The 50,892-nt window shown below is 42.0% G+C and overlaps 2 protein-coding genes across 4 annotated transcripts; both read right to left on the bottom strand.

Moving 5' to 3' along the window:
- Positions 1-295: 295 nt before the first annotated feature.
- On the bottom strand, positions 296-6,793 carry LOC120060210 (cell cycle control protein 50A-like). Of its 2 annotated transcripts, XM_039009360.1 has the most exons (7): positions 6,325-6,793; positions 6,038-6,157; positions 5,537-5,644; positions 5,310-5,394; positions 2,574-2,717; positions 2,277-2,489; positions 296-2,010 (listed from the first exon to the last, which is right to left on the bottom strand). In XM_039009360.1, exons 1-7 carry the CDS (start codon positions 6,571-6,573, stop codon positions 1,817-1,819), a joined length of 1,113 nt encoding a protein of 370 aa, XP_038865288.1. In that variant the 5' UTR covers positions 6,574-6,793; the 3' UTR covers positions 296-1,816. The 2 variants fall into 2 exon arrangements, with proteins under 2 accessions (XP_038865288.1, XP_038865289.1); XM_039009361.1 differs by lacking the exon at positions 2,574-2,717.
- Positions 6,794-12,247: 5,454 nt separating this feature from the next.
- LOC120060209 (filamin-A-interacting protein 1-like) lies at positions 12,248-49,765 on the bottom strand. 2 transcript variants are annotated; one of them, XM_039009358.1, is made up of 6 exons: positions 49,560-49,765; positions 36,824-37,124; positions 36,271-36,444; positions 35,715-35,893; positions 14,184-17,163; positions 12,248-13,516 (listed from the first exon to the last, which is right to left on the bottom strand). In XM_039009358.1, the coding sequence occupies exons 2-6, from the start codon at positions 37,115-37,117 to the stop codon at positions 13,304-13,306; spliced, it is 3,840 nt and encodes a 1,279-aa protein (XP_038865286.1). In that variant the 5' UTR covers positions 37,118-37,124; positions 49,560-49,765; the 3' UTR covers positions 12,248-13,303. The 2 variants fall into 2 exon arrangements, with proteins under 2 accessions (XP_038865286.1, XP_038865287.1); XM_039009359.1 differs by lacking the exons at positions 35,715-35,893; positions 36,271-36,444; positions 36,824-37,124; positions 49,560-49,765 and adding an exon at positions 18,157-18,330.
- Between the last annotated feature and the right edge of the window lie 1,127 nt (positions 49,766-50,892).

Raw genomic sequence — 50,892 nt, 5'->3', positions numbered from 1 at the left:
TCAGTTTCCCCGTATGGCGGAAAGTGACATCGGCAATTGGTGTGTTCTCTGCTCAAATTTAGAGAAGCCTGGCCTGACATTCAGTAGGCTATCGAGAGTCAGTAACTTCTGAAATGTGTATATTGTGATAGAATACCTGTGTGTGTGAAATAACTTGGTATGGGGCAATGCCAGGTTTATATATACACACTAGATGACTGACAGGGGGTGCTGTTTTAAAGCCCCCACACCTCCATCTTGGCACTCCCCCACATTGTAAAATAATTTGGACGCTATAGAAATACATTTACTAATGTCTACATTTGTTTTTGCCACATTTATTCTATTACAGACAGCTTAATGCATACTTTAATCATGTTCTGTAAGCTAAAAATAAACATTTATTTTTAAAGTTCTCATTTTACTGTCCCCAATACAAAAAAATATGTACTTTTGTCCTTAAAATTAAATACTCTATAATTACATTCATTCCTACATGTATGTAGGACTTATATGGCTGATCATTGGCTGCAAAGCCCCTCATTGGCCAAAACATAGCAGGCAAATTCTAGGGTTTATATACATCATTGGGAAACACCCAGGAGTGCACCTCACATTTAATTTCCATTAACAACATTGATGGGGGAAATGAAAAACAATCAACTTGCAAATACCATTTTTCACATTTGAAATATCAGCAGATTATCCAATGCAATATATTAAAGAATAAAGGGCAGAATTAGCTTTAAAAAAACAAAGAAAACGACCTAAATAAAAATTCAAGTACAGCATTACAAATGTAACACTTTTAAAGTGCATAGCATTTGGTCAACATTGAAATTAAGCTGATGCAAAATGCATTTTAATGTTTTAAAATGCATTTTGATAGTCAAGTCAACAAGTTCAATTGTAGAGACAACATCAACAATCCATAAAACCTTCAGATCAAGTTGGCTATTACTGTATCCTAAGAGGACAAAATAGGATTTCACACATACCATACTAGAGAAAACCACAGTTTGACCAATACAGTAATCGATCAAAATAAAAATGTGATTAAACATTGGTTTGTCAATCTCGATAAGATCGCTTTTGTTGAGCGGCAATAAAATCGATACGTGAACATTTATTTGATCAAATCAATGACTGCTTCAACATGTCTATGAACTTTTGTTCCCAATTCAAAACTGTTTGAAATTGCCTCAGAGGTATGTAAATTAAAAATATTAGTACATTCACAAACAGGAAATATTACAGAATAATGTGTGCGTGGAACTTACATTAAAATATAGTGCCATCAAGCCATACAACAAACATTGCTCAAATAATATACATGTCATCTTTTGAGATAAGATATGGATAAAAAGATAATACAAACACTGTACTTCAGGACCACAGAGAACATTTTCAGCAGTCATCTTGTACAAAGACACAGTATCCTAAGCTCCCAGAGCCTTTTTGTGTCTCATCCCATTAGTTTACTGGGTGAAACACACTCTGCAACACACACAGGCCTTTTTCAGGAGGGCACAATATTACAGACATATATTGTGTAGAACAGACATTCTTCTTTGTCACGAGAATCCGCAATGGTGTAAGTTCTATACAACAGATATCTAGAACATAATCACCCTTCTGAAAAAACACCTGACTGCAGCCTTCCCCTGGAGGTGGGAATGAGTGAGCTAACATTACAACACAAAACAAACATTTTAACAAACAAAGAGCAGTGCATCCAAGCTAAATCAGCAAGCAGTCCAGAGCAGGGCCAAACTAGTGGTGGCTAGACCCAGGCATGCAGAGGGAGGAGGAGGTAGTCTCCATATGAGCAAGGCCTTCAGCTGGAAATATCTGCACTGTTGTTACGTTTGCCATATCTGTAGTGGATGCTGAGGAGGACTAAGCCCAGGCAGAAGCAGACAGAGCCCACAGTGATGTAAGCAATACCCAGGAAGGGGTTTTTGCCACCCATCCAGGAGATGGTGCTCAGGATCATGCGCTTCCTCCCATCGAAGCTCCGCACGGGGTAATCTGAGGTCACATGGTTAAAGAAAATGACAGCAGCGCATCTGGACACGAGGATTCTAAAGATAAAATGATGTGTCCTATGTAGACTTTGTGAATGGTATAAAGAGAATAAAGATTCATCACAGTAAGCATTGTACTCGACATAGGTTTATAACTGAACACAAACTCATATGGCTCTGTCTCCTATGTGCAATGTTCTCTCAATACAAACATATGCCTGCCATGAATCTCTATGTTGTAATGTATTGCGGTCTTTCTCAAAAGGATACTGTAGGTGACCTCCAGGATGTATTCTCCTCGGGGCAGCGTGGGGGTCATGTTGTTGGGCTTCTTCTGGATGATGCGGTACAGCTTGCGGAAGGTGGGCAGGGCAGCGGTCCTCATCCACACAATGAAATCCTCATTGATGAAGCCATTGTTGTCAGAGTCTGATGGGTCCAGCTCAAAGACAGGCTTTCTCCAGTTCACAGGTTTGCTTGTGCCTGAAGGAGGAAAAAGGCCTAGTCAGTCATGATAATTTGATTAGTACAAGGTAGTTGTGTCATTTTGCATGGTATGCAAATCACCTTGGAAAACTACAGTGAGGTTGTTGTTTCCACTGGGGTTCCTGAATTTGACATGCTTGTCCGTCCACCATGCAATACCCTTCTTTACCAGAGGAATTGCGGTTCTGGAGCCATTGGGGTCAATGTAATAGAGATCCAGAGTGTCTGATGAGAAATACATGGCAGTCAATAGCAAGCCCGGTTTCTGAAATAATGGACCAACACTGACGCTTCATGGCAAACTAGAGTAAAGCCACTCCAAAAACTCTATTCAAGGGTTGGTCCAAATAGGCAGATGTTTATCTACAGTACATTTGTAAAATATTCAGACCCCTTCCCTTTTTCCACATTTTGTTACATTACAGCCTTATTCTAAAATTCATTAACCCCCCCCCCCCCCAATCTACACACGATACTCCACAATGACAAAGCAAGAAAAGATTTTTTGAAATTTTGGCTAATGCGTTCAAATTATAACAGAAATACCTTATTTACATAAGTATTCAGACCCTTTGCTATGAGACTCGAAACTGAGCTCAGGTGCATCCTGTTTCCATTGATCATCCTTGAGATGTTTCTACAATTTGATTGGAGTTCACCTGTGGTAAATTCAATTGATTGGACATGATTTGGAAAGGAACATACTGGTCTATATAAGGTCCCACAGTTGACAGTGCATGTCAAAGCAAAAACCAAGCCATAAGGTCGAAGGAATTGTCCATAGAGCGTCGAGACAGGATTGTGTCGAGGCACAGGTCTGGGGAAGGGTACCAAAAAATGTCTGCAGCATTGAAGGTCCCCAAGAACACAGTGGCCTCCATTATTCTTAAATGGAAGAAGTTTGGAACCACCAAGACTCTTCCTAAAGCTGGCTGCCCAGCCAAACTGAGGTCTGAATTAGAGGTCGACCGATTATGATTTTTCAACGCAGATACCGATTATTGGGAGGACCCAATTGTTTTAAACATTTTTATTTGTAATAATGACAATTACAACAATACTGAATGAACACATATTTTAACTTAATATAATACATCAATAAAATCAATTTAGCCTCAAATAAATAATGAAACATGTTCAATTTGGTTTAAATAATGCAAAAACAGTGTTGGAGAAGAAAGTAAAAGTGCCATGTAAGAAAGCTAATGTTTAAGTTCCTTGCTCAGAACATATGAAAGCTGGTGGTTCCTTTTAACATGAGTCTTCAATATTCCCAGGTAAGAAGTTTTAGGTTGTAGTTATTATAGGAATTATAGGACTATTTCTCTCTATACGATTTGTATTTCATATACCTTTGACTATTGGATGTTCTTATAGGCACTTTAGTATTGCCAGTGTAACAGTATAGCTTCCATCCCTCTCCTCGCCGCTACCTGGGCTCGAACCAGGAACACATCGACAACAGCCACCCTCGAAGCAGCGTTACCCATGCAGAGCAAGGGGAACAACTACTCCAAGTCTCAGAGCGAGTGATATTTGAAACGCTATTAGCGCGCACCCCGCTAACTAGCTAGCCATTTTACATCGGTTACACCAGCCTAATCTCGGGAGTTGATAGGCTTGAAGTCAAACAGCGCAATGCTTGAAGCATTGCGAAGAGCTGCTGGCAAAACGCACGAAAGTGCTGTTTGAATGAATGCTTATGAGCCTGCTGGTGCCTACCATCGCTCAGTCAGACTGCTCTATCAAATCATAGACTTAATTATAACATAATAACAAACAGAAATACGAGCCTTAGGTCATAAATATGGTCGAATCCGGAAACTATCATCTCGAAACAAAACGTTTATTCTTTCAGTGAAATACGGAACCGTTCCATATTTTATCTAACGGGTGGCATTCATAAGTCTAAATATTCCTGTTACATTGCACAACCTTCAATGTTATGTCATAATTACGTAAAATTCTGGCAAGTTAGTTCGCAATGAGCCAGGCGGCCCAAACTGTTGCATATACCCTGACTCTGCGTGCAATGAACGCAAGAGATGTGACACAATTTCACTTGGTTAATATTGCCTGCTAACCTGGATTTATTTTAGCTAAATATGCAGGTTTAAAAATATATACTTCTGTGTATTGATTTTAAGAAAGGCATTAATGTTTATGGTTAGGTACACGTTGGAGCAACGACAGTCCTTTTTCGCGAATGCGCAACGCATCGATTATATGCAACGCAGGACACGCTAAATAAACAAGTAATATCATCAACCATGTGTAGTTATAACTAGTGATTATGATTGATTGATTGTTTTTTATAAGATAAGTTTAATGCTAGCTAGCAACTTACCTTGGCTTCTTACTGCATTCGCGTAACAGGCAGGCTCCTCGTGAGGCAGGTGGTTAGAGCGTTGGACTAGTTAACCGTAAGGTTGCAAGATTGAATCCCTGAGCTGACAAGGTCAAAATCTGTCGTTCTGCCCCTGAACAAGGCAGTTAACCCACCGTTCCTAGGCCATCATTGAAAATAAGACTTGCCTAGTTAAATAAAGGTGTAAAAAAAAATATATATATATATTTTTTTAAATCGGCATCCAAAAATACCGATTTCCGATTGTTATGAAAACCTGAAATCGGCCATAATTAATCGGCCATTCCGATTAATCGGTCGACCTCTAGTCTGAATACTTTCCGAATGCACTGCAAATAGCTTTATATAAGTTTGTAGTTGTGCATTGGTGTGTGCCGTAATGTTACTAAGAGACTGCGGAAACGAAAATGGCAACTATTTGTTAAGTGAATTTCGCTCTCAAGTCTTACCATTGAAGAGGCTATTGGCGATAGCACCACATGGAGCAATTGGCTTGTCACTGCTGCGGTATGGCTCACATTCCTTGCTGGGGCTCTGCAATGAGTGCCAAGAAGTTTCAGTGCAGCGTAAAAATAATGGATGTTTAAAGCTAACAATTAGGCCTACATCTATTCAATGTATAATGTGATACTTGATAGATGTAGCTTAAGTGTAACTAAGTGTACCTGTACCATACCTGTAGAGAAGTCTTATCTCCGTTTAACTGGCTGTCATCTCTGGACTTCACATAGCGTCTGTGATTCTGATAAAAGTTGGACAATCCGTAGTACATGAAGACGTTGCTCTGTAGGGTAAGAATTTCAGATCAATGAGTAATAAATTAGTTTAGTCATTGGATGAGAGAATAGGCCTTCATAAGACATTGCAACAATGCTGCAACTCCAAGATGAAAGGGCAGGAGGCTGAGTCTAAATAAGGATTTCCTTCACATAATAACATCATCCTGTAAAATCTGAGTGCATAATAAATAACATTCAGGGAAATGGTGTAAAATACTAATGATCGATTCTGAACAGAGGCCGACCGTTAAGTGTTTCTAAATAGAGTAGCTAATGGACACTAAGTATGCCTCCAGTCCAGTTATTACTGATTGACTTGCCTACACATTTAATTGTGATTATACAGTACTTTGAGGACCCAAAAGGGTAAATAAGGTTGTAGGTTATGTTCAGTTTACCTCAAATGGTTGATCCAGAGAGAAGGGTACAGAACAGGTACATGACTTTGTGTTGTTCCAGCTGTAGCTTTGAGAACAGTTGTAGCACGGATTTGACATGTCAACACCAGTGTAATCAATCTGTAAATTAGGGAGAGGATCAATAACACTTGGCGTCAATTTAGCTAGCAATTACACTCAAAGCAGACAAAAACTGAAAGATGGCTAGCTAGCCACCAGCGTTAACCCATACACAATCAAAACTAATCTATGGTACCTATACTTTATGGATTGTTAGCTAACGTTACCTCGAACTCTTTGATGTTGTTTGACGTCACGAAAAGCCCAACGCCGATGGGGATGAAGATGAGACCAATTACAAAGAAAGCAGGAAGAACAGTGCCCGCTGTCAAAATAGGTTGCCAAGCGGGCAGTCTTTGCTGTTTGAACGCAGTGTTGTCCGGCTTTTTATTTGTCATAGTTCCTGCGCCTACATGGCCCGTAGCACCAGGCTGGTGTCCGTCCTCTTCCTTAGCGTTGTAGCTAGACGCTATCATGGCTGCAGTTCTCGTCGAACAAAATAATCCACACTGTCAACAACAGTGACAGCTGGCTGTCGCGAGAGAACTTTCGTTTCTCAGTGAATCAACCCGTTATCTTCTCGATAATGTTACGTAGCGTTAAATGTAATCATTAAAAAAAATACAAACATTGTGGATTTACTTTGGAGGGAATTTCGAGTTACCGTGAGAGCGAAAGTAGGCAGCTATGAGAAGAAGTCAGGAAACTTCTATTAATCCAATGGTGTTGCAGTCCGTTGCATGTGATCAGGTAGGGGGCACGCCCCTTTGATTCTCTAAAACAAATACCCTTGTGAGACCATATCATTTTTTCGGTGTGAGGCAGAGGTTTGAAACTCCCATCCGAACAGACAATTTTCAATTATAATTTTATTGTTGTATAGGATGTATTCATCATTATTAAAGCTGCAATATGTTAGACTTTATATGGCGGTTGGCAACCAACTTTAAGGTGCGTTACCACCACCAACTGGACTGGAGTGTGGACCTCAGTTCATCTTTCAATCCCCCACATGGGTATATGTTTCTAAAAACCAATGAGGAGATGGGAGAGCCGGACTTGCAGTGCGTCAAGTGTTACAAATGGAACCACGTTCTATTTTAGCGCCTGGCTACGCAGACGCGAGCGAGCAGTGTGGGTGCAATGATTGAATAACATGTATGTGTACATTTATTTTGCAAAGCTTGCGCACGCGACGTGGGCGGTGTTGTCAGTATGTAAGAATGTTGTTCCTCTCCCCCTCCCCCTACTATTCTAACTTGGTGGTGCACATGTAACCTATAGCCTGTTTTAGAGAAATGTCATCATCGAATATTGTAAATGCTTTCATTGTCTGTTTATATGCCCCCTTTATTTATCCTATGGTTCTGACTTGTTGTACAGGGAGAATACTGTAAGAATGGCCTATCTTCTGATTTCTGTGCTGCCTGTTTCAAAAGTGCTGAACAAATAGGCACATTGACTACATCCATCTTAGCTCGCTCATTTGTCTTACCGCTTACCTCTTATCCGCTCATCGTTCCCTTAAGCCATAGTTTGTACATCTCAATTGTTATATTGCTTATACAGGTCTATATCATTAGTATCTTATTAATAATTTTAGGCAATATTGGAATGATGCATTTCATTGTTTTGCTTACTTTGTGTATTATAATTAGCTCATGTGCTTTTCTCCACGAGGAGGGGATACTATATAATGTTGTTGGGCATGTAACCGTGTTTGGCAGTGACTCTCAAAAAGATCAGTAATAGACCCATGTAATTCCAATTGATATTGCGAGAGTTGTTATGTTTGCGCGGTGCGCTGTCTGTGTGTCTGTATATTCTCTTTAAAAGTGGAACCTCGTGATTGTATTTTCCTTCCTTTTTAGACCACATACTGTAGGCCTTATAAAATACTTAAAGTGGTAGGCATACCGCGTCTCTCTTGCCTGTCTCTCTCTCTCTCTCTGTGATGACTTAAAGAAGAGTAAAGTTAAGGCCTCAACATCTTGCTGATTTTATCTTAATTTCAGTCGGTGTCCATTTTGAAAGTGCCGAACGACTAGGCCTACCTCGTCGCAGGTCGTTTGCGTGCAGTTTCTTATACTTAGAGCTAAGTGTTAATGATGAAGATCAAACATTATGAATTTACTCAAAATAAATGTAATAATGTTTCTGTATGGTTTAAAACTCAATCATGTCTGCATTTGTTAATTTTGTAGAAGTATGCGGTTCTTACCGAGTTACACAAATCCACAAGGAGTTAGTAGAAACCGTATTTATTTAAGCACGTCAGGTATGGTTTTTAAAAGGCAGTAAATGAGGCTGAATGAACTGTTTCGCTGTCAGATGAGGCTTCACTGATAGCCAGGTGTAGCAGTGGTAATGATTCACTCCATGGTGCTAATGTAACGGATGTGAAATGGCTAGCTAGTTAGCGGGTACACGCTAATAGCGTTTCAATCAGTTACGTCACTTGCTCTGAAACCTAGAAGTAGTGTTGCCCCTTGCTCTGCAAGGGCCGCGGCTTTTGTGGAGCGATGGGTAACGACGCTTCGTGGGTGACTGTTGTTGATGTGTGCAGAGGGTCCCTGGTTCTCGCCCGAGGTCGGGGCGAGGGGACGTACTAAAGTTATACTGTTACACTAAAACAAAGCTCTGTCGGGACAGCTGTATGTAGACCCTAACAGTTTGTGGGCACCATTTGTCATCGTTATAGTGCAATGAATGTATTGTTTAATGTTGTGTTGTGTAGTGTCTTTGATAGCATGCATAAAAAAATAGTTTTAGTTTGCCCCATCAATGTAGCCACTGGCCACTGGCTCCAGTACACTAGGTGGCGTTAATGCACAATAACATTGGATGCCAGACGCTGATAAGCTCCACCGAAGAAGGGGCGGTTGCCACAACGATAACTAGCTAGCTGTACACAGGCAGGGAGAAGGACACTACCGGTCGGGCACTATGGGGTATGCTGGCACTTATCACCCGCCGTAGTCTTGTGCTACCGGGAGACGGGGCGACTGGTAGACAGTGTCCTTCGCCCCCGGATGTCTGGCACTGTTTTCCCACAGATCAAATCAAATGTATTTATATAGCCCTTCTTATATCAGCTGATATCTCAAAGTGCTGTACAGAAACCCAGCCTAAAACCCCAAACAGCAAGCAATGCAGGTGTAGAAGCATGGTGGCTAGGAAAAACTCCCTAGAAAGGCCAAAACCTAGGAAGAAACCCAGAGAGGAACCAGGCTATGAGGGGTGGCCAGTCCTCTTCTGGCTGTGCCAGGTGGAGATTATAACAGAACATGACCAAGATGTTCAAATGTTCATAAATGACCAGCATGGTCAAATAATAATAATCACAGTAGTTGTCGAGGGTGCAACAGGTCAGCACCTCAGGAGTAAATGTCAGTTGGCTTTTCATAGCCGATCATTGAGAGTATCTCTACCGCTCCTGCTGTCTCTAGAGTTGAAAACAGCAGGGCTGGGACAGGTAGCACGTCCGTTGAATAGGTCAGGGTTCCATAGCCGCAGGCAGAACAGTTGAAACTGGAGCAGCAGCACGGCCATGTGGACTGGGGACAGCAAGGAGTCATCAGGCCAGGTAGTCCTAGGGCTCAGGTCGAGAGAGAGAGAGGTCGCGAGAGAGAGAAGTCGTGAGAGAGAGAGGGAGAGAGAGAGAGAATATACTCAAATTCACACCAGAAAAGACAGGAGAAATACTCCAGAAATAACAGACTGACCCTAGCCCCCCGACGCATAAATACCGGAGGCTGAGACAGGAGGGGTCAGGAGACACTGTGGCCCCTTCCGATGATACCCCCGGACAGGGCCAAACAGGCTGGATATAACCCCACCCACTTTGCCAAAGCACAGCCCCCACACCACTAGAGGGATATTTTCAACCACCAACTTACCATCCTGAGACAAGGCAGAGTATAGCTCACAAAGATCTCCTCCACGGCACAACCCAAGGGGGGGCGCCAACCCAGACAGGAAGACCACGTCAGTGACTCAACCCACTCAAGTGATGCACCCCTCCTAGGGACGGCATGGAAGAGCACCAGTAAGCCAGTGACTCAGCCCCTGTAATAGTGTTAGAGGCAGAGAATCCCAGTGGAGAGAGGGGAACCGGCCAGGCAGAGACGGCAAGGGCGGTTCGTTGCTCCAGTGCCTTTCCGTTAACCTTCACATTCCTGGGCCAGACTACACTCAATCATAGGACCTACTGAAGAGATGAGTCTTCAATAAAGACTTAAAGGTTTAAACCGAGTCTGCGTCTCTCACATGGGTAGGCAGACCATTCCATAAAAATGGAGAAAGCCCTGCCTCCAGCTGTTTGCTTAGAAATTCTAGGGACAGTAAGGAGGCCTGCGTCTTGTGACCGTAGCGTACGTGTAAGTATGTACGGCAGGAGCAAATCAGAAAGATAGGTAGGAGCAAGCCCATGTAATGCTTTGTAGGTTAGCAGTAAAACCTTGAAATCAGCCCTTGCCTTAACAGGAAGCCAGTGTAGGGAGGCTAGCACTGGAGTAATATGATCACATTTTTGGGTTCTAGTCAGGATTCTAGCAGCCGTATTTAGCACTAACTGAAGTTTATTTAGTGCTTTTTCCGGGTAGCCTCATCGCCGTTACAGATATGGTAACGGCGATGAGGGCAGGTGTTTGGCGGGCGGAGCGAAGGACACTCTACTGGTATCCATCCCGCTAGTTAGCAGGGTCAAAACAATTCAGATAATACATTTATTTCCCTTTTGACCCACATTCAAAACTGTCATGCAGGAACGCTCAAGGAGGGGAATGCATGTAAGAACCGATGGGATGCTTGTGGGTGTTCATGAAGGAACCACCTACATGCAGGAACACACCGAATTGTGGGCTGCAGTTCCTCACGAGTTAAAAGAAAGTCTATGAAGTGGTAGATATGTTCTATGTGCGCTATTTCTATGCTCCCAGTTCTTAAATTTAGTTTCTTACGTCTTTTACATTTGGTTTTGTCTTCAAACAGCTGAAAATATATTTAAAAGTGGTTTAGGTGGTACAATGATTCTCTACAGTAGGTGATTTTTAATGCACTGTAACGTTGGATGCCAGACGCCAATAAGCACTACATGGGCGGGGGCATCAACTGAAATTAGGCAAACTATTCGAATTTTAGCAACAAGGAAATGGCGGAGCAATTTCTGCATATTGCACCTTTTTAACATTTTGAATTGATCACTTTGTGTTGCAGTGGATTTTAAAATGTGCACTCAGTGTTTCATTATGTTTTCATGTGACACTGGACATATCATCCTCATAGGATGAGGCTACACTACATTATATCTCAATTCAATGTAGTCCATATGATATACAGTATACCCTATTCAGACTTCACTGAAGTTCCCTCTGGGAAAATACTCTCAAATGTTTTATTATATTCTATTCTAACCCCATGTTCACTGACTTTAATTTGTGACACAAAGGGCCCAAATAATATTTATGTTTGGGATGGATGTATGTGTCAGTGATGTAATAGATTGCAAGTGGTAGATTTTTCTGGAATGACTGACTGTAGATGCTCTATACTTGAATATTGCTTTACACTACACTAGGGTTAGCTCCAAGACTGTCAGCCAATCATAGCTTTCTCTGGTGATCTCCTGCTAACATCAACCGCAAGTCTATGGGGACGCAGATCCCCTACACTGACGTGACCATCTCAAAGCCTCCAAGCCAGGGGCCTGGACCACTCCCTCGACAGCTCTCTGGCCTGCTCCCTCCCTCACGCTTTGACCTCATGGCATCAATGGTTGTGTCACATGACAATCTACCCTACTGAGGTATGACTGAATCCTTCCAAAATGTATCTATTCATCTACTCAACTGAGCTTTTACTTTAACATCCCTTCTACCTCAGCCATATACTAACCATTCTTCTTTTTGTCCCACAGGCCATTTGCTCAGAGTGAATTTGCTTATATCCATATCAGCATACAAAAAAGACCAGCATAGAAAATGTATTAAAATTACGTTTCTTTCATTTGTTTCATCATGTTCACATTAATTCAATGTATTCTATTATAATTGACAATGCTCATTGCTTGTGCATTGAGTTATGTTATATACTGTAAAGGCAAGTATATTTTATACACATTTAAAACATTTAGAAATATTTTATTTATGGCATAGACATTACAAAATATATTTTGACGCATTTTGAATTCCTATATTTCTATACATACATTTCTCGTAGGGGGTCTCAGGCTAGTTACCCTTTGACTCACAACAAACCCATCTAATGACACTGGTTTGATTGTCTCTCATTGGTCGATTGAGCAAATTAGAAACAATATTATTCTTTCATTCAGAGGGCACATGGTTGGTGATTGTAGACACAGGCAGCTTGTTAAATGAGTTGATTTTAATTGCTCTATGGCAAGTGAGCGCTCCACAATTGAAAGATGACCGTGAAAATTTGGCTCTCCAGTGTATCACAGCAGAAGCATTGATGTATATGGCCATTTGTTTTGATATATTTTCCAATTTCATAACACGCAGCAAGTCAATACAAACACTGCCTAGTCAGTAAATTAATGTGAGATGAATTAATTACTACAGTGAGTCTGGTTCAACTGATGCCTTGCCCAAAAAATGCATCCAAAATAATGTTAGAGAACATTAACATTGTGCACTCAATGTTGCATGTATTCTCATAACAATATTCTTTGTTGAATATGCTGTAGGTCATCTTCCAGAAGAAATGCATAAAAAGTGCATAAAATGCATAAAAAGGACACATTTAATTTGCTGCAAACCAAATGATATGGCCTCAGTATTAAATGCGTAATGAAAAGCTCACTAGGTGAAGCAGTTGGTAGCAGAATGACCTGACAATACACATGGCATCTCCCTTAACAAAATGCACACATGCCAGCGGTTATCAAAGAAAGCAGTTAAGTTGATTTCATCCACATTACAAACACTGAGAACAGAATATAAATAGTTTCTAAAAATATAATATATTAGATATGTGTACTGTTTTCAGTTAGACAAGAACACAATGATCAACTCAGGCTCCTGCTCAATAGAGAGGAGCCAAATGACTTTCCCTTGTCTGAAAATCCCGCCTCGCTCTCTGTCTCCAGGTCATTTAATGGTGCCTCTGTACTGAGCACCGCTGAGCCATAGAACATTACTATGGGTTGGCAGCTTGTTTGACTTCTGTTCCCTGTTAGTGTCTCTAACAGCTTTTCCCTCCATTTTGAAAGGCGGTTGTGCTGCTGATTGTGGATTTCTTCAGCTCTATCCTCATGGACTGGCTTTCTGCTCTCTGCTCCAGCCTCATTCCTCCAGACATCCCCAGGGCTCCCAGCATGGCTTTGCCCGTCTTCAGGCCCTTGGACATGGGGATACGGGTGAGCCCTGCCCGGGATGGGTGGGTATCATGCCCGGGCTGGGCGATAAAGGGATAGGATGGAGAGGGGGTGAGAGAAGAGGAGGCCACAACAGAAAAACGGGTAGAAGAAAAGGATAAATTACTGAGGGGTAATATCAATGAAAACATTTCCCTTAGAGAACATTTACTATAGGAACTGTCCTTCTTTCAAGACCAACTCAGTGGGGGAGTAATGCTGAGAGTCATGTTACGGTGTATGGCAGCCTACCGGCTCTGTGCTGCCTTTCTTCTGTCAGTAAGGGTGTTTGTGTCCTGTGTGAGAATGAACACACTGAGCAGCAGCTATAAGTGACAGGATGATTGTAACATGGTGGCAGATTGCCACATCATTAGAGCTCTGTTGTCTGGAGGGCTGTTGATAAAGCTCTCTCTGTCACGCTACCATTTGCCCCACAAAGACCTTATTATACCACCCGTTCAGTGAGATGCTACCTTGTCGCACATCAATATTTTACATAACAGAAAGGAACGTACATGTCCACAATCTTACAAAATCATTATTTTTCTAGTTAATAAACATTATTATTTTCATAGATTTCCTTTTATTAGATTCCTAATTTAATTGGGGGTGCATAGGGTTAACACAACTCAAAGTCTAAGTTTGAAACAGTTAATAACAAATTAACATAACAGCCAGGTGAATTGATGTACTGAGGAGACTCACCACAGCTTGTGTTGGTCTGGCAGGGGTGGATGTGACTGCAGTGATGGTGATGCTGCTCATCACTTTACTGGGTGTGGTTTTGACAGCAGTGGCACTATGGCGAGGGGAGCGCAACACCGTGCCTGTGGATAACATCATCTCTCTGCTACACTCTGTTGCCATGCCGACAGGCCTAACCACCACCTTGGGTCCTGTGTTGTTGTTGTGGCCCTCCGAGGGGCCCTTATTGAACTGGGAGCCATGCAGGTGGATGTGAATCTTGTTGTCCTCTGTGGTGGTGATGATACTGGCATTGGAGTTGTACTTCCTGATCGGTGTGGGGACCATCTGTTTCTCAGGGGTCACCTTGAACACGGCCCGGCCCATGGTCATCTCCTGGGGCTCTGGGGAGGTGGACATGTTGGACACCATAGAAGCGCTAACTGTCATGATGGATATGGGTGATATGGGTCTGCCTGATGAGGAGGAAGAGGAGGAGGCCTTGCTGATCTCTGGTGACTTGGCCCTGGAGATGGTGGTGACGGTGACCGGGGACTTGGACCTCTCTGCTCCCCCTGTCCCGGCGCTGGCTTTCCCTCTTGAAGCTGCGGTGGTGTGGGTGGGAATGATGGTGATCCGAGGCTTCTGGTGGCCCTGCAGGGTGGGACTGAGGCTGAGGCTGGAGCTTGAATAGAGGTCCTCAGCAGAAGGACTGCTGATCTCCAAGGTAGCCGTGCTGTTCTCGTGGTCTGGGGTCACTCTGATGCGTAAAGGCTGCCCTTGCTTCTGGGACATGGCCAGATCAGAATGCATGGATTCACTGTTGATATGGACAGACTTGTCCAGATTACCACCCTGAGGGATGATTTCCCTCTTCCTCATCCAGGGAATCCAGGACTTCTTCATGCTGAGGTCAGCGGCAACAGAGGGTGAGTAGCGTTCATGACCACCAGCTTTCTCTGTTGGTTTCTTGAGACCCTTCTGTCGAAGATTACTCATGATGTGATTCTCTTCCTGGACGGACTTCCTGATGAACACAGCTGGGGTGTCCTCTTCTGCCATCTCATTGGCCAGCGCATCAGTCTGAACTCCTGTGGACGCCATGGCAATGTCCACCATCCTCCTCCCGTTCAGACTGGGTCGTAGAGCGCGGCTGTGGCGCTTGGTCACCTCCAGCTCTTTGGTGAGGTGGAGGACCTCAATGCTCATGTTGTTCTTCTTCTCCTCTTCCTCTAGGAACCTCTGCTGGAGGAAGGAGTAGTCCACTTGAAGTTGAGAGAGCTGATCTTCCTTGTGCATCAGCTCATGGATCTTCTCCTTGAGGGCTACCATGTCATTCTGCAAGTCTCTGGTGTTGGCGTTCTCTGTCCTGCAGCGCTGTCGTAGGTCTGCCTCCTGGCTCTCCACCTCTCCATTCTCTATTGCTTTAATCCTGGCGATCTGACTCCTCATCTCCTCCACCTGCTGGGAGAGAATGTTGGCCTTGTCTTGCTCCGTCATGAACTTTTTCTCCAGCAGGTCGTACTGATCCTCTGTCTTTATCAAATCGCCCTCCACAACCTCCAGCTGCGTGAGACGGTTTTTCAACCGCTCTATTTCAAACGTTAGCTCCTTCACCCTGTTGTCCTCTTTCGAACTCCCATCCGAGAAGCTTCCCAGTTCCCTCTTTGCTATGTTATTTGTGGATATATGTTCTGCCTCCTGCAATCCATCTAACCTCTTGTTCAGTTGGCTGACTTTGGAGCTCAGATCCTTGCTCTTTTCCATTTCACATGTGAGCTTAGTGCTAAGCTCTCCTTTCTCTCTGACGAGGGTCCCAACCTTGGCCTCCATCTCTGATTTCAACTTCAGGAGCTTTTTACTCTCCTCTATCAATCTCTCAGTCCCCTCCATGACCTTGACCTGCTCCACTTTGAACATCTTACTCAGATCATCCCTCTTCTTCTCCTCTAACATCATTCTCTCCATCATATTATTTTTCTCATCAATCATTACCATAGTGAATGATTTCAGCTTCGCCAGGTCATCTTTAAGGCCCTGCTCAGTCTTTTCCAGTCTCAGCTCAGAGGATTCCATCTCTTTCATGCATATTTTAACGGCCACCAGTTCGTCGGCGAGCTCCTTTGACATGTCCTTCTCTCTCTCCAGAGTGGTGTGTAACTGGAAGCACTCCGCCTTGCTGGCATTGAAAGCCACCTCTAGTCTCTCCAGTTCCACCATTCTTCTCTGGAGCTTCTCCACTTGCAGTTTGAGTTCTTTCCCTCGGCTCTCTTCCTCCTGCAACCTCTTCCTCAGCTCCCTGCACTGGGCCTCTGCCTTTGTGATCTCCTCGTCCTGCCCTTCCATCTCAAATACCCGTTTGCGGAGGTTCTCCAGTTCAGTCATTAGGTTAGAGTTCCCACAATCCCCTTTGCTGATCTTATCTCTCAGCTCCTCCAGCTCCTCCTTTGACGTCCTCAGAGCCCTGTTGCTCTCCTCCAGCTCCTCCTTTGACCTCCTCAGAGCCCCGTTGCTCTCCTCCAGCTTGTCCTCTGACCTCCTCAGAGCCCCATTGTACTCCTCCTCTGACCTCCTCAGAGCCCTGTTGCTCTCCTCCAGCTCCTCCAGCGTGTGGGTGAGTCCAGACAGCTTGACATCCAACTGGCGGTTCTGGGACTCCTGGCTGGCCAGCTTGGCTGTAATCTCCTCCTGCTCCTGGGTAAACTTGGCCTGGCACTCACTCAGCTCGCTCTCCAAGCTCAGGGCCCTCTGTCTGTCCTCCTGGGCCTGGGCACTGGCGTTCCTCAGGTCCTGCTCCCTCTGGGACAGCTGCTGGGTCAGCTCCTGGACCCTCTGGCTCTGCTGGTCCATCTGCTCCAGGTGGAGTTGCCGCTCGTCCACCAGCATCAGGGCAAAGGACTTCAGTTTGACCAGCTCCTCCCTCACCTTCTCCAGTCGCTTGGTGTTCTCCTTCTCTTTACGCACCTGGTAGGCTTTCTCATTCTCCAGCAACCTCTTCAATCTGGCAAGAGATAAAAAATAAAAAAAAAGAATTAAGGATGTGTAAACTGTTCTGCTGGACTGTACATCCTTGAAGTAAGTGTTTTATACGGCGTATCATTCTGTAATGTAATCTTTCACAAAGAAAAATATAATTTAAACATCATTCACTTCAGCCAAGCTTGATACTTTGTAGCACAAGAATGTTTTGAATTTCTACAGAAATGTCAAACCATAGAGAATTGGTCTCACATGACAGGAGTGATTGAACACAATATACAGTAAGCTGCCATGAAACGTAAACACTAAGATACTATTTATTTACAAGACATGACTACTGATATTTGCTGCTGCTACATACTCTTTGGGATGTATTCAATCATATTTATCAAAATGGATGAATATAAGTGATTCTCTCATATTCCCAATGAATAAACCTGGTAGATGTTAGCCTGATTTCCTCTGTATCTGTTTATTTTACTGCATAAAGGATGATCAGGATCAGGAAGGATTAATGAAAAAACACATGATACTGTGTCACAGGGAACAATGATGGGTCAGATCAGACACTGAACCCTCCACTAATTCTTTCTGGCTCAGATAGCCATGGCTCGCACACTTAATTTGGCAAAGAACTGCAGCACACTGAACAATCTAGTACACTAGGAAAAACTGCCAAAAACTCCCTTGCTGTTTTCCATCCTTGCTGCTGAAATCAAGACCGAGAAAACAAAATGTGAGTGAAAGTTTGATTAAACCCCCACTGAGCGGTCTCTTTTTCTCTCTGCTTCTTTTTATGCTGTGCATGTCCATGTGAGGAATCTCAACACACTGAATGCAAAGTTGTCTTGGGAACTTCCTCTCCATCTTTTGCCTGAAGTGCACATTTGATATATACAGTAAATCTCACACTGAGCTAGGATATCAACCAATAAACATATTTCTGACTGCAGTACATTTTATACCAGCAGAAACATTTGCACTCTAAACAACTTAGACACCAACCAAAACTTACCCACTATTCTAGAAGAACTACAGGAGAGTCCATGTCTACATGTTTGCCATAGTACAGGATCCACTCCAAGTTCAGAGTTGGCATTTCTCCACAAGAACTCTACCATCACATTCCAAGCATGTCATCAGGACAATGAAAGGTGAATACATGCTGTGTGTGTAGCACCGGACTTTTAGCTGGCGACGTCAACTCACCCATAGGCAGTTAGGCAGAGATCTGTGGGGCTCTGGTTTAGACTGTGAGGAAGTAGGAGGGACCCTGGTCAGATGAGGGCGTTCTTTACACTCCTTAATTTGTTTCCCCCCTTTTCTGTGTTCACTAACAGACAATGCGTTTCAAGAGAAATGGCTCCTACACACAGGCTACTACAAAAGCCTGTGTACACAAGTGATTCAGACGCTTCTTACATTACTTAAAGCGGTCTCCATAGACACAGCGCTGTTTTGGCTAAGCCAAATTCTGTTGATGGAAAACAATGCAAAGTAGCCCTGTGATTAATCTCCTAATAGCCCTGCCTACAGACAGGAAGCTTTAAGCTCAGTAGGAGAGAGGACAGTGAGTCTGTCTGCTGTTGTGTCACCTTGAGAGAAGTGGATCTGCGTTCTGCTCCGTGTAAAGCTGACGTATAATGGGGAAAACAGATAGGGATGAGCCAGTTCCGCTCCCTGGAGGTGAGGAGCCAGACTCTATGAACACTCGGACAGACGGGAACCCCGACAATGGTTTTATGAGGTGCTGACTCTGAGCGATATAGTGACCGCGTGGATCAATACAGAGACCGTAGGCCTAGCACTCTACAACTTACAGGCAAACAAAGACACTTCTGTCTTCAACAACAAGAATGAATGGTAATGCAATGAATCTGTAATTAACTATCCCTTTTTAGAGCTCATCATACTTCAAATCAAATGTTATTTGTCACATGGTCCAAATAAAACAGGTGTAGATCTTACAGTGAAATGACCTCTATACAGAGGATGCGTTGAATTCTAGATTCTAATAGAGCATATCTTTTGTTTATGTTGAAGGATTATGAGCATCGGTATCATTCAAATCCCACTGCCAAGTCAGATCACCATGTCAGCCTACTGTACAGAGTATCATCCAGCCTCTACAGCAGGGGTGGCAAACTCATTTTGCCCCACGGGCCGCATTGGGTCTTCACCGAGGTCTGGAGGAACACACTTAAAATTGGTTATATTTCTCATCGTAAAAATGTTCTAAAAATAGTCCTCTATCCATTGCTTTGTATCGATTGCTCCCTGACTGTCTAGCTTTGGTTTCGATGACTGTTAGCGAGCTGGACAGAGACTTTTGAGCCATTATCATTTCTACACAGTTTGGTTTTAGTCATTTCAATGTCGATATGAGATATTTTTTCACTGAAAAATAAATAAATAATAATAGAAAAATTATATTTTTTAAAATTACTCAAACCACCCCCTAGCCGAAATGAATGGGCTTGCCATCCGGATCTGGTCTGTGCCGTATGTTTGACACTCCTGCTCTACAGTGTGCCACTTGATCTTCATACATACTTACCCACGTCCATAAGTCATTGACACCTAAGCAATCGGCACTCTAAAATTAACCTCACACAAAGGTCACAGGCATGATGTCACTGTCAATTGGGCCTACAGCGGCAAGGTCACACTGGGGAGAAGTCACTCACACCTGACCTTCAGACCTAAAGTAGAGCTCCCTATCTCCCTGGAGAAACAGTCATTCAGGAGGTAGTAACTGTGATCAAACGGCTACCCTGTCAAACCCATCAGAGGTGTAGTAATGTCCTCAGGAGCAGTGGCGGTTCTAGACCATTTCAACTGGGGGGGCCAAGCTGGGGCCAGTTGTACTATTAGAGGGGCCAGTTACATTAGATGTGATTGTTGTCATATCGTTTTCTTCACTGAATTGCAGGCATTAGCAGACAAAAGACCGTGTTCATAATCATCATCGTTGCCACTGTCTAATAATGGATGTAAAAAAAGAAAGATAGCAAAAATTAGTTATGTAAAAATTATGTCATACTCCACATTTAGGGGGGCCACAAGGGGGTCCAAAATTGTCGTCACGGGGGCACTGCCCCCTCCCCCCCAGAACCGCTAGTGCTCAGGAGCCCCTCATGTGATCTAAGGCCAAGTCAAAGTCTCCAACAAGCAGCAGCATTGACCTTTAAACAATCAGACTATACTGTAATGAAGTTAGTCCACCAGCATGACGAGTTATGAACCACACAGACTGCTGGCATGTTAGGATTCACGTAACATAGGTGGAACGTTATCGGCTCTGTTTGATCATAGATTCAGGATGGTCAAATGATTGTAAGTTTCATAATGACGTGGTCTATAAACATGAGATCCTGAACTCGCTTGAGCACATGTCCAGGTGCAATTGTAGGAGTACATGAGATACATATATACGTATAGGACAGCACATAGATGTATAAGCTAGCTGAACATTAAAAATAGACAACTGGACACACTAGACATATAGTCTGCTGATTCCACTAAGTGCACACATACCAGAGAAATAGGCTCCTAGGGCAACTGGACACACTAGACATATAGTCTGCTGATTCCACTAAGTGCACACATACCAGAGAAATATGCGCCTAGGGCAACTGGACACACTAATGATAGAAGAGACACATAGTCTGCCGATTCCAATAAGGACACATACCAGAGAACATGCTGAGGCACTGAGTTAAATACAGGGCTAAGTCATAGGCCTATAGGATAGATGGACATATATTATTTTTAAGACAAGCACGGGTCTGGCCACTATTATAATCTAACTGAAAGCAGATATGGGCGTTAGTAGGCGTAAACAAGCAGGAAGCCTGAACTAAAAAGATAATGATGGCAGGAAGAATTAGGGGAAGTATGCTTATTTGCATATGGGGTGGACCCATATGCTATTTGTGTATAAATGCTGGAGCCGGGGCTGGGAAGCGGTGTGTGTTCCGCGGGACATTCCGGCTGGCAATGCTCTGTATTAAAAGCCTAATTGATTTCACAAGTTCTTACGAGTGTTATATTTCTGAGACGATGTTCCACGACATATTTGGCGAGCTTAGCCAGGAGGGACAGGGACTGAGGAATGGCGTTCAGGGCTGGAGATAGTTTCTTTGGACAATCTGACAAACAAGGGTGGCCGCCCAACTATAAGAAGGTAAGCAAGTTCTTACAATAGTTGAAATGTTTGTGTAGATTGCTTCAGAGATCCTGTCTCAGCGAGAGGGGCGCCACGTAAGTCTCTCTTTCAAATTTCCTAAAATGAAACCAGTAAATACTAAAGAACTTTTGAATTCAATGAATTTGCATGTATGTGTAATTTGGGGAATTGTATTAAATATAAATGTATGCGCATGTATAGAGACTGAGTGAATAGGCGCTGTGAACTTTGCTTGTGTTAGGTGTTTAGCGGAGCGGGCATGCATGCGCTCGTTCTGATCAGACCGTTCGAATATGTAGCTTAAATGATGTGGTTGTTTGCGCATCTGGCTGAGATGGCTGGATATAATGTGGGACAGCCCATACGGTCAAAACAGATAATGTAGGTAGAAAATCCTGTGATACCTCTTCAATAAAATTAGTAGAAGGAATGCTTGGACAGGTTACTTATGAATAACGGCTCTAAAAATAATAGAGAACTGCATAAATAAGTAGTTAGGAAGCCACGATACCGCTCTTTAAAAAAAAAAAATGAACATTTTTAAAGAGGTCTGCTTGGGTGGGATATTCACGGCAGAAGAATCTGTGGGTGAATATTTAGTAAATAAATATTCATGGTTACCGCTCCGAAAGGAGGACTGTACGGGTGAAATATTTAGGACGCAGGAAAAACGTTGGCCCGATTGTGCGGCGTTCAACTGCAAAAGCAGCTTATACGGTTAAAACATAAATCAGTAGTTAAATAAATATTCATGGTTACCGCTCCGAAAGGAGGACTGAACGGGTGAAATATTTAGGACGCAGGAAAAACGTTGGCCCGATTGTGCGGCGTTCAACTGCAAAAGCAGCTTATACGGTTAAAACATAAATCAGTAGTTAAATAAATATTCATGGTTACCGCTCCGAAAGGAGGACTGTACGGGTGAAATATTTAAGACGCAGGAAAAACGTTGGCCCGATTGTGCGGCGTTCAACTGCAAAAGCAGCTTATACGGTTAAAACATAAATCAGTAGTTAAATAAATATTCATGGTTACCGCTCCGAAAGGAGGACTGAACGGGTAAAATATTTAGGACGCAGGAAAAACGTTGGCCCGATTGTGCGGCGTTCAAATGGAAAAAAAAAAATCCTGCGAATAAAAAACGCTTTGTCTAGCTAACGGGGTTTTGTAATTCAGTAGGTCACGCCACAATACTACTCTAATAATAGAAGAAAAGATTAGTATTGGGGGTGAATAGGATATGAAGACAAGCTGATCCGATTAGACAGTAGTCTCGTCATATCGTAGAAATCCTATCAGTCTAGGCTTATGTTGAAGAAATGGATTAAGTCAATAAAGACAGACTGTAAGTTGTTTTTAGGTAAAAACAAAGTGATTGAATGAACGAATGGAAAAATAAACGAATGTATGAAAATACTGTAAGAGAATGAGTGGATCTGTGTAAAGATAGAACATTAGGAATAAAGAAGGACAGGTTGTGTGTGTTTAGGCAGAGCGTCCAGAAGAGGGAGCGCGCAGCCTTCCTGTGAATAGAGTATAGAGTTGTAGAAGGGTGCAGTTAACTGCTATTAGGCAGATGGAACGAAGTTAAGAAACATCGAAGTAAAATAAGTTATAAGCAAGAATAAAAACACTGATGTGATAAAGTGGTAAGAGACCACGGTAAGAATAACAAAAAGGTGTCAAAACAAATAATAAATAAAAATACTTAAAAAGGCGTTAACCGAATAGTATAATACGGATAGGAAGTGGGTAACAAAAGAGAAAACAGAATCGCCAATAAACTGAAATTGTACTATAACGTTAAAACGAATCTAGGTTAGCTAAGATAAAGAGTGATAAATAGGTAAAATCCAGGACACATTAAGAATTCATAAACAGTGTAAACGGAGTAAGGGGAAAAAACAGGTGCTAGTCACTCTGTGGTCACAGAAACTACGGTCTAAAAATAGTCTGAAGGGCAGAGAGGGGTGTAAAAAATACTGAGGTTTGCCTCACTAGTAAATTGACCATAGGATCAAACAATAAGAATATAGAGAAAAGGTAAAAGTAAGACGTTAGACAGAGATCTTAACGGAGCGGGCAGTGGTCCCGTGTGGCTCAGTTGGTAGAGCATGGCGCTTGCAACGCCAGGGTTGAGGGTTCAATTCCCACGGGGGGACCAGGGTTCAATTCCCACAGGGGGACCAGGATGAATATGTATGAACTTTCCAATTTGTAAGTCGCTCTGGATAAGAGCGTCTGCTAAATGACTTAAATGTAATGTAAATGTAATCTTAAAAATTGATTAGAACTGTAATAACAGAACAAACCAAACGAATAAAATGAATAAATAATGATATCTGTAAAGGGAAAAACACAGTGATATTTGAAGTACTGTACTAGAATAAGACATTAAGTCATCTGTAGTATTCAGAAATAATGTCTGTACTATATAGAGTAGGCTTTGATAAGAGAAATTAAGTGATGTGACAAATGAATTATTAATTGGAAAGGAGATTAGCTCTACCTCGGAAAAATAGTAAATAAAAGGTGTATAATACATGGGAGTATTTAGGAAAAATAAATAAATAAATAGTGGCATGAAAACAAAAGGACTGTTTCTCCATAGCATAGAGAGATGAGGGATTTTTTTTTAAAGCCATGGAGTCACTGAAAGAAGCGCACATTAGTTCTACCGAATTCGGATTGAATATGAAAAAACTGGATAATGGGGGACGCCATTACCCGGTAACATTCTATCATCAGAAAATACATTACTATAAAAGACAAATGTGGTTCCACTCGTCCTCGCAGACGTGCGGGTGATTAGTAGAACTATTGACAATATCTAAGAACAAATAAGAAAATAGCTCCCTGTTTTGAATATGGGTATAGCGGGTATGGGGAAAATTAGTGTAAGGTGACACTAGGACTTAGTGCGGTAGCAGGAAATGTCGCTATATAAGAGTTTGTATCCTTGTCAAAATAACAAACAACTAATCGGTTTGAGGTTAGTGAGAATGGAATTTTTACTTGGCGGTGTATAGTCTCTGAGTGAACAATGAGTGTTTCATAGAGATTACAGTTTATATGTGGTCAAGAAGAAGTATTAGATCACGTTTGACTTGACATCTAGTAGAGTACAGATGGAATTTTAATTGTTAGACATTCTATACCGTCATTCTCTGAAAACTGTTAAGACGCTTATAGAATAAAAACTATTTGCTGATTAAAAGGTAACATTATGAATATTAACGATATGTACACTTTCTTTTCCAGAAAGAATAAGAAAAAAAAAGGGGTTTTAATCTTCTCTGGTCAAAATATCATTGGAGACTGCATTACTGTGGAAAGCAGTTAATTAAAGTCAGCTGCTTTAAAAATAAAAATATCTGGATAAGGCTAAAAAATGGAGTTCTGGATAAGTGAGTCCAGTCCCTGTGTGTTATTGGCTATGGTTCACTAGTAAGTACACCATGTACTGGGAATGAATATGCATTAGTAGATTTATTGGAAGGGTTTTTTCCAATTCAGTTTCAAATTGGGTATGCAGAATGATGGAAATGTTTTTTGAAAAATGTATTTAAGTTGTTCCTAAAGAAAGGGGAGTGGAAACATATTAATGGTGTCAAAATGCCCTGAATCCTAAGAATTTCCTGTGAAAGACTGATCACCTTTACCAGAAATTGTTGGAACAGGTGGGATTTAATTATAAATGATTAAAAGATACCAGACTCTATTCAAAATGTATAATTACTTTGAAAATCTATTATGTCCCTGGGAAAATTATGAAGAGTTGTACTCTTAAATTGAATAGGTTATTCAAATAGGTTTATTTTTTATTTTTTATTTTTTTTGATATAACATGAGTTCATAGGTAAAATTATCAGTTCCTTGGGGTTATGGTCTTTGGGTAAATACACAAATGTGCTTTGTTCATTCTGCATATAAAAAGTGATGAAAGTTACTCCAAAGAGTTTATTGGTCTCTGTGAGGGTTTTGTTGATAAATACCTCATCTATAATTCATCTAAGAGATCACCAGTAGAATAAGGGAGTTATCATGGAAGGTGACGTCAGAATGCTTTAAGGCATGGGAGAGAATATCATCACAAGTGGGTGTGGAGCTCAAACCCACCCTAACCGACTGAATAGTGAGGGACAACTGTGTCTGATAACCTATGAACTGTATCTAAAAATAGACATGCTGAAATGATATGGGCCAGGGAGAATAATGACTTAAAGGAATTGGGGTACTGACCTTTTATTACCAGGCCACTCATGAGAGAAAAACTGAGACAAAAGGGCTATTGGAAAATAGATAATACTGGTAATAAAAGTGTTTAGTATAAAGGTTAATTATTAAAGGGATGATGTCTATTGAATAGATAAGGTCAAATTTGAGTTAAAGTAAACACTAAGGACTGTTATCCTGAATATTGGGTTGGAAAATGTATTTAAAAAAGAACTGTTTAGTTATTTAGATATAGAACTGTTTAATAGGCCTAGGGAAGCTCTGGAAACTAATGCTGAGACAAGGTGGTTGACAAAACTTACAGAATATTAGATTAAAGGTTTTTTGTTTCTTTTGTTTTATAATGTCATTGAAATTGTAATGATAAAATGTAATAATATAATTGAATAAAAAGGTAGTCTGTTGTGCGATGATACCCAAGGATGAAGAAGAAAGAGACCAACAATAATATTGGCATAGAATGAAACAGATGAACGTTTTCCCCAGGTTTAATTACATTACAAATAGTGGTAATATTGCAAATGTGCAATTATTATAATTTTGTTTATTTTTTTTTTCTCGTTTGGTCAATTTATTTTTGTTTTGAGGAACATAAGGTTGTGTATATGTTCCTGAGGAGGGACTGATACTGATATAAATGATATATAAATTGATTTAAGAATGTTTTAAGTATGTATCAAACAAATGGCTGTTATCGGTTAGAAAAAACTGTGACTACATTGGGGATATGAGGCTAATAAATTAAGGTAATGGTAGTGAAGGGGTGTTATTTCTAGAAACTATGTATAATAATAGAGATAATTCACAGAAAAGGAAAGACAGCTGGCTGTGTAAAATATAGGGACAATTCTAAAGTGAATAGAACAATTCACATATGGTAAAATGGTAAAATGGTAAAAATAAAATAATGATAAAATGGTAAGAATGGTAAAAAGGTAAAAATAATAAGTGGTGGCATTTTGAACATTAGAGCAAAAGTTTAAGAAACTTATGAATTAGTTTTGTTAGGATTGGATATTAATCCAACTGGAAGACACTTGACTGATTATATGTTATTTTACAGCAGTTGCTGTAGGGGCCATCATTTGACTATCATTATGAATATTTCTGTGGCAGGGGGCCAGGTATTGAGGCAGAATGTTTACATAGGGCTGTTATTTAAAAATTAAGATTTAGTGATCTTGCTATAAGAAGAAAGTCTGTTGTCAGGAAATAACCCATGTGTTAGTGTGTATGTCCTCAGGGAAAGAAAAAAAAAACAGCCAGAAATGGAAGGGCTTGGGCTGCATTCTGGAGACTGAGTGTACATCAAGATACACCAGGCTGGGGGTATACTTCTTACAACACTGCAGTGGTAAAGATCTTCATGTCTCTCTTTGGTGGGTGCATAAGTCTCACGAGAAGTAAGGTCCAGCTGAATAATGGGTGAACTTCGAAAACACCATGACAGAGGACGTGGAATCAGAGAGAGAGAGACTAGATTTCACTATAGACATACTGGGTTGAGTTTGGGGGCTAATTGTTTCATTTTTTAATACATCATGTGAAAAAGAATTGATGATAGGATATTATACTCTAAACAAACATGTTAAAGGGATTGATATGAAAGCATATATAGTGTTGAATTAATTCAAGAAGAGAAAATGTTAATTGTAGGTTATGCACATGATTATCAGTTGAAATGGAGCAGATGGGAAACTAAGTAAAAAATGACATGATTTGGGAACACCTCTCAGAACCTGGGGCCGAAAGGGGAAGACTGGGTGGAAGCATGAGGAAGCTTTTTAGGGCTTTTATTTTTGTGGAGTCCAGCAGAAAAGTATCCTGGAGGCATAGACAGGTAAAGAGAGAGTGGGAATTGTCATGGTCTCAGATTTCAGTTTTCATGAATATATTTATGCATAACACATAACATTGTCAATGCTGTTATGTTTTGTCTGTTGTTTTCCAAGTCTTATGTTTAGGAAACCAGAAGGAGAGGGGTTCGCCAGCTTTAGCTGGAATGTCAGTTTGTTGTGTGATGAGTGATGGAAGTAAGAGGATGTATGGTGTAATCATAGAACAGAGGCCATAAGTCTCTAAGTCTGAATGCCTCACAGAAAGAAGGCAGAAACCTGAACCAGGACGAGAGGTTCCGCGTCTGATGATCCAAGGGGACCAGAAGGACCTCTCCCAGTGATACCAGGAGATCTGGTCTACGTTCGAGTGTTTCGAAGGAAGTGGGATCAGCCGAGGAGAGAAGGAACCTACGAGGTGGCAATAGCCACAAAAACAGCAGTCCAAGTGAAAGGAAGCAAGACGTGGTATCATCTAAACCACTGCACACGAGTCCCAACAGAGAGAAGGATACAACCACATAGAGATGAGGACACAGAGGATGCTGATTCACCAGGAGGGAGCCCGGAGGGAGCAGGAGCAGCGGAAACGATTGAGACGCCAGGGAGGAGCCAAGAAAACAGCAAATCAAGTGAAAGCCAAAATACGACAAGTGCACCGAGTAATGCACCCAGAAGAGGAGGAGAGGCCTCACAAGGAACAGAATGAGAACATCTCTTCCCTAAAATTGACACCCTTCCAGATAGGAAGCTAAGTCCGGCCTGAGGAGGGAGCCTCAGGTGAAGAAAGAGGAGGAAAAGTCCCGCATGCTGAAGAAGATGGGGATTTCCCCACAATTGACTTTTAAACTCTTGAATGGTCTCCTTTACAGACAATTGAAGTTAGAACAACAAAATAATAATGACATTGACATAACAGAAGTAACAGTGAATGCTAGTATAGAAACAACAGACTAATGCACAATCAAGACGTATGGTGGAAGCAGGAAGAGAAGAAAGGAATCAGTCGAACAATCCAAAAAGACTGACAAGGTTAGAATCTCTGTTCCACCTCAACTCAAAACAGAAGCAGGAGAACTGAAGTCTATCTCAATCATAAGGATCAAACCCTTACCGGAGATGGCACTCTGTGGATGGACACATCACCAAACAAAGGGACAAGTCGTTTGGGATCCGAAAGGATGTGACCTGACATTGATCAAAGAAAAAGACGAGAGGGTGCTCATCATGAACAAGAACAACAGTGACCGAAGGGAGTAGCTCCACGGTCATTAAGATTGATCCTACCCCTGCACCTGAACAGGAAGAACCTGTGACAATGACAACAACAATGGTGGCAGCTGCTGTGAAGACTACAGTAGCTACCACTAAGATGACATCGACTGTCCTTACCAAGCAGACCACCGTACCCACAAAGCAACCTGAGACGTCAGAGCCAGTAGAGTTTTTTACTGACATTTGGAACTTTCTGATAAACTCTACTGATCTACCTCAAGATAAGAACATTGTAAAAGCGACAGAACTAGATGTATCAGAATCAGAACCACTCAAGGACAGCACACGAGAAGAAGTAGTGAAGAAGGAGTGATACGAATGGGCTAAGTATATGGCAAACAAACACAGAATGGACAATTGTATTTTGTGTAGAAATCACCTTTGTCTGATCTTTTAATAGTCTCTGAACCAGCATCATATAAAAACTGTGTAAGTTGGAAAAATGACCATTGTACCAATAGAAAGTATTCTATTCCCTTGTGTGACATAGAATATAGGATTGCTCTGGGTAAGCACTAGGGGTAAAACTATGTTGAATGAGACCATGCTGGGAGACAATGATTGTGCTGCCTATAACATTAGAACTGAATCAAATGGACCTCAATTAGACAGAAGTACTGTGGTTAAAGGAAAATATGAATGTTTTTACAGCCATGACACCGAAGGAATTGATGTAGGAAACACCACTGTAGAATGTGATACTATTTGGGTGCTAGAGACTACGGGAGTACGTAGAAATAATGATAAAGGGTTGATAATGAATAGAGAAGGGTTGTGTGGTAAAATAACTCAGGTTGCACCATCTCTTACTATGTTGAAAAATCAAGACAGAGGTATTGCTGATTGTTCTTTCCACACATCCAGAAACTAACTGTTGAATGTATTGTCTGATAGATGGATTGGTCTTTGTGCCTTAGTTAGAGCAATTAAATAGGTTACTATTATTAAATCACCCCATGATGACTATGTAAAATCTAGAGTTAAAAGGGCTTATGAGAAGGGTCTTGAGGTATACCTTAATGCAATTGGACTGCTTAGAGGTGTACCTCGGAATTTCAAGGCCAGAGATGAGGTTAAATCAGGATTTGAATCTATATTCTTGTGGATAACACCAAATAAGAATTTAGAGTGGATTAATTATATATATACTACAACCAACAGAGATTCATTAACTATACTGACTCGGCTCTAACGGCGTTGGGGGAACAGGTACAGGCTACCAGTAAAATGACTTGGCAAAATAGACAGGCTCTCAATTGGCTCTTAGCGGAGAAGGGTGGAGTTTGTGTCATGTTTGGGGATGACTGTTGCACCTTTATTCCCAATATTGCTATGGCCAAACTCAAAGGATTACGAGCAGAAGTAAAGGCTAATGCTGGTTTAGACTTTCATGTATGGGATTGGTTGGACCTAGCGTTAGGAAAGTGGGGAGCCATGTTTGCTAGGATGGCCATCATGTTGGGAGGAGGGTTATTGGCTCTGGGTATTGCATTTTGTTGTGTTATACCCCTGGTAAAGTCAATTGTGGTTCAGACAACAGTTAAACAGATGTCTGTGAGGAGAGATGACCCTCCTGTGGTGATTGATCCTGTACCGGGAAGCCCAGGCAATTATACCAATAAGTATGGAAAGCCTTGCAATGCGGTTGGAGGACCTCTTGACTGCCCCTTTGGTAACCCTAACTGTCTCTATGAAGTGATTGGGGGGGGTGGTCATGCGTGTCACGATTTTCGTAAGGATGGTTTCCATGTATATGTTAAATTACCCAGTTCAGATGAATGTTTACTTATACATGTCCACAAAAAGTGTCATTTGCGTCACAATTGCAAGTGGTGTACAAAAATTCATGAGGATGGTCATAACCATCACCCGGAACCTTTTTCCTGTGCCAAGTGTCAAAGAGGAGATTGTCTTATTTGTAAGGATGAGGACTGTGCTCCTAGATAATGGGGTTTTAGCATTTTTATTTTGCCTAATGCTTTGTGTTCTTTATATGTTTCTTTGAATTTTTAGATATATATCGATGAACATATATATTTTCTTTTAATTAAAGTTAGTTTTGCCTTCTAAAAATAGGATCATTTTACAAAAACATGTTAGGTGACAGAGGGTATTCCGGTTACAAGTGTCTATGGACCATGTCCTTAATCTTCTAAAAAAAGGTTGGTATCATTGATATCACTTTATAAGAGAGGTGTCTGCGAGGGAGGATCATGTTGAAATGCTTAAATTTAGAATGATGTTGTGTCAATTTTCTTTTGTAACTGCATGTAGGTCTTTGCTTTTCTCATATTCAATTTATTATTATACTCATTGTATTATCTTTTATTTTTTAATTTTCACATAACTGAGATAACCTCAGGCAAGGCTAGGTACCTACATGCTCATGCTTTTTCAAAAATGTAATATATTAATCTTTTTTATTTTATACCAAATTAGATCTTTTACTTTTATGAAAACTAGAGATGTTTGGTCTAGTTAGGTTTTCTTTAATGTTTCTGATTGGATCTTTTACTCCTATTTCACATTGGAGATGTTTGGTCTAGTTGGTTTATATGCTTTACTTTGTTTGTTTATTTTATTGTCCATCATATGTATTCTCATTTACCATTCCAAAGTCATATTTGCATAATTTATGTGGCTATTTAGCCTCAGAGGAGGGATTTGTAGGAGTACATGAGATACATATATACGTATAGGACAGCACATAGATGTATAAGCTAGCTGAACATTAAAAATAGACAACTGGACACACTAGACATATAGTCTGCTGATTCCACTAAGTGCACACATACCAGAGAAATAGGCTCCTAGGGCAACTGGACACACTAGACATATAGTCTGCTGATTCCACTAAGTGCACACATACCAGAGAAATATGCGCCTAGGGCAACTGGACACACTAATGATAGAAGAGACACATAGTCTGCCGATTCCAATAAGGACACATACCAGAGAACATGCTGAGGCACTGAGTTAAATACAGGGCTAAGTCATAGGCCTATAGGATAGATGGACATATATTATTTTTAAGACAAGCACGGGTCTGGACACTATTATAATCTAACTGAAAGCAGATATGGGCGTTAGTAGGCGTAAACAAGCAGGAAGCCTGAACTAAAAAGATAATGATGGCAGGAAGAATTAGGGGAAGTATGCTTATTTGCATATGGGGTGGACCCATATGCTATTTGTGTATAAATGCTGGAGCCGGGGCTGGGAAGCGGTGTGTGTTCCGCGGGACATTCCGGCTGGCAATGCTCTGTATTAAAAGCCTAATTGATTTCACAAGTTCTTACGAGTGTTATATTTCTGAGACGATGTTCCACGACATATTCAACAGTGGGTCCCTGAGAAAACACATGTTCATGATGAAACAGCATTTCACTCATCCTGTGTTTCCCTGAGGAATGTAGTTGGAGGCGCAGCAGCTTGTATGTGTCAGATGGTTGTGGATTGAAGCTGAGACACCGTGCCAATGCCTGTCAAAACACAGCCCTGGACTGTAATCGCTGCTCTTGAGGGGAAAAAGCATTAAGTGCTCAGCTACAGCATAATCGATAAACTACATCTCATTGATGTTGTGTTAACAGAAGTGCACCAGAAGCTAAGCTACTTTAAAGCACCCAAAGTCTGGATCACAGGTTTGATCACAATGACGGCTAGCGGCATTAAACGCCTCTCTTATGAATAGAACTTATGTCAACCGCAGCAACGCTTCTATTCCCTAATTTACAACATACTGTATGTGAAAACGAAGGGGTTAGCAACCCCTTCACTCCAAATTCCTTCAGTAGTTTGGTGTAAGACCTGTATGTGTTTTCGCTTTTCTTCTTGCACACTCACATACGTCAGTGAGCTATTTAAATGAATAGGTGTGAGATGGATGGACATGTAGACAGATTGCTCCCACCTTGCACTGACAGAGAGAATCATCAAAACAGTGGCAACTTTCTACCAGGCACGGGGGTGTGTGTGTGTGTGTGTGTGTGTGTGTGTGTGTGTGTGTGTGTGTGTGTGTGTGTGTGTGTGTGTGTGTGTGTGTGTGTGTGTGTGTGTGTGTGCGTGCGTGGCCCTTCCCTGACTCCAGGCCAGGGGAATGTGGGCTCAGCCAGTGCGGATGGAGCAGGAGATCTTAAACACAGGGCTGTAGGCACTTAGAGGAGGTTGTGGAGGGCAGTAGACTGAACACTGGCCAACCAGGACAGTGAAACAACCTGGCAGAGGTCGTCACTGGCACCGCTAACACCTACATTAAGATCAACTGGACTTAAAGTAGATAACTGAAACCTGTAAACTCCAACAATTTATAGTTCATAACCACCTTCTTCCATGTTTGTCGAATGAAAGTCATTGCTGTCTCGTACTGTACATAGCTAGCACCTGATGAAGCCTAGTCTAACTCAGTCCCACGGACTGTATCAGTTTCTCTGGGGTTGGTTAATGTGGATGGCTTTCATCAGACAGTCTGAAGGTTCATTAAAGGGAGATCCTGCGGTTGCTATCTCTCTCCAACAAAGCGTGAAACCTGCTTCCTGGGGTTAGGCATGTTCAGGGTCTACCTCAGTCAGGTGTCAATCAAACACATCCTGGGCAAAGGTTCAAGTTTGTTCTACTGTTTGGAACCAATGTACAGTACTTCATCTCCCTCTGTCCTCTTTCTCCTTCTCCCAGGCCTCTCCCACTGTCTCTGACGGCGGCTCTTCTGACAGTGATGTAGCCTTCATGGTCTGTCTCCTGAGTTGTCCAGGAGAAGGGGCTGTGGAGATTTGAGAGTACATTGAGCCTGTCTGGGAGATGCTGTTTGAAGTTTTATAGCTTATGAAACACAGCTGGGGCTCCACTCTGGCCTCTGGCCTGCAGATGACTGGGTGTCGGGAACATACACGCACACACTCGTGCACGCATGCAGGTTGACTGTACAAACATTACACAGAAACGCTCGCACACACACACACCACACACACACATGACACACACACACACAACACGCACACACACACCTTAGTTCTAACACATCATCTATCAGCCAGAGTAAATGGTCCGTGTTCAGAGGCGGCTGGTACTGCACGCATTAACCCTCAGCACAACTGAACATTTAAAATTGTGCAATGGCCCTTTATGCTGCTGCTGGATCCAAGGGAAATGCATGGACTTTATGGGCATACAGGTTCTCCATGCCCCCATTGCCCACAGGGAGAAGAGCAAACACATATGTCTCTGCACTGGGAAGCAACAATATTGCTTGCTGCAAAAGCCTCATCCAATGGATCTAGCCAGTGGAGTCTGCTAAAGTTATCTGGCCCTCTGACTTTACAAGTCCTGGCCATATGATAGGTATCATATTAACCGTGGTGATTAGTGTCAGAGTCAGAGTGTTGGGCCATGGTTCCGCTTGGCTTCGAGGGCAGGGTGAGGTCACACCATCACACACTGGTCAGATGACCTCATTCATCCCTCTGTGTGAGTAGTTTAATCCAACCTGGACTCAGGGGTAGATGTAATATAGTAAACGTAAATCTGAGAAATTCCAATTATCAAATCGAAGTGTATTGGTCACATGCGCCGAATACAACAGGTGTAAACTTTACAGTGAAATGCTTACTTACGATCCCATTCCCAACAATGCAGAGTTAAAAAGTAAGACAAATATTTGCTAAATACCAAAAAAGGAAATAGTAACACAATAAAATCTGTAATGAGGCTATATACAAGGAGTACCAGTACTGAGTTAATGTGCAGGGGTACGAGGTAGTTGAGGTAAATTAGGTAATACTGTATGTACATGTGGGTAGGGGTAAAAGTGACTAGGCAACCAGGATATATAATAAACAGAGTAGCAGCAACAGCTTGTATAGAACAGGAAGGCCTGCACACTGTTGAAATTCCCAATTCACTGTTTTATTGACAACATTTTGTATGACAGTGTGTGTGTAGCGTCAATATGCATGTGTGTGTTGGAGTGTCAGTGTAGTGATTGCGTGGGTAGAGTCTAGTGGGTCTGCATAGAGCCAGCGCCAGGGAGTCAGTGTAAATCAATTAAGATAAATAAATAAATAATAAAGCGGTTCAATGTAAATTGCCGTGCGGTAGCAGAGAGAACAGTCTACGACTTGGGTGGATGGAGTCTTTGACAATTTTTAGAGCCTTCCTCTGACATCGCTTGGTATAGAGGTTAGAATGATATGTTACCTTTCGTATGGTATGTATACATTTGTGGATGTCCATCATCCATTTCATACAATGTCACGAATTACAATTTATATGATAATAATATGTTACGAATTTGCAAAACATACTGTATGATATGTTATGAATTTGAATTTGTTGTGGCTAATGTTAGCTAGGTGGCTAACGCTAACATTAGCTAGATGGCTAACGTTAGCTAGGCTAGGGGTTGAGGTTAAGAATTAGGTTAAAGAGTTAAAGGTTAGGCTTAGCTAACATGCTAAGTAGTTGCAAAGTAGAAAATAGTTGGTACTCAAATTATTACGTTGTCCGTGATGAGATTCGAACATGCAACATTTGGGTTGCTAGAAGTTCGCATTTTACGTCTACTCATCCACCCCAACCAAACACCCTACTTTCATTTTTGCCTTAAGTAACCTTCTGTCTTATGTAACCATACCAAACGTAACATATCATACTAATTTGAGTGTTCCAGATGTATGTTTACTATCTTACGTCTAGTCTGAGACCAAGCTGATTTCTCTCTCTCTTTCTCATGTCTGATCCCTTTGAGAGGTTCCCGCTCTCTGTGTCCTTACACACTCCTCTCACACACACAGTCATGCTAGGACTACTGAAGCCTAGGTCCCAATGGTCATGATGACCTGAGCTGAACCTCCACCAGATGATGTCATGGGAGAAAGAGAACTGGGAGATATTGCCTCATCACCAACTTCATTATGCTCCAATGCTGAGTAAACCTTTTCTTACTTTAATTCTCTCAGCTTTGGGTCAGAACGAAATTAACTAGAGCCTCTTCCTCCCCCTCATCCTCTGACCGCTCTCTCTTCCTCCCCCTCATCATCTTACCTCTCTCTCTCAAGCTCCAATAGGTTAGTGAATTCGTCACTCTTGTTCATGTAGTCAGCATGTTTGCGCTTCTCGCTGTCCAGCTCGTGCACGGTGCGGCGGTGACACTTCTCAGTCAATAGAAGCTGTTCCAGCATGCGCCGATACGTGTCCTTGTGTTTCTCCTGCAGACGGTCCAGCTGAGGAACACACAACACAGAAGAATCATTAGACTATAACTCTGACTATTCAGTCAACTAGTGTACTTCTGTCTTGTTGATCTATGCATCCTTATTGTATAACAAAACTGGTAGATTTCATGGCAAAAATGTGTACAGCTAATGATCTTCAACATTTGACATCGAGATTTGTCTGTATGAATTACATGGTACTGCAATTAATGAAGGTGCTACTGTAGCGCGTAACCGTTTCAATGAACCTTTTATACCTGTTGTAAACTGTGTACATGACGAATAAAATGTTATTTAAAAAAAAGAGAAAAAAAATAATACTACAATCAATTAATATTATTGGTTTGTAAGGTAATAAGTATCTGTCAGTACTGTTGGTGACTAACCTCAGCCATTGGCCTCTGGTAGACATTGTCAATGTGTGTTTGTGTGTTGGTGAGAAGGCTGTCTCTCTGTAGGGCCTGGAGGGCTGTGGTAGGAGCTGCAGAACCATAGTGGGACTTCAGAGCCTCCGGACGTGTCCTCTTAGTCTTCAGCACACAGATAACATCCTCCCTCGCCTGGGGGTTACACACACAAAAAACACACTCTCTTAGTGCTTTGGAAAAAACCTTGCAAGTTATTGTTTATAAGAATCTCCTTTAGGGCACCAAGGGACTACTCTTACAAGGAAAGGTAAGAGTGGGTTTTCTGGGATGTTATGTAATGTGTGTTAGTACCAATATCAGCCACTAGAGGGAGGTATAGACAAAAATATATCTAATTTTGGACAAAAATATTGTGAGGGTTTACAAAAAAGCATGGCAATCGGTTCCACCTTGTGGATAATGAAAGTAAACAACATCCCAGCAGACAAGATTAATGGTTCACTCCACAGTTAACTTTTAAGCTATGTACAATATCATCATACGGTAGTTTATCAATATGAATCAGACTCACCTGAACCTCACCTTCCATGACCCCTAGCAGCCTCAGAAGGTCCTTTTCAGTAAGGTTCATGATTCCCAGTCTTTTGTCACTAGAACCTAAGCTGTCCTCGGTTGACTTCTCTATGTCAGAGACCACCACCACCTCCTCCACCAACTCCTCAATGTTTGGTTGAACTTTGACCTTCAGACTCTTTATGGGTGTATGCAGATTTACATCCTCTTCCTGGTTGATGTCTTGTGTTGCCTGGGGAACCCCGAGTACCCCATTGGCTGGGCTCTCCACCCCACTGCTCTTGGACCTCATCCTCTACCTGGCCAGAGAAAAATAACAGAGGGAATCATATTTTAATATGAAGTGAGGGAAATTGTCAACTAAATCAATATACTTAATGTCAACAGAATCTGTACAAACATCAATTGAAAGCATGTGAAAAGTGAGAAAGAGAGTGAGAGAGAGTGAGAGAGAGACAGAGAGAGAGATACAGAGAGAGAGAATACAAATAAACATCCTGGACACTACTCAGACTGTAGACACATCACTTACAGTCGGTTTTATGGCCTTGGCCTTGGAAACCCATCTTCATACCCATCCTCCCTCATCCCCTTCCTGTGCCTTTCTGACCGTCTTATATTCAATGACAGGAGACACACAGGTTAAATTAGAACTACATGAGGAAGTGTCTAATATTATAAGGTGTGAGGTCAACTATAAGAGCGCTCCAAGGCAGCATGTCCTGCATCTGTCCTTTCTCTATTCCATCCGAGCTTAGACAAATATTCAACATACAAAACCACTCGACAGTGTGTGCATGTGGTGGTGGAGTGTGTGTGCATATGTGTGGTGTGTGTGTGTGTTCCTGACAAGTATTTATGACATGTCCTGTTCTTTTACAGAGTATCTCATGCTGGGTGGTGACACGTTGGATGGGAGGACGCTGGAACATTTGCAGCACCCCTGGGTGTTTGGCTTGTTTGTCATGCTAATCTGTAAACAATCTGGGATCCAACTCAAAAAGAAATACAGGGCTTAAACTATGATGGTTTGTATGCACCATATTATACAGTAAGACCAGGTTAGAGGAATCTTTAGAGTTACATTGCATTCATGTTCTGTTGAGTCATCCTGTGTCCGTTGGGGTCAAGTGCACTGCACACAGTGTAGGTCAGGGGTACTCAACTACTATATGAGGTCTGGTCACACAAATTCCCTGCGGTCAAAGGTCCGGATGGATATTGTCTTTAGTGGATAGTATGGATGGATAGTAACAAACCCCTACCTCGGGACCCATGCCAACCCAAACTGTTCACACCCATCCTGTTGGCGAAAATAATATTTTCCAGTTTTTAAGCTAATTTCCTACAATTCAACACATTTTGTCATGTCTTATGTGTGCATCTGAAAAAGTTACAGATGCGCAAATATCATACCCCCAAGACATGCTAACCTCACCATTACAATAACAGGGGAGGTTAGCATTTTATATCATACCCCCAAGACATGCTAACCTCACCATTACAATAACAGGGGAGGTTAGCATTTTTGGGGGGTATGATATTTATGCTTCTGCACTACTGCCCATGCACTACTACATTTCAAAATTGTACTTTGTGTATTATACTATTACAACTCTCAACCAAATTGCATTGAAATCTAAGTTCTTAAAATTCTTCTTCTTTTTATTATATATAAAATATATATACACTGAGTATACAAAACATTAAAAACACCTGCTCTTTCCATGACATACACTGACCAGGTGAAAGCTATGATCCCTTATTGATGTCACTTCAATCAGTGTAGATGAAGGGGAGGAGACAGGTTAAAGAAGGATTTTTAACTCTGTTTGGTGTAGTCAGTGTATATACATTTATTTATTTTGGTCGGGACCCACGGTCCGTATTGACCCCACTCTGGGTCCAGGTCCGAACCTCGGTCCACCTGCTGAGTATGGCTAATGTAGGTCATCAATGCATTTGTGTGTGTGCATGCACTGTATGTGTTAAACTTCATAGAGCTTTGAGCTTAGAGCCTTTCTCCTACTCCCTGAAAGAGTTGTGATTAATGGAACAACTACAGTCCTTTGAAGGAGTTGTGATTAATGGAACAACTACAGTCCCTTGAAGGAGTTGTGATTAATGGAACAACTAGTCCCCTGAAGGAGTTGTGATTAATGGAACAACTATAGTCCCTTGAAGGAGTTGTGATTAATGGAACAACTACAGTCACCTGAAGGAGTGGTGATTAATGGAACAACTACAGTCCCTTGAAGGAGTTGTGATTAATGGAACAACTACAGTCACCTGAAGGAGTTGTGATTAATGGAACAACTACAGGCCCCTGAAGGAGTTGTGATTAATGAAACAACTACAGGCCCCTGAAGGAGTTGTGATTAATGGAACAACTACAGGTCCCTGAAGGAGTTGTGATTGATGGAACAACTACAGTCCCTTGAAGGAGTTGTGATTGATGGAACAACTACAGTCCCTTGAAGGAGTTGTGATTAATGGAACAACTACAGTCCCTTGAAGGAGTTGTGATTAATGGAACAACTACAGTCCCTTGAAGGAGTTGTGATTAATGGAACAACTACAGTCCCCATACTGTGAGCAAGTGTTCTCTCTGTGATCCTGTTCTGGTACAGTATGACATCAGTACTTTTATCATTACTGACAGATAAGGAACAATTCCCTTGCAGGTGATGTCACACGACCCCTGACTCATCCTCTGAGCCGTCTTGAGCTGAGTGAGCTCACAGAACTATGTCACACATTCTTTCTCCCCTACACGACTCCACCGCTCTCTCTGCTCTGAGATCAGTTCGAGGCTCAATTAGGTGTGTGACCCACCTCCTTGGGACCGTTGAAACAACGCAATCCGTAGCCAGAACAGCACAACACTGGGACTGTGAACATCAATAAAGAACTGTAACTCATTCTAACCTCGATGAAAACAAGATGTTCACTAGGAGAGCTATGAGACTGGGAGCAAAGCAGGCCTGACTGTACTGTATGTATGTGTGATACAGGGTTCTGACAGCGGTTCACTGGAGGTTTCAGCTCACTCCTCAGGGATTTGTTTATCTTCCTCTTTAGTAGCGGTCTGACTCTGCAGAGCTCTTACTGATCAGAATGACTTAATGGCGTCTGAAACGAATCTACCCTAATCTCAAATGTTTCCTGGAAAAAGGTCCAGGTGCAAGAAAGGGTTGAAAGAAAAGATCTTTCAAAATAAGAGAGAAGAAAAGCCATCTCAAGTGCTGAATTGGGCTACTCAGACTGCTTTCCATGCCCCGTAGTACATTACAGTATAATAACATCACATTGAGTTAAACTGGAGTGATTTTCTCTAGCACAGTAGACTACCCAGTACCCACTGCTATGCCACTCCTCAGCCCTGCCAGGACAGGTGCAGCCAAGGATAAAGGGGTACCAAGGTTACACTCTATGCCTTGATGATGTAACATCTACAGTACTGTACTGTACTTGACTCCAGCAAAGGATTAGATTCCAATGGCACGTTGTGTTAGCTAATCCAAGTTTATCATTTTAAAAGGCTAATTGATCATTAAAAAACCCTTTTGCAATTATGTTAGCACAGCTGAAAACGGTTGTGCTGATTAAAGAAGCAATAAAACTGGCCTTTAGACTAGTTGAGTATCTGGAGCATCCGCATTTGTGGGTTCGATTACAGGCTCAAAATGGCTAGAATTAAAGACTTTCTTCTGAAACTCGTCAGTCTATTCTTGTTCCGAGAAATGAAGGCTATTCCATGCAAGAAATTTCCAAGAAACCTAAGATCTCGTACAAAGCTGTGTACTACTCCCTTCACAGATCAGCGCAAACTGGCTCTAACCAGAACAGAAAGAGGAGTGGGAGGCCCCGGTGCACAACTCCGGGATGCTGGCCTTCTAGGCAGAGTTTCAAAGAAAAGGCCATATCTCAGACTGGCCAATAAAAATAAAAGATTAAGATGAGCTAAAGAACACAGACACTGGAGAGAGGAACTCTGACTAGAAGGCCAGCATCCCGGAGTCGCCTCTTCACTGTTGACGTTGAGACTGGTGTTTTGTAAATAGTAAAATAAAGTACAGATACCCCAGAAAAACGACTTAAGTAGTACTTTATAGTACTTTTACTTAAGCACTTTACACCACTGTTCACCACAGTGTTTGGATCGATAGGCTTTACTGAGTATTACTGTAAACCACTGAGATAAGAATAACACAGTGACCAATCCACTGGCTCTCAACTGACCACACATTTATGTGGTTTTCGTCTGGTTTAAAAGGTGAGTTAAGAGAGGTTGTAAGAGGTCAGAGAGGAATCAGACACAATCGATGGAGACCATATTTTGAAAGCACCTACTTCAAAACTCTGGATATTGTTTTGAACTCATGGTCAGGACATGAACCTAAGTACATTCAAAGTAAAACTTGCATTTATTATTCAAGTACATGCACACTTCCAATATGTAACTATGCAACAGCTCTGTAGAGTACAGTATCACTTCTCCCTAGTCAATTTGGGCTTCATCCTCCATTTAACTTAAATAAATAAATACTTTAGCTCCAACTTCTGGCTCCTTTGGCTTCCACCTATGATTCCAAACTCCAAGAACACATTTATTTTTCCTCTAGCACAGTTTAATTAAACCGGTTCTTATTCCCACAGTTCTGTATGTATTGTGTAATGCTATCAGCTGGAACATGCATTACTTTGATTCAAGGGTAATGAGCTGATTGGGAGTTAAGCAGTGAAAGCTCAACATTCACATGGAACTGAGGTTAGATAGATAGTCGACTGGACACTGTTCAAATAGACCATTTCAGGATAATGATCTATTACTCCAATTTCACCAAGGCGCAATGATAACAAAACCTTCTCTATACCCTTAACTCCTTCCAATTGTTGTGTTTTCTATTTAAATTTCAATCAGATTCCTACAGCATGACTCTCCGTTTCAGCTAAATGGTTTGCAACTGTTGTGAGTGAAGTGAATTCTAAGAGGGCAAATGGGGATTCCAAAGCCACGTTGCCTCTGAGCCTCACATACCATTCCTGCATGTTGCATTCCCTTCTTCCCTAATGTGGAGGGAGCTGGCTAATGGACAATGAGCCCTTACTGGGTACCCCTGACCAGCATGCCCACAAATCCATGGAATCCAAGTCATCTGTAGTATGTTACTGTCTGACTGCCTGCATCAAACACCCAAGTTCCCTCTGATGAGAAGGCCAGGGCCTAATGGTCTGTGGGGCCTGTGAAGGCATGGGACTAAAGTAAGGTTGGGTCCCATGTCTACCCCCACATAGCCAGGCTAGACCCTGGCGGTCATGGCCAGCTGTCACTCAGGGTATTTATAGGGTCTCCGACCCCAACACACGTTCTCCTGGTCCATGCTGGAGAAAAGGAGCCCTATCACTTTAGCTGTGATCAGCAAGTAAACAGATGCCTTTCACTGAAAGGGAGTCCAACTGCTTTAGGTTGGGGCACAACATACTGCTCAAATGATCATTGAAAAGCAACACTGTTTGGCTACAGCTACACCACCTACATACAATCCAAATTCAACCACAAGGTGTGTGGACATACCGTGAAAATAAACAAACTTTGTTGGAGGGCCTGATTTAGCCAGTGGATGTGAAGTCTTTCCCAGACCTGTCTAGAGTTGTTGTTGTTGTTTGTGTGAGACCTGTACCTCCTCTCCCAGTGCTCCTCCAGAGGTCCCTCCCAGACTGCATGGCTACATGGTCCTGATTTGGCCTGTGATGTCAGCCTTAGTTGATAGATAGCTCCTGCTCCCTGAGACACGAGTGACAGCAGTTGTCGGGATTCCAGGGGCCCTCCGAACTCTTTGGAAAAACGTATAGTTTGATTGGGGGAGTTTGATATACTCACTGGGCAAAAACTAGTTGAATCAACGTGTTGTTTCCACGTCATTTCAATGTGATGACGTTGAATCAACGTGGACAACTCATTGGATTTGCAAAAAGTCATCAGCGTAAGGCAATTTCGTATTTTTTTCAACCAACTTTTCACCTAAATCCAATGTCATAGTAATATTTTTGGTTGATTTCACATTGAATTGACCTTAGTTGACAACTCAACCAAATGTAAATCAAAAATAGACGTTGAACTGTCGTCCATGCCCAGTGGGTAGCCACGCTATGAACCCAACGTGACTAAATATGGGCTGGGAACTGTGCCTCAGCATGAAGGAGTTTAGCAACGCACCACGCCTGCAGACCTGATCAAATACTGTGGGGTCCAAAGGCTCTTCCATCTTAACAAGGAAAACATGACTCTACCAGAAAATATCAGAATTTCAATAAACAGATGTTTCAATCAACCTTGACTCAAAACTGTTACAGAGATTGTCTTGATTCAAATGTTAGTATTACTGTTTTTACAAGTCCCTCTTTTCCATGTACTGCTACAGACTGGTATGTCTCAGCTTTCTGCAGACACATTCCTCTGCAGACAAACAGTGACCTTTGAGGGTCAAATATTACATAACAGACGTGTTTCAGAGGCAAATTTAGTTAAACTGAAGAGTGATGACGTCTTTTGTCGGTTGAGACAGCTGAACACACTTACAGTATACATATTTCTTGTTGATTGGTATTATATCACTAAATTACACATGGAATTTATGTTTACAATATATTCTTATTTCACTTGGAATTTCATAATACTTTGTTTCACTTAGAATTTATAAATACTAGATGACATGGTCCCAGTTCTGTTGGTTACTGTATATGTATATTGGCCATGGTACAGTTTGTCTAGTGATCTGGCCTACTTCTATTTATACTCTGCATCAATATTTCTTACACCTGACATGTCATCCTGCTAGGGCAGAATATTACTTTCCCTACAAGGTTTCTACTCGTTGTATCCTCTTCATCACCACATTACATACACAGTCTTCTGATTGCAGATGAGGTTCAATGAGTTTCCACCATTAGCAAAAACAAGTATTTTTAACACCAGGGCGACGGCGTCCCAGCAGTGTCATGTATGACAGAAGGAAGACACATACAGTTGAAGTCGGAAGTTTACATACACTTAGGTTGGAGTCATTAAAACTAGTTTTTCAACCGCTACACAAATTTCTTGTTAACAAACTATAGTTTTGGCAAGTCGGTTAGGACATCTAATTTATGCATGACACAAATAATTTTTCCAAAAAATGTTTACAGACAGATTATTTCACTTATAACTCACTGTATCACAATTCCAGTGGGTCAGAAGTGTACATACACTAAGTGGACTGTGCCTTTAAACAGCTTGGAAAATTCCAGAAAATGATGTCATGGCTTTAGAAGCTTCTGATAGGCTAATTGACATAATTTGAGTCAATTGGAGAAGTACCTGTGGATGTATTTCAAGGCCTACCTTCAAACTCAGTGCCTCTTTGCTTAACATCATGGGAAAATCAAAAGAAATCAGACAAAACCTCAGAAAAAAAAATTGTAGACCTCCACAAGTCTGGTTCATCCTTGGGAGCAATTTCCAAATGCCTGAAGGTACCACGTTCATCTGCACAAACAATAGTACGCAAGTATAAACACCATGGGACCACGCAGCTGTCATACCGCTCAGGAAGAAGATGCGTTCTGTCTCCTAGAGATGAACGTACTTTGGTGTGAAAAGTGCAAATCAATCCCAGAACAACAGCAAATGACCTTGTGAAGATTCTGGTGGAAACAGGTACAAAAGTATCGATATCCACAGTAAAACGAGTTCTATATCGACATAACCTGAAAGGACGCTCAGCAAGGAAGAAGCCACTGCTTCAAAACCGCCATAAAAAGTCAGACTACGGTTTGCAACTGCACATGGGGACAAAGATCGTACTTTTTGGAGAAATGTCCTCTGGTCTGATGAAACAAAAATAGAACTGTTTGGTCATAATGACCATCGTTATGTTTGGAGGAAAAATGTGGAGGCTTGCAAGCTGAAGAACACCATCTGAGCCGCGAAGCACGGGGGTGGCAGCATCATTTTGTGGGGGTGCTTGGCTGCAGGAGGGACTGGTGCACTTGCAGGAAAATGATGTGGATATATTGAAGCAACATCTCAAGACATCAGTCAGGAACGTAAAGCTTGGTCGCAAATGGGTCTTCCAAATGGACAATGACCCCAAGCATACTTCCAAAGTTGTGGCAAAATGGCTTAAGGACAACAAAGTCAAGGTATTGGAGTGGCCATCACAAATCCCTGACCTCAATCTAATAGAAAATTCATGGGCAGAACTGAAAAAGCGTGTGCGAGCAAGGAGGCCTACAAACCTGACTCAGTTACACCAGCTCTGTCAGGAGGAATGGGCCAAAATTCACCCAACTTATTGTGGGAAGCTTGTGGAAGGCTACCTGAAACGTTTGACCCAAGTTAAAAAAATTTAAAGGCAATGCTACCAAATACTAATTGAGTGTATGTAAACTTCTGACCCACTGGGAATGTGATGAAATAAATAAAAGCTGAAAGAAATCATTCTCTCTACTATTATTCTGACATTTCACATTCTTCAAATAAAGTGGTGACCCTAACTGAGCTAAGACAGGGAATTGTTACTCGGATTAAATGTCAGGAATTGTGAAAAACTGAGTTTAAATGTATTTGGCTAAGGTGTATGTAAACTTCTGACTTTATCTGTACATGAGGGACAGAAGTTCTACAGGGACCTTCAGTAGATGAAGATGGTGCAGCTAGTAGGCCCTAATACTGTATGTACACTGTAGGCCTATCAAAGGCAATGCAATTCACATACAGATGTAGGATCTTAATTTGAGCCAGTTTGCTACAGCAGTAAAATAATCCTGCAGCAACAGGAAATGTGCATTATTATGTGGATTATAATTGATGGACATTTTTGTAGGGGTTGATACATTTTTCGTAAGTGAAAATCAAGTCTGACATTTCAGACTCTGACAAGTGGAAATTACAGAAGCCCTTTTAAACCTCACACTACACATTTTAAATTTCCTGCATTGCAAGTTCTCCTGAAACAGGGTGATAAAATTAAGATCGTACATGTGTACATTTATCTCCTTTTGCTCTGAATGAAGCTTGTATGTCTCAAAGAGCCAACAGATATGATATTCACTACTCTACTGTGCTGGGTAGCAACCCAATTCACTTGATCTATTGAGGGAACAGCATGGAGTAGGTTTACAGAATCTGTAAATGGACACCAACCAATCAAGCACCAAATTCCTTGAGTAACATGACATGATTGGATATCATGTTTAAAAGGAGATTCTAAGGGGGCGGGGAACAAGGCATGTTCTGAATGTTGCAAAAAGACCATATAGAGGCTGCAAATTACACATGGGTGAAGCACACTCACATACATGTGAACACACCCACATTCTGAAATTGCATTTTTGTCCCCTCCAGTTTTATCATTGGAATGTGATACAAAACGAGGCAACAGTGTGCTGTAGGACCATGCGGACGCCTCCGAGTGGTCGGGTAGGCTATTTGGAGTGTATATATATATTATGTCCCCCCCACTTCTAAAACCAAAGTTGCGCCCCTTACTAGGCCATAATTCCATACAATTTCATGGTCTGCTCTGATCTGTCCATGTGTGATGCACATGACATTACATGACATTACATGACCCTTTCACACTGCTGAAAAAAAGTTATACACATTTAGCCTAACTTGAGTCGTCTGTCCAACTCAAGAGTTGCCTAGTTAAATAAAGGTTAAATAAACATTTTATAAAAAGAGCTCCAACAGTCAGCCACTGCAGACACTGAGAACCGAGGGCGATAAGGCAGCTCTATTTCTGAATCATGGATTGGTCAGCAAATATGTGCAAAACCGTCCAAATAAATGACATCACAGAAGAAATGGAAGTCTCCAGCAGTCTATCATGATGTCACTCCCCCACTGACTGGGAGGAAGACAGGAAGCGAGACGCAGCCTGGTTGACTTGAGATCAGTTATTACTACAATAAGACTCACTTCAGGGAATTCAGTCTCCCTACCTGGACCTTTCAAAAGTTCAGCAAGAAGTTTCTTGGAATGACTGCTTTTTCTAGCGAGAAGAGAGGGCGAAGGTCAGTTAGAATAGGGCCAGAACCATTTGCAATGAATAGCATCACTATCCCAAGCTACTGACGATTAATATAGATACATCTGTGACATACAAAAGGCTTAGGATTTAAAAGATTCCTTTAAGATATCACATTGAAGGAGAGGACTTCACTAGTCACAATATTTGGAGAATGTCAAGATGGTTTACTATGAACTTTATAAGAGAGCAAAGCCCACCAGCTGCATGGTCATTCGATGTATGCTGCTGAAGCACTGTGGTTTTCCTTTACACTTCAAAACATGGAAATGTAAGAAGCATTATTCTATGTAAAACCCAGAAGGTCTGGAACACATTCTCTACATGGCTTAGTGTCATAGTAATGGGGGTGACACGTGCCGGGGACAGCTGTTGCCGAATCTCACCAGCAGGTCTGAAGGCTGCACCACTGTGACCACTGGGAGTATAGTGACCAGCCCCAGCCCAGCTCCCTCTGTCTGGCCTCAACAAGGGACAGAGCCAGGGTCACTCCTCCAACCTCCCCCACTCACACAACACACTACAGGCTACAGTCTGGCCCACTCCCAAAAGCGATGAGTTGACCACGTGAAGCAGACCTCTGTTACCAGATCATTCCAGAGAGTGCTGATGGCAGTGCACTGGACAGTGGACACATGCCAGGCAGATACAATCCCCCTTAACATATACGCTCGCTCCCTCTCTATAACTACAGCATTGGATACTTTCTATCCAATGTTGTAGACATTTCCAAGCCAAGTGCATGATGTAGCCTACATCCTACCATTTTCGCTATGCAGGCTATACAAAATACAATTAAGAACTGGCTGTCCATTGACGATTTTGCTACAGTATGTTGTCAATGGAAAAGCCTGGTCGATAAACACCACAGTGGAGTGGTATCTCTTTCCCAATCTACCACTGCTGAAAGAGCTACATTACCTCATAACTTAGCCATGTCCTTATCATCTCACTGATCAGAAGTAAGTGATGCAAGATCATAATAATGTAGTGACATAAGGTGATTTGAGGCGACGGGCATCTCAGTGGAGAGGGACGCAGTTTGAGTAAGCGAATACTCTCTCTGCACCTGTGCCACTTGTATGAGCCAATGACATAGCTTGGTCTGTCTGAATAGATAAGCCTATGACATAGCTTGGTCTGTCTGAATAGATAAGTCTGACTTGATTACTCTTCAAACATTGTAAAAAGAATGAACTGTGAATGAACTTTAGTAACCCCTGGAAACAAAACACTCAAGTGTAAAGTAAACCACTCCAACTAACATTAGGAAAGGATCTCCTTATCCCTGACCTGGACAAAGTGGCAGAAATATTAATGACAGATCTCTCTCTCTCCCCTCCTCCCTGTATCTACCATGATATTATTAAGTGTTAGGGGACCACATCAGCTGGAGTGTGAACAGATAGCTCTCCTCTCTCTTCCAGAGCTGGTCTGCATTAGGAGCAATACAGAGACACATAGGTGCTAAGGAGATGGATGACAGTTAACTTAAAGTATGCCTGAACACTCTAAGAAAAAAAGGTGCTATCTAGAACCTAAAAGGGTTCTTCGACTGTCACCTTAGGAGAACACATACGTAGATGAACCCGTTTGGTTCCAGGTAGAACCCGTTTGGTTCCAAGTAGAACTTTTAGGGGGTTCCATGTGATTATCCTTTCCACAGAAGGTGCTACATGGAACTCAAAAGGATTCTGCCTGGAACCAAAAAGGGTTATTCTATACGGACAGTCGAAGAACCCTTTTGGAACCCTTTTCGTTTGCATTCCCTATAAAAGAGAGATATGTTGCACATTTCATTTGGCTCAGCTAGACAGTGTGATGTATGTCTTGACAAATGGATTAGTTCTTATGAGAACCAAATATACATGCATGTTCTATGATTGATGGCCTGGTGATAAATGAAATAATTTGACATAATTAAAAGGAATGAATAACCACGTAGAAATTATGCTGTTTCACAACAAGTTGAACCCCCCCCCCCCCGGACAAGGTTCGAGGAGACGATCCATTCCTAATGTTAACGGAGGAATCTGGATGAGTTATTCCTTATCTCCCAGCCTAAATATCTCAGGAGAACGTTATTTGTCTGGATTATGCTGTCAGCTCTAAGTCCTCACAAGGCTTTTCTTGCTAGTATAACACTAGAAGGGGTTCTCACACTGCTTTTATATAACAATGACAGAGGAATAAGTAGTGATTTATATGGTACATTAGATTCATGACTTTCTCTTTCCTGTGTGTGCTGTCTCAGTGCCAGTATCTAACTCCTAATGACCATTCTACCTCCCGAGAACAGTCAAAAGACCTTTACTCTTAAAACATGTCATCAGCTCAATGTGTTTTAATGTATGTAGACAGCATGGATTTTAACCCATTCATACTGCACAAAGCAGGCAGACAGAGTCCATTAAAATAGTGTTCCTTCACACGGTATTCTGTAACCTACAGTATATCTGTGCAGAACAGCACTGACAAAGTCCAGCAACAGTAATAGCTCTCAGCATTTCAAACTCATAATACTAGAGCATTTCAGCTGATAAGTTTATCTCCTGCCACGGCATGGGCACATGGTTTAACATCCCACACTGAGTAGAGATGAGAGAAGCATGCTTTCACTGGAGCACACTGTGTAGAAGAGAGTAAGCTGTACTTTCTTACCTGTTCTTTCTGGTCCCCAGGGTTAGGTTTGGAGTGGTGCTTAAGGTAATCCTACAGGAGTGACTCAGTCTGCCCTTCTGTATGTGAATGTCCTCTGAAGACCTCTTCTTAATGCTACTCCTGTTCAGCTGCCCTGCTACAGAATGAATGCCATCACCATGGACAAGCTCTGCTCTCTCACTTCTCCTCCTCTAGGATTCCAGGTCAAGAAGGAAATGCTACAGCAACAAGAGCTGGGTCTAGTCCTCGCTCTCGCTCTCTCTCTACTCGCTTATCCACTCTCCCTACTTCCCTCTCACCCCTCTCTCATGCACACACTCTCTTTACACTCTCCTCTCTCTTTACACTCTCTCTCTCTCTGTCTCTCTCTCTCACCACACTCCCTTTTTCTTTCTCTGTAAGTCAGCCAAAGATAGACACTCTTTGAGGAGTCAGTGGGAGAGTGTTTGTGACAGAAAGAGAATGCAAGGGAGTGAGGGTGAGAAAGACAAAATAAAGGAGAGAAAGCCTTGGCGGAGGAGGGAGACAGGCAATCATGGAGGCACAGTTCTGTTCCCACTCCCACTCTGTCTGTGTTTGAAAGGAGCCGTTGCTCAGCGGGGAGAGAGAGGTGCAGCAGTGTGATGTCCTTTGTCACACGTCCAGGTCTTTTCATTTACTCCTCCTTTGTCCCCAGTCTTTCAGTGTGGAGACGGAGGCTAACGCATAGGTCTATATTTAACTACTATGCTGCAGTCACTAGGAGCTGTTAGCAGCTGAAGCCGTTTGGTTTGGAGGCTGGCTGCCTGGCTGGGTCCCTCGCTCCCCTCTCCACTCCTGACAGCTGAGCTATGCCACTTCTCTCTCTCCCATGCTGGGAACGTGCAGCACAGCCAGCCCCCCCAACTCAACCCAACCCATTGGCAGTCCAAGTCACTAACATTTTCTGAGCTAGCTAGGGCTGGGGCTGCCAGGCTCTTCAGGACTTTGGCAGTTAGACAGCTTACCACCCGGCCCACTCACATAAAAACAAACTAAATTAGCTTGCTGAGCTAAATGTGTAGTACAGTATATTGTTTACAGTGTCGATGAGTATGGTTGGAGTTGCTGTGAGGTCATTGTGGGTGTTCTACTGCTGTTGGGACATGTGAAAGGGACTTGTGGAATCTGGAGCACAGCCTACAACGGGTGAAAGACATAGAGCCAAATAAGGACACAACAATGAGGAATATCCATTTCTCTATGTCATCAAATCACTAAGTACAAACAAAAACAGAAGCAACCAAAACAAACAAAAACAGAACAGAAACTCTTATTTCACAGGAATAGCCATCCACTCCTCTGCTTTTTCCTG

Source organism: Salvelinus namaycush, chromosome 15 (genome assembly GCF_016432855.1).
Source record: "Salvelinus namaycush isolate Seneca chromosome 15, SaNama_1.0, whole genome shotgun sequence".
Lineage (NCBI taxonomy): Eukaryota > Metazoa > Chordata > Actinopteri > Salmoniformes > Salmonidae > Salvelinus > Salvelinus namaycush.
The sequence above is the reverse complement of the archived record's forward strand: the minus strand, read 5'-3'. Positions and strand labels throughout refer to the sequence as shown.

Coding starts and splice junctions, on each gene's coding strand:
- LOC120060210 (XM_039009360.1), bottom strand. CDS start 6,573: ATGATAGCGTCTAGCTACAACGCTAAGGAAGAGGACGGACACCAGCCT. Junction 2,718..5,309: donor CGCCAATAGCCTCTTCAATG/GTAAGACTTGAG, acceptor ATTTCTCATCAG/ACACTCTGGATCTCTATTAC. Junction 2,011..2,276: donor CATCCTGGAGGTCACCTACA/GTATCCTTTTGA, acceptor ATGTGACCTCAG/ATTACCCCGTGCGGAGCTTC.
- LOC120060209 (XM_039009358.1), bottom strand. CDS start 37,117: ATGAGGTCCAAGAGCAGTGGGGTGGAGAGCCCAGCCAATGGGGTACTC. Junction 36,445..36,823: donor TCATGGAAGGTGAGGTTCAG/GTGAGTCTGATT, acceptor TGTAACCCCCAG/GCGAGGGAGGATGTTATCTG. Junction 17,164..35,714: donor TTGGAGCTTGAGAGAGAGAG/GTAAGATGATGA, acceptor ATCTCTTGCCAG/ATTGAAGAGGTTGCTGGAGA.